The sequence below is a fragment of the Gorilla gorilla genome, chromosome Y (genome assembly GCF_029281585.2).
Source record: "Gorilla gorilla gorilla isolate KB3781 chromosome Y, NHGRI_mGorGor1-v2.1_pri, whole genome shotgun sequence".
NCBI lineage: Eukaryota > Metazoa > Chordata > Mammalia > Primates > Hominidae > Gorilla > Gorilla gorilla.
The window spans coordinates 42082756-42154844 of NC_073248.2; the positions used below are offsets into that span (position 1 = coordinate 42082756).

A 72089-nucleotide genomic window follows, 5' to 3' on the forward strand; every position below is an offset into this window, starting at 1 on the left:
CAGATACAAAAACATCTTGGGCATATGTTCCCAATTCCCCAGTATTATGGCCTGTAACTTGGAGTGACACTCTCCCTGAGTCTATCATGAACGTGGAGCACGGGCAACAGGACCACTAACTCCCCTGACAGAGAGCAATTAGACTCTCAGAAGAAGGATTATCAATTATGCTGCTCCATTGGAGGGAATTCTTGAATTCTTTTATGTGTCACCCAGGGTACATCACTCAACTGCAGTTGCCTTGCAATTTAATCCCAAGCATGGCTGAGCTATCATGGAAAAATGATGTGCCTATTAGGCCTTAGGTCTATTAACATTACTGGTGTAGCTACTAATCACTCCCAGCCCCATCTCCCAAATTGTATTACTTACACAGAATGGGCTCCATCTGATAATTCTTACCTCCATCCTTGGACACAGTGTCTTGGCCCCCTAGCTAGACAACAGTCCATGCAAATGGGAAACATTATTAACTGGGGTCCCTGTGGTCATTTAGATGGGAGAGATGAGAATCCGACCTCGTGGCATAAACTTCACTGACACTGGTGAGGAAACTTTAGCATCTCTTCACTACATCTCACTGGGATTCAATCCCAATCTGCAGCAGACCTTGCTTGGAACAGGCTTTAGCCCACCTTTCCTCAATGACATTATCAAGGAAGACTGTTCCAATTCAGGAGTTGATAGGGAAGGCAGCACTCCCCTTTATGGATGGCAGCTTTTGTGTTGGAACACTATTTAATTATAGTAATTGTGCTCAACACAGTTTTAATGTAACTTTTGTAGAAAATATTACCACTCAATTTGCAATTTGTGTTTTTAAATCTTACATTTTTTTAGCAGCCAAAAAAAAATTAAGGTAAACGATGCCCAATTGACCTGTGATTCCTTTCAACTGTATAATTCCCTTAATTGTAGCACAATAAAAACATGCAGCATATCCACCCTAATAATTCTAGGTTGCAACCCCCAATTATGGATTCTTGTAAATCTGTCTGAGTCTTCGGTGGCCACCTCTGGTTTACATTTTGTAAATCTTTTTCTTACTCAGCTTACTCATAGTGCTTGTAGAACCTTAGGCATGATAATTTTTGTGAAAGTCTCCTTAGGCACATTAATCACTTCTGTTGTGGTGTCCTTAGTAGCAATGCACAGCTCCATTCAAACAGCTAAATATGAAGAAAATAGGATGTGTACAGCCAACCAGGCATGGATGCTTAAAAATAAATGAAACACCAAGATACAAATGGAGGTAGCAATGTTAAAGACTATAGTTCTGTGGCTAGGAAAACAAGTACAAAGTTTGTAGTTGCAGCAGCAATTGCATTCTCATTTTAACTATACTTGTATTTGTTTAACCAATTTGGAATAAAACTAACGTGAATATCAATGAAACCTTGTAAAGTCCCATTTGCAGGGGGCTTTCACATCAAATGTTACTTTTGATATTAATGATTTACAAAGTAAAATCCTTAATTTGAATAAACATATTCAAGTATTTCAGCCCTCTTTAAAAACTTGGGTGGTATTCCAGCAAGGTTTAGAGAGCCTTAAGCTTTGGATCTCCTCCAAACAGCACCTCAATGTCTTTTCTGTGATTATCAGAGCGACATTATTACGTCTCTGTTTTATGTCTATTGTCTGTAAAATCAGCTGGGCCACCAAATAGCAATTGAGAGCTGCACAGTCTGCAATTACCTTTACTCAACTAATTCAAAAATAAAAAGGAGGAGACGTTGGAGGTCAAAAGAATGAGGGTTGTGACCAATTCAGTAATGACTGGAGAGTCTACGAGCAGACAGCAAACTCTTGTCATGAAAGCAGGATGTTGGCAAACTGACACACCACCTCTGGTGCCAGAAGGAATGCTGAGGGCAGTCATGCCCCAAGCACAGCTTTCCTTGTGGTTTTATATTTAGGAACAACTGAAGCCTGTAGTATAAAGCAAGCAATTATGTGAGATTGCGATAAATCGAGCAGCTGACCAGTAATTACCTTCCCTCCCTATTGATTCTGCCTAATAAATACGAAGTCCTGTAGAAGCTCAGGACCTTTGCTCACTGGAAGGAATAAGCCCCCTGACTCTTCTTTTAAAACAGATATTTTTTGTCTTTGTCTTCATTTCTGCATTCACTCCCCTTCATTTCATCCTATAGTAACTGACTGCCACATTGTCGCTATTAAAATACAAAAAAAATAAAAATAGATGGGCTTGTTGGAAGGCACATGTAATTCAACTACTCAGGAGGCTGAGACAGAAGAATCCCTTACACCCAGGAGACAGATGTTGCATTGGGCCAAAATCATGCCTTTCCACCCCAGCCTGGGTGACAGAGTGAGGCTCCATCTCAAAAAAAGCAAAAAACAAAAAAGTAAAAAAGGAACAAAACAAAACAAAAAATATGATTCAATTAGGAGAACGAAAAAATAAGATGCGGGCTGAGAAAAGTCTAGGAAACATATCTGAAAAGTGACTTTCATGCAAAATATACAAAGAAATAAGATGACCCAATTAATAGGCAAAGACCTGAATAGATACCTCACCAAACAAGAAATGGACATGGAAAACAGGCAAACAAAATACTGATCGCTGAGCCCCTGTTTCATCTGCTGAAGGCTGAAGCTCCAAGCCATTTTCTGAGGAACAACAGTGGCTGCCAGAGTGGCAGTGGCTCCAAAGACTATTCCAACCTACCCCAGCTCTACCCTTCCTCCAGGGTGCAAGCGTTCCCCAGACATTACGCATGATCTCCAGGAAAGAGCCAGAAGCTGGCTGTTTTATTTCTCAGGTTTTCTTAATTTTCTCTATGCCAACAAGTATCCTTTGGTTGGAAGTTTTATTTTTATTGTAACAATCTTGAGGCCTTGGCAAGTATTGGAAAAGATGGTTTTCAACCTACACTTGTCCCATAAAGAGATAAAATAATGGGCTTGGCCAGACATGGTGGCTTGCACCTGTAATCCGAGCACTTTAGGAGGCTAAGCCAGGTGGATGTCCTTAGGTCAGGTATTTGAGAACATCCTGATCGACATGATGAAACAAGCTCTCCACTAAAAATATAAAAAATTAGCCAGGAGTGGTGGTGGACTCCTGCAATCCCTGATCTTCAGGAGGCTGAGACAGGAGAATTGCATGAACCCGGAAAGCTGACATTACCAGAGCCTAGATCACCCCATTCACTCCAGCCATGGGAACAGAGTGAGACTCCATCTCAAACAAACAAACAAACAAAAACAAACAAACAAAACTATTCAATTGCTTTATTAGGCAGTTATTTTAGAATGATTGGTAGAATTCATTGTTCTTTTAATATGCTGAAGATAGAAAACACAGTGACAGCAATAAGTAAAAACCAAATAACAAGTCATTATAAATTCATGGAATTAATTACATCTATCATTCTTTCTGGCTTTTATTATTTAAAATGTGTACTGCTGAAATTATCAGACATTTTATTTGTGATGTCTAAATGCAAAAAGAGACAAAAGTTAGTAAACCATTATTAAATGAATCTCAGTCTTCAAATTTCATTCTCATACAGTGGAATGTTTTGTGAAAGATGAAAAACTAACAGACCAAACACATGTGATTTCAAATTTTGGCTTACTTTTGTAGAAGCAGATTTAAGAACCAAAACCTTCATAATTCTAATCTTTGTCAATGATTCAGCACTGCAAGATAGGTACTGAAATTGAAATCAGAGCTTTTTGTCAATTCCAACAGAAACTAGCTTGTGCTCTAGAAATTCCTGTTGCTCCCTTGACAGCCGTAAAGAAATCATTTGATTGAAAGAGATCTCAACACAGTGAAGCATCACACTAATACACCACGTTGTCTTAGTAGCTGCAGTTCACTATTTTATTGTAGTAACCATAAAATTAGAAAAAAATAGCAGGATAAATGACTATGTGGACCAGCATAATGTTCTGAGTTTTTACCAAGTAGAGCTTATAATGTTTTTAAAAATTGATTTTCTGTGGCACAATACATGCATGTTTTTTGGCAGCAATCATAGATTAATGAACAAGCAATAACAACAAAATAATGCTCAACAACAACTGTCGTCTGGGGAAGGCAAACTAAAATAATAATGAGAGCACTAAACAGCTATACTATGTCTAAATTTCTTTTTAAATATAATCAAAACTGCAACAGAAAATCTCATTCATTGCTAATGGAATGCATAATTGTACAACAACCTTAAAATATGGTTGTTTTCTTCTGCCACAGTTTGGCAGTTTTTTCCAAAGGAAAACATGATCTCATCATACAGGCTAACAATTGCACACTTAGGTATTTAGACAACAGATTTGGAAACTCGCATCTAACCAAAAACCACATGCAGTTATATATAACTGCTCTCTTGACAATGGCCAAATACTTTAAGGAAACAGGATACCTTCAATATTAACCAAGCCAGATAAATTGTGATACTATTCATTAAAAGAAAAAGAGTGATTTATGAAGTCATGCAAAGCATCAGGTATACATAAAGCTAAGTGATAAAAGCCAATCTGAGGAGATGACATATTGTGTGATTTCATTTCTATTACATTACAGAGAAGAAATGTCTACAGAAACAGTAAATAGATTTGTAATTTACGGTGGTTTGTAGCAGGCAGGTAGTGAGTTGAATAGGAGAATGCAATGATGAAAAGAAGCACAAATGGGCCAGGTGAGAAGGGACTCATTCTGCTTGATGAGATCATGCTGGTCATGCAGAAGAGCTAGGAATGTGTATAACAGCATGAATAACTAAATAGGCTTCTACTCATGATAAGAGAGGAGTGTCTTCTTTCATCACACATGTAACTATTTTAGGACAAATTCTGAGGAAGCTTTTGTTTTATGTGGTAAAACATACATAAACAAATTTACCATTTCAAATATTTTTGAATGTATAGTTCAGTAGCATTAACTATGCTCACACTGTGCAACCATTACCACAATTTCTCATTCTCACTGGCAATGTATAAGGGTTCCAATTTCTCCACGTACTCTCAAACTTTTCCTGAACAAAAATAGATATTCCAATGGGGATAAAGTGGTAATCCCATGGTGATTTAGGTGTTTATTGGCTGTGGATTTGTAAATGATTTCTTGGCTATATCACTGAATGAACATAAAACAAAAGAAAAGATAGATCAATTGAATTTCATCAAAACTAAACACTTTTGTGCATCAAAGGACACTGTCTAGTGAAAAGGAAACCAACAGCATGGGACAAAATATTTGCAAGTCTTATATATGTTATATATTCCAGTCACCCACTTGGATCTCTTCCAAATGCACTTTCCATTTTTTCTTACCCTAAAACTTTTTAAATAAACATCCACATTTGCTGTGAAACTTTTCTCAGTCTCTTTTGCTACTTTCTTCCCCTCAGCCAAATTCTTTCTTCTGAGGAGGCAAGAGTTGATGTTACTGCAGACCATGATAGATTTGATAGCAGTAACAGATACTTTCACTGGTAACAGGTCGAGGAGCTGGTGGACAGTGTGGCTGGAGTACATGCCTAGTATGTGGTGGGCCTGGCCCCAGGCAGTTCTGGACTGTGGAGGGACCAGAACCCCATTCTAAGAGCACTCTGTGGAATGCTGAGGAAGAAGTTTTGTCTTTTTAGTGAGGTGAAATTCCTTCACATAATATAAAATTAACTGTTTCTTAATGAATTCTTTAGTGATCCTTAGGACATGCACATTTGTATGCAACAACCACCTCTAAGTTCCAAACTGTTTTCATTATCCAAAAAAGAAAAAACCCTACCTGTTAAGGAGCTACTATCCAATCTGTCCTCTTTCTGACACCTGGCAACCAGTAATCTGCTTTTTGTCTCTATGGATTTACCTATTCTAAATTTTATATAAATAAAATCATACAGTATGTGACTTTTGTCTTCAACTTCTTAAATCAAAATGGTTTTGAAGTTTCTCTGCATTGTAGCATTAGTGTTGTAATCCTTTTTACAGCTGAACATTATGCCATTGTATGGATATACTACATTTTGCTTCTTACTTTTTGTTGGTGAATATTTATTTGGTTTCTTTCCACATTTTAGTTATTGTGAATGCTGCTACAAACATATGTATACAGCTTTTGTTTGAATACCTGTTTTACATTTTGTGTGTATAGCTTGGAGTGGATTTTCGGTGTTCTATGGTAATTTTATATTTAGCACTTGCAGAACCACGAAAGTACTTCCCGCAGCAGTGGAAGCATTTTACTTTCAAATTTTCCCACTTCCTTTCAACAACTGTTAGCTTTTGTTTGTTTGTTTGTTTTTTGGAATTATAACGGGTGTGAAGTGATATCTTACTGTGGTTTTGACTTGCATTTCCATGAGGTTAAAAGGGGCAGGAGGCATAAGAGTTGGCGGAGCAAGAGGAAGGGTCGGGACAGCCAAGTGGAGAGGGTAGCCAAGTGCCAGGGACCACAGTGGTTGTGGCAGCCTCTGCCCAGTCTCAACTACAGCAGTGAATAGAAAAGTGAGCGCATGTTTGCAGAGTGGATTTTTTCACAATCTAGCTGTTTCAACAAGGAGAGCATGTGATTTGGGGGACTTCTCTCCCTCTTCTCATGCATCCCCTATATTCAGTCCTCACTGGGCCCCTGCCTGGAGCCAACCTGGTCTCAGCTCCCAGACAAAGGAGAGCTTCATGCCCCGGGAACCTGGTCGCTGTGGCCCCTAATGGACACAGGCCTGGAGGGAGGAGCACAGCCCATATGTGCTACAACAAAGACTGTAAAGTATGGAAGTGGCCACAACATTTAGCCCAGTCATACCAGGCCACATGAACAAGGCTCACCAGTCACGGGCCTCAGCCTCCCTCTTGAGTCGGGAACTGCCACAACCATCAATCTCAACAGCCTTTCCAGGATTTAATAGGCCAAACACCTTGGAATTCTGCTGATTTTAAATTCTGCTGTCATTCCACATCTCACGCAACTGTAGCGCTAGAGACTGGAGTCAGAGTCTGCAGGTTGCTTCCTCCTGCTGGTGCAGGAGAATGTGCCAAGTCAGTCTCCACTTGTGGCTGGTACACAGAGCTCCACTTGTGGCTGCTTGGCCACCAGCACTTAATTATTTCCACTGTTACCTCTAAGGTTTACCAAAATGTATCTGTGGTGTAAGCTGTCACTACCTTCCCTTCCTTTGGGCCTTCCAGAGACTACCTCAAAACACCTGTCAGACTCAAAAACAAACTACTGTGGATTTGGTCAACTCTGGGTTGACATTTAGAAAAGCTGTGGCCTCAGAAAGCAGCTTCCTTTCTGCTCCAAATCTACTAGGCTCTACAATGAGCATTAAGATGGCCCTGCGCTCAGACACAGAAAAGTTCTGGGTGCAAGTCTTAGTCCTCCCTTCTGCAAACCAGACTGATGACCTAATACAGTACCCAGCTGCCCCGTGCCTTCCCTAAACCTAAACTTAATCATAACATTAACGTTAACTCTGCTCCTACCCCTAATCCTAATCCAGGATCCCTAACACTAACAGCAACCTTAAGCCTCAAACTTGACCCCAACATCAACCCTATGCCTAACCACTCACCAAAACCGAAGCCCCAAAACAAATCCCAACTCTAAATCCTAACTCTAACAGCTATACCTGAATTTGACCCTGACCGTGATAATAACCCTAACCCAAGGGTAGTCCAAACATTACATAAACATGAACTTAAACCCTAAGACTAAAACCCTAACCCTAAAGCCCTAACCCAAAGACAAAAACACTAATCCTAAACAAAAAACCCTATCTCTAACCATCAAAAGCTAATGTTAACCGTAAAATATTACCCCTAACACTAACCACAACACCTAACACCAAGTCCTAAATTCTAGCTCCTAAACCTGCTTTCTGAACATGAACATAACACTCATACCCCTAACTCCAATCCTAGAACTCTTATTACAACCCTAACCCTACACCTACCCAAAACCTAAACCTAGCTGTTACATAAAACCCAAACCCTAATCCTAACATTAATCTTTAGCCCAACCCTAACCCTACACCTAACCATAACCCCTAACCCTAAGCCTAAATACTAACATTAACTCTAACCCTAATGTGTCACCCAATTTGTACCCTAATGCAAACCCTAACCCTAATTCTAACCAATAATCATAACTCTAACTGTAATCATAATTCTAAACATAACCTTAACCCCTTAATCTAAATTTAAACACTAACGATAACTATAACCCTAAAGCATAACCTACTCCTACTGTAATGTTAACAGTAACATTAAACAATAATTCTAAACATAATCCTAATTCTAACACCATCTCCTTTCTATAACACCAACAGAACCACATCAACAAGCCCAATGAAAACACAAACAGTAACACAAAACACCAACCCTAACACTAACCCCTAACACTAATTCTATATCCTAAAGCTAACCCTAACCCTAAATTTTAACCCATATCCTCTAGCCCTAACCCTAAAACTTACTCTATCTGGTAACCTAAAGGTAATCCTTACCCTAAATACTAACCCTAACTTAACCCTAAATCTAACCTTGAAACCCTAACTCAAAGCCAATCCCTTATTTTTAAATGCAATCCTAACGTTAACATTAAAACACTGAAAAACTAAACCTAACCATAAGCTCAACACATAACCCTAACAATAACACTAATCCTAACTGTAAAAGCGTAAATCCTGAACTTTAACACTAAAAGTAACCTAACTCTAAACCCATCCCTAAAAATAAGCCTAAACCATGTTCTAAATCTAAAACCTAACCATAATCCTCATCATTTCATAAACTGTGATCATAACCCATAATCCTAACCATTAACCAAAACCCTAACCCTAAATGCTATACTAAACCTTAGTCCCTAATGGTAACACTAACACAAATGCTAATCCCTAACACTAATCCTAAACCCCAACACTAACAGAAAACCCAATCCCTAATACCTACCCCAAATCCTAACCCTAACTTCAACCCTAACACCAACCCCAAATGTATGCCCAACCCTTACCACTATGCCTAAAGCTTTTACCCTTAACTTAACCCTACCACTTCATGAACACAACCCCAAATATAAACATAAAACTTACCTTACTTTAAACAGAGATTCCTAAGCCCAAATCCTAACCCTCATTATAAAACTAACCCTAAAAAATACTCTAAACATTAGCCAAACCATAAACCCTAACTCGAACACTAACACCCAATTCCAAGCCCTACTCTAACCCTAACACTAACCCTAATCCTAATCTTTAGCCAAACGCTTTGGCCAAAAACTTTAACCATCATCCTAACCCTAACTAAACCACAACCAGGTACCCAATGTTAAACTGTAAACTAACACTAAACCCTAACCCTAAAATTTAACACTAAACCAAACACTTTAATCATAACCGTAACACTAAACATAACACTCACCCTACTTTTAACCCTCATTCTGAATCCTAAACCTAACCTTAACCCAAACCATAATGCGAACCCTTACACTACCACCTAAACCTAACCCTAATTCTAACTATAAAATCTGAAATCCCAAAAACACTTAAGATAACTTTAAATGCATCCCATAACTCTGAAACTCAGACTAAACACTAATCCCAATACCGTTATCCTAACTATAAAACGAACATAATCCTAACATAATCTTAACCTTGGTACTAAACCCAAAAATAACTCTTACCCAAAACACTGAACCTAATCATATCCTTAACCATAAATCATAAACCCTAACTGTTAACAGTAACCCTAGACCTAAAGCAAAACCTGTAACCATAATTAAACCTAAACCCTAAACCTAAACCTAATTTTAGCCCCCGACTCTAGAAAAACTGTAATACCAACACTAATCATAAATGCTAACCCCTAACCCTAACAATAAGCAAAACCCTGACACTAAACCCTAACCCTAGTCCTAAACTGCAAACCAACCCTAAGTGTAACCCTAATCATGACCACTAACCTCAACCTCAAAACAAACCCAGCACTCTCATGCCAAACCTAAATCCAAAGCCCTAACTGTATGTCCAACACTAACACCAACATCTAACCAAAAATGATGAACATTAACCTTAACAATAACCCTAAACCCTAACCCTGAACCCTGAACCCTAACACTGAATATAACCATAAGCCCCATCCTAATGCTAAACACTAACCCAAACACTGAAACCTAACACTAACACTCTAACCCTTACCCTCACGCTAACCCTTAACACCAACCCTAAACTTGGCCATAATCCTAATTCCTAACCTCTAACTGTAAGCCTATCTTTTTATGCTAAACCTAAGCATAACCCAACCCCAAACCTAACCTCTAACCCTGATTATGACCCCTAACCCTAAAGTCAACCCTAACCCTAGCCCATAACCCTAATCTTAACTCTAACTGCAACCATAATCCTACCACAGCACTAAATCTTATCTCAAGTCCAGCGCTAACCCTCAGTCTAATACTGAAGTTGTTCTGCAATTGTAAAACATATCCAAATCCTCCGTTTCTATCCTATCCTTAAGGTTACCCCATTATGCTTAAAAATCTTTAAATACATCCTCTATGACTCTAACCTCTAACCCCTTATACCCATAAGAATACAAGCAGTCATACCTCTTTCTAAGCCCAAGTGAGTATTGAATTAAACATATGATATCACCAGCACAAAAAACTAAATATTACTGAATCTGATAATTATAGACATCATAATCTTTAACCAAATAATAGTATATGGAATTTTTTACACAGCAAAGACATTATAGACCACAATATTTAAGAAATTTTCTCAGAAAATCAAAGAATTTTTACCATTCTAATGCCATCCCTTTTCAATATATTATGTAAATCAAATGATGGAACCATGTTTGTCTCGACTTTTACAGAAAGTAAAGACAGCATATTTAACAATTAAAAACCCAATAAACTGTGGTTCAAATTTTTTTCAAGTGTTAAAACGTCTTTATGCAAAACCCATAACAATCATCTAAACTGTTGGTAACCAAGGCTTTAAGATGAGGAACACTGCACTGATTCTCAACTGTATTAAACCCCTTACTAGAAGTCACAGTAGATCAATTATATATATATACTCATATATGTATATTTACACACACACACACAATCATTCATATGTAAAAGAGAAAAGTAAAACTACTCACAGATCTCATACACAGAAAACCATGAGGAACCATCTAGAAATTATAAAATCTAGTAAACAAATTAAGCAAAACAACAGGACAAAATTTCAACAAACGAAATATTTTTTTTCTTTTTTATGGCGTTATGCTATTGTTGCCCAGGGTGGAATGCAATGGCATGATCTTTGCTCACCGCAACCTCCATTTCCTGGGTTTGAGTGGTCATCCTGCCTCAGCCTCCTGAGTAGCTGCGATTCAGACATGCCGCACCATGCATGGCTAATTTTGCATTTCTAGTAGAGACTGGATTTCTCCATGTTGGTCAGGCTGGTCTCAAAGTCCTGACCTCAGCTGGTGTGCCCGCCTTGGCTTCCTAAAGTGCTGAGATTACAGATGTGAGCCACTGCACCCAGCCACAAATTCTATTTCTATTCACTAGCAATAAACCATGTAAAAATGAAATTAAGACAACAATTTTATTTCTCAAAAAAACAAGAGGCTGGAATCTTTTCCCCTGCCCTGGAAGCTACAGATGCAGGCAGCTGGGTTGGGGACAGCCTTGGAGCTGAGGTTGTGCTGCTACATTGGGACCTGGCTGCAGTGGCTATGGGGCTAACAGGAAACTGTTCAAGTTCCTGAGAAATCAAAGTAGAATGATTTTAAAACATAATAGATGAAGAAGAGAAATCCTCCAGTGGTTTTGAAAGCCCTGATGCCAAGATGTCAAATAAATATCTTTTTTGCGAGCACAGCAGCAGTCTGAGATCGACCCGGGACACTAGAACTTGGCGGCGGGGAGGGGCATCCGCCATTGCTCAGGCTTGAGTAGGCCCTTATATCCTCATGGTGTAAACAAAGCTGCAGGGAAGTTTGAACTAGTGAAGTCAACTGCAGCCCAGCAAGGCTGATGTGTTCAGATTGCCAGATTTTTCCTCTCTGGGTAGGGCATTTTTGTAAAAATGACAGTAGCCCCAATCAGGGGCTTATAAATAAATCCCCCCTCTCCCTGGGACAGAGCATCTGTGGGAAGGGGCAGCTATGGATGCAGCTTCAGCAGACTTCAACATCCCTGTCTGATGACTCTGAAGAGAGCAGCGGACCTCCCATCACAGCGATCCAGCTCTGCTAATGGTCAGACTGTCTTCTCAAGTGGATCCCTGACCTCTGTGTATTATGACTTGGAGACACATCCCAGTAAGGGCTGACAGACACCTCATACAGCAGAGCACTGGCTGGCATCTTACAGGTGCCCCTTGGGGATGAAGCTTTTTTGAACCCCATCTTCAAAGGCTGCTGCCACATTTGTGGCATCTTTTGCACTTGTTACAAAGTAAGGGTAGTCACTGTCCTTCCTGCATAATGCAGGTGTTCTTCTATAAACACCTGCCTTTTGTTTATGCCAGTCTTGGAATGCAGAACTACAAAAGGAAATCTCTCAGGTTCTTTCCAATTACTTAAGTTCTGGAAGCTTCCTAAATCATTGATACTAAAAATAAGCAGAGAACTGTCAGAACCTCTGTAAAATGGCGTCCTCAGGCTTTGGAATCTCTCCTGACCTGCCATGTCACAAATCTGTATGGTAACAAAATGTCCATCCCTTTCAAATCTTATTTTAAAATTCCACATCTATTGCATGGAACAGCTGAGTGCCAAACTTATTAGTTACTTATCTGTTCCTAAGTGAACTCCTCCCAACCACACCATCTCCGAAAAGAACTACTTTAAAAAGTGATGAATTTCCTGGCACTGTTAATCACAAGAGCTTCAAGAACCCTTGAAAATAAAAAGGCACCATAACATTCCTTTTTGCCTACCTATTCATTTATATGAGTGTATGAATATCAGCTTTATTTATTTTTCTTTTTTTTTTTTTTTTTTTTTTGAGACGGAGTCTCGCTCTGTTGCCCAGGCTGGAGTGCAGTGGCATTATCTCGGCTCACTGCAAGCTCTGCCTCCCAGATTCACACTATTCTCCTGCCTCAGCCTTCTGATTAGCTGGGACAACAGGCACCTGCCACCACGCCTGGCTAATTTTTTTGTATTTTTATTAGAGACGGGGTTTCACAGTGTTAGACAGGATGGTCTTGATTTCCTGACCTCGTGATCCACCCGCCTCGGCCTCCCAAAGTGCTGGGATTACAGGCGTGAGCCACCGTGCCTGGCTGAATATCAGCATTTAACTGAAATAACATACATAGAACTACAGAATAACTAAAAATAAGACTTGTTGTTTACTGAGTATATAGCCATGTGTGGGCTACTGTACTACCATGATTCTCTGAAACAACTAAAAAGGGCTCACTCTTCCCCTTTATCAGGTCACAATTGACTGTGAAGCTGGTACTTTAGCTGAAATGTGACATCAAAGCTCTTGTTATGAACAGCGAATCTATGATAAGCCCCTCTCTGCTCATAGTAAGCTCCACTACTGTTTGTTAGAGATGGATAAGAGACCAAAGAGTGTATGTTTCTGATACAGCAAGATTTATACCTTAGGGAGTATGTTTATGACAAAGGTAATGGAGGTTAGTGTTGAGAGAGCAGGAAACTTTATAGTTATATCTGAGCCAAAAAGAAGAGCCATGTTTAAGCTAGGCACGTTGGTTCATGCCTGTAATCCCAGCACTTTGGGAGGCCAAGGTGGGCAGATCATGAGATCAGGAGCTTGAGACCAACATGAAAAACAGGCTGAAACCCCGTTCTACTAAAAATACAAAAATTAACCAGGGGTGGTAGTGTGTGCCTGTAATCTCAGCTACGCAGGAGGCTGAGGCAGGAGAATCCCTTGAATCCGAGAGGAGGAGGTTGCAGTGAGCTGAGATTGCAGACATGCACTCCAGCTTGGATGACAGGGCAAGCAAGACTCCATCTCAAACAAACAAACAAGCAAACCAAGTAGGTTTCATCTTTTCACATAGGCACGTGTTTCTTGGACATGTTGTTTGTTCCTTTTCATTCCTTTTTCTCTGACATTTTCTTTATGCTTTATTTCAAAAAGTTGATCTTCAGTCTTTGATATCTTTCTTCCACTTGATCAATTTGGCAAGTGATAATTGTGTATCTTTCCGCAGTCTTTTTGCTGTGTTTTTGATTTATGTTTTTCTCTAAACTGGTTATTCCAGTTATCAATTTCCCTGACCTTTTTTTTGAGGTTCTTAGCTTCCTGGCATTGGGTTAGAACATTCTCCTTTTCTCAGAAGAGTTTTTATTACCCACATTCTGAAGCCTACTTCTGTCTATTCCTAAAACACATTCTCTATTCAGTTTTGTTTTCTTGCTGATGAGGAGTTGTGATCCTTTGGAGGAGAAGAGACTTTCTTGTTTTTGGAATTTTCAGCCATTTTGTGCTGTTTTTTTTACATCTTCGTGTGTTATGTACCTTTGTTCTTTGATGTTTGTTACTTTTGAATAGTTTTTTATGTGTGCGTGTGTGGAAATCCTTTTAGTAGATGCCTTTCTGTTATGAGTTTTCCTTCCAACAGTCAGGCTCCTCTGCTGCAGGTGTGCTGGACTTTGCTGGAGGTCCACTTCTGACCATTTTTGCCTGTGTTTCACTATCAGAGGGTGCAGAAAAGCAAAGATTGCTGCCTATTCCTTCCTCTGAAAGCTTCCTCCCACAGGGGCACCTGCCAGGTGCCAGCCAGAGCACTCCTGTATGAAGTGTCTGTGGATCCCTGCAGGGAGGAGTCTCCCAGCCAAGAGGCATGGGCTTCATGGACCCACTTGAGGAAGTAGTCTGTTGGAAATCTGCACCTCTCTTCAGAGCCAGCAGGTAGGAAGGTTTAAGTCTGCTGAAGCTGTGCCTACAGCTACCCTATCCCCCAGGTGCTCTGTTTCAGGGAGATGGGAGTTTTATCTACAAACCCCTAACTGGGGCTGCTGCCATTCATTCAGAGATGCCCTGACCAGAGAGGAGGAATCTAGGGAGGCAATCTGGCTACAGTAGCTTTGCTGAGGTGTGGTGACTTCCCAGTGGCTTTGTTTACACTCTGAAGGGAAAACCACCTACTCAAGCCTCAGTACTGTTTGACGTCCCTGTCCCCACCAATCTCAAGCACTTCAGGTTGACTTAAGACTACTGTGCTGGCAGCAAGAATTTCAAGGCAGTAGATTTTAGCTTGCTGGGCTCCATGGGGAAGGCATCCGCTGTGCTAGACCTCTTGGCTCCCTGGATTCACCTCCCTTTCAAGGGAGTGAACGGTTCTGTCTTCCTGGCATTACAGGTGTCAATGGGGTATGAAAAAAAATAACTTTTCAAGCTAGCTCTGTGTCTGGCCAAACCAGTTTTATACAGCTTGCATGATAATTTATGTTTAGCACCTTCAATTATGTGTTATAATGTAACTTTTAGCAATTTTTAAATTTAATGTAAAACCTGTTATTTTTTGTTTGTTTGTTTTTCCTGTAAATGGCAGTAACATTAAACCTTTTCCACGGGTACAAGTGAATGATATATTCTTTTCCATGGGTACAAGTGAATGATATATTTGTACATTCACATATTTAACTATTAGAATTTCTGGGAAGCTGGATTTGCTATAAAGCTACTTTGAAAAAGATCTGTTTTCTTCTAGATGTCCCCAGACAATAGACAGAAACCACGAATCCTCTTTCTGAAAGAGGACAGTTATGCTGAGAAAGCACTGTGTGTCCCCAAGATTTCCTCTAGCTTAGTCCCATTGGTCTTTCAAGGAAATGGACAGCAGGCCAGACTTTCTCCAGTACAAGGAGAAAACCAGGAAGAGGTAGATCTTGCCAGATGGCTGAATTAGTGTTGTTGGATGTTCCAGTTGGAATTGGCAAAGGGACTCCCAGACTGGAGCCACATGAGGAAGAGAGAGTAAGATAATGAGAGAGATGGAGAGAGAGAGAGAAGAGGAAAGAGGGAGCCAGTGTTAGGAAGTGAAATAACTGTTGTTGGTGCTCAGAGGTGGATTCCTGAGACTTGAGGGTTTTAGAGCCCTGACCTGAGCCTTGCAGTTCCCTTCAGGTCAGTTGTCCTTCTCACACAAATCTCTTTAAGAGTAAAATGAGAGAAAAGATAGGGCATGTGGCCAGAGACTCTCAGGATCCACGAGTTAACTTAGGGTAAACTGCCATTGCCCACAGCTTCCTGGGATGCAAGGGAGCCTCTGCCCCCAACACCGGTCCTGGATTTCAGCACCCAATGTAAGAAGTAAAGAAAGAGGAGAGAAACCTGAATGGTGACTTGACAGTCAACACAGACAGGTTTATTTTGAATCAATCTGAGAGGGGTGGCTAGCCAGGTTAAGTCAGAGCCACACACTAACAGATTAAGAATTTTTCATCATTCAGTCTCGGAGAGTTTATCAGAGGCTTGCACTGCCTCTGTGTCTCTTTGTTGTGGTTATCTGAGGGAGAGAGTTCCTTTTCTGTTTTTGTACATCTTTCTGGAGTTGCAGGCGTATCCCCCATGTCTGCTTCTAGCTTCCCTATCTTAGTGCACCTGAAGGGAAAGGAATGTGCTTGTTATTTGTAGTTAGGAGAGAAGTGATTTCCTTGAAATGCATGAGGCTAAAAAGAGAACTGGATGTTAAAGTGATGGTGTTGGTTCAAGATGAAGGTGCTCCTGCTCTATCACTTCTAGTCAGGTAATTGTACAGCTATTATTTCTGTTTTGTTTTTTGGAGTAATTAAATACTTACAAGTAAATTCTGTTGTCTGCAAATTCAAATCAGCAAACTTATATGACTCTAAGTGATGTATTTTCCATACACAAATGCATGCTTACAATACAACACCTGTGAGTTCTAAAAATTATTTTATGCTAATGAATACTGATTTCTGCACTCTCTGAAAAACAAGATTAAGTGATTTTGTGTATTGAATATACACAGTTACTTAGGAAATCCCTGAGGTTTATATTTTTTAAAATGTCCTTTTCTAATGGTTAAATTGAAATATATTTTAGTTAAAAAAAAAAACCTGTAACATAAAATTAAAATTAGTGATAATATAAATAACTGCATGGCTTAAATTATTCTTTTGAAGTTGTGGAAGTGTTGTTGTTTTTGTTTTAATTATAACAGCATACAACATCTGCAATAAAATTTACCACAGCTCTTCATTTTTTCTCTCAAAGAGGAATTGTACTTCATAATTTTCTTTGTGAGATGTTTGCTGTTTATGAGAACAGGACTCATTATTCAAATAGAAGTTGTTTTTAAATCTTGATTATATTACACCAATGAATAATTGCTTTTCAGAGAAATGTAACAACTTTAGCAAGAGTGGTCAGTTACTAAGAGCAGTATTTGATCTCCTGAGAAGAAAAGATTCAGAGCATAGGGTTTATATTTACAGAAATATATTTGTTTGTAATGTATGCAAGCTCAGGTAAGATATTTTCATAATTTTATATCAATTATGTTTTTATTTTTATTTTTATTTTATTTTATATTTTATTTTATTTTATTATTTTATATTTATTTTATTTTTATATATTAAATGAGAAGCACATTTTAATCAAGTTATAACATGTAAAGTGTCCTAATGTACAAGCAATATTCCATGTACATGTACACATATACACATCAAAATGCATTGCAAATCTGTGTAACTTTAATGTATTTCGTGTATTCTCAGGTAATTTATATTAATGCACTTGTTTCATTTTTCTGGTAACCTTTAAGATTAGATATTGTGCCTGATTGGTGACCTCTTGATGTTATCTTTTTCTTTTGTATTTTTTTTTTTTGAGATTGAGTCTAACTCTCTGGCCAGGCTGGAGTGCAGGGGCATGATCTCATTTCACTGCAACCTGCCTGACCAATATACATATATATATATATATATATATATATATATATATATATATATATGTATATATATACACATTTTTGTGTGTGTGTATGTACACACACACACACACACACACACACACACACACATATATATATGTATAACTTTTTTCATACTTTGGTAGAGACAGGGATTCACCATGTTAGCCAAGATGGTCTCAATCTCCTGACCTTGTGATCCGCACACCTCGCCCTCCCAAAGTACTGTGATTACAGACTTGGATCACCGTGCCCAGCCAATGTTATCTCTTAATGTTGCTTTTTGAAAAGTACTGGCTTCCAGGTCATATCCACACTATCTAAATCAGAATTTCTAGAACCTTGAAAAGGAATCCATATCCTTAAGGGATCCCAAGTGGTTGTTTTGCTTTTCAGATTTAAAAATGACTTCTATGAGAAACTTACCATATATGTATGTTTTTGTTAAAATAAAGTAAAAGAAATTTAGTGGTACTGTAAATAAATAATTCACTTACATTTTTTGTTGATGTTAGCATAAATTAAGAAATGTGATATTCAGTAAAGCTCTCTTAGGGTAGCCTGATTTTTCTCACATCAACCTATTGCACAGTAGTACTAAAGGCATGGATAGATTGTCAGAAATGTACGACAAAAATATTTGTAGTGTTTTCAGTGTTATTTTATGTCATTTTTATGAGTGAAAAGAAGGGAAATTTATTACAGATGCTGTTGTCCAATTTGAATATCAGCAATTCAGGTGTTAGTGCAACTTTTCAAAAATTACTAATTTTTGGATATAGCTAGAATTTAATTACTAGTTAATATCTCCCTGATATTGATAAATATTAGGTCACATTTATATGATGATTCAGACAATTAGCAGATCATTTTAAGTAACTTGTTAGAATCACAAATATTTTACTATCTAAAACTAAGTTCTATGGTCACACATTCCTGTAATGAAAGTGTATTTTTATTATTAATATATACCTTCAGGAGGAAATAAATTTTACCCTTTCCTCTTCCTGCTCTGACCATCTCTGCTTTCTTTTTCTCAGCCTAGTCTGACTACATCTGAGATGCTGGGATACTTCTAGTAGAGTAGAAGCATACATTATAGAAACACAAATACAATATTTATTTTAAATTTAAAATTATGAAACTTAAGAACTCACAAAATTTTTGTTTTGCTCAATTTAACTTGAGATTTTAGTTTCTCATACACAACACACGGTTGGTTTATGATATAACATAAGTTTAAATTTAATTGCCAAGGTTCAATATACATTTATACATCTTAAGGCATTTAGGTAGTATGTTTTAGGTTTTAGGAATTTTTGGATTTGAGAAAACTGAGTCATTACATTTGCATCACATTGTATATCATTCCCTGTAAGGCTCCCAAAAGTACCCAAGAGTCAAACATACTAACGCTTCTATAAAAGCAATGGATGTTCCCTTTAAGGGTGAAGGGTACATGAATGAAGGCTTAAGTAGCTTCCCTCAATTAAGTCTTTTTTGCATCGGAAATTGAGTTGCATAAGAATCTTAGTTTTAAAAGCCTTGCTTAATTGAGCTTTTTGCATTTCAGATAAAGTATTTTGAATCTGTCTTAATTATGATTTTGAAAATACAGTACTGAACTAACAGCCCAGGTGGGCTACAAAGCATCATAATAAACAAGAGAAATACAAAGTGCTCTCCTGCCTACTATAGGGAGTATGTGACAGATTTGAAGAGTAAAAAGCATCTTGCAGTAGAAAAGGGCTACTTTGTTAAGCTTTTTTTTTTAAGTAGCGAATGGGTACAGACTTAGTATTGACATAACTTGGCTTTTTAGCAATCATGTGAGATATTCAGTGTAACATGATAAACCACTAGAGGATCACAAAAGGCATATATTAGTAGCATGTCATTAGCTATAAAATAGAAAGTTCCACAATAGACCACAGTAAGGAAGTATTCAAAATTATCTGTAGAAAAAGATTGTGGGTGCTCCATAATAGAAAAACTAGCAATGTAGAACATATGTGTAGACAAATTTATGAGCTCTTTATGAGTTAGGATAGCCAGGTGTTCGTAATTGGAGATTTGAGGAAGTGGAGCAGGAAAGAGATGTTAACACCTATGTCCTGGGTGTGATTTGATAAGTTGTGGGAATAGTAATGCAATTTACTGATAGAAAAAATAGAACCTCTTTGAGTGGATTGCATTTTAGAAACATATGGGACACCAAATAAAAAATTGTAATGGGGAGTTGGATACATATGTCCACAATCTGGAATCATCTAAAAGGATACATGTGTTACCACAGATGTAATAATGAAAAAGAGTCACAGAAAGGTATGTCCTAGAATGGAATTTTTTTTTAATTTAATGTTATCATGGTAGATAATATTAACTTATCCAAAAGCAATCCATAGCCTCTAAGTAGTTAGTTTAATTAGTATGTCAGAGAAGAGTTTTATTATCATTATTATTATTACTATGATGATGTGTGTGTGTGAGAAGGAGTCTCACTCTCTCACTCAGGCTGGAGTGCAGGAGCAGAATCTCAGCTCACCGAAACCTCCACCTCCTGGGTTCAAGCAATTCTCTGCATCAGCCTCCTGAGTAGCTAGGATTACAAGCGCCCACCACCACGCCTAGGTAATTTTTTTATATTTAGAAGAGATGGGGTTTCACAATCTTGGCCAGACTGATTTTGAGAAAAATGATAATTTTAAAGAACTGTGCTTATTCTAAAAACTGATCTTTAGCATTATTCTAGAACTCTTAGTTGTATCATCTGCAGTAAAAGAAGCCTAAGAATTGCACCAGAATTAGTTGCCCAACTCTACCAGGAGATTCAAAGTTTTGTTGTTATAGGATTCTAGAAACAAATCATACTATATATCTGGAAACTCTGTACACACACCCCCACAAACACACAAAATTTTCACTCAGTAGACATTATAATAAGCACACTGAAAACCTGATAATAAACTAAAGTTATTATAAAGCTGTGGAACACAATGATTAAAGGCAAATGATCATCTTAAATTGTAAACAACTGAAATATTAGATTTTAACAATGAAAATTTTCTAATTCTTCTTTTGTCCACCATCATAGATTTCAAGCAGATTAATTAATGTTGTGAATGACATTAAGAGTTCCTATCAATTGAATTTAATTTATGCCATTTTAAAAATTATTTGTAGTCATATATTGTTTACCATGTAACTTCTTTTATTTGCTCTAAAGTAAGGCTAAATCACATCTTAGCCTCTTCTCATCAAAGGATGTGATTACCGTAAAGGTATACATGTTGGGTTAACGTGGAAAATCAATTATGTGGATTAATATGGGACTCATGTATTAATTTATTATTCTCCTTATTAAGTTTGAAATGGTTTGTGTAATGAACATTTAGTCTATTCAACAGGCGGTATTCAACAGATATATATCAGCATCTGCTGTGTACCAAGCACCGTTCAAGGCAGTAGATAACAATACAGGCAAAGATAATATTAATCCAAATTGCACATGAAAACTTTTGATACTATTGATAATGTGGCAAGTGACATGATTTTCCCTTTATTATAATTTTTAAGAGAATAAGATAGTGAAATGTGTACTATAAGTATAACAGGAAGCCTATTCGTGTTATTCTTTACGTTAAATAATTAGATTACTAAAATTACCTTTTCCAAAGAAATTTATATTATAAATGCTCCTATGGCAAAAAGAAAAACCCTGGTCTCTGACTTGGAATATAATATAATTATATTAAGTAAGATACATGCTAGAGAGAAAAAAACTATTTTATTTTTTTGTCATGGTAATGAGAAAAAAGACAGAAGCCATTTTTTTGCAACTTTTAAAATTGACTCCTAAGAACAGTAGACAGTAAGCAGTATAACAGTAGACAGTAAACAGTAAACACTAAGCAATGTAAATATGTTGCATTTTAGCCAGCTCTGAAAGAAAATGACTGATCATTAGCAAATCAGGCAAATTTTATTGTTGCCATTGAAAATTCCTTTACCCATCGTGTGTGTTCTTATATTAACAGAATTGAAATCAATTTTGCACTGCCAATTAATATTGCTGTTTTATAATCACAGGATTCTTGCTTTACCTTCTAAAATGTCCCTGAAAAATGAGTGAACACCAAGTAAGTTTTGTTTTTCTTAAAAAAGGTAGTCATAAAAGACTGCTCATATTTAGTAAAAATAATGAGGTGAGTTGGACATGGTGGTGCATTTCTCTAATCCAAAGTAGTTGGAAGGCTGAGGCAGGAATATTCCTTGAACATTGGAGTGTGAGGCCTCATTGAGCTATGAGCTATCATCTTCTCACTGTAGTCCAGCCTGTGCCACAGAGCATAATCCTAAGTATAGAATAACAAATGGAACTATGAAAAGTAATATAGCATTACTGTGTTTAATTCACTTATAGTAATGCATGGATAGTATATTTAGCAAAACATTTTAAATTGGTAACATGTCAAGAGGTCAGATATTTGAGTCAGATTGCTAGCTAGCCCTTCAACTGGCTAAATCTGTAATAACTGGCAAAGTATTTCTCCTAACTGTAATTTTTGTATTTGTTAAATGGATTTACTAAGGTTACCCGCTTAGGAAACTAACTCTAATATTAATTAGATTACCTCAAACACTTGTTCTGAATGGCACATAATAGGCAATGAAATATTAGCTACTACTATATATAATAAATTATTTTCATCTGCTTATTTTTAAAGCTCTTAGACCACATAATAAAATTCCAGAAGGCTGGGAAAGGCTGTTAGATACAATAGGGTGCCATAAGAGTCACTATCAAAAATGAGCATATCAGTGCATAAAATGTATGGTAGCTTTATTTAGCAGTTATTTCATTGTTTACCATAGTGTTTTTTCTTATAATTTTGTAGAAGCCTGTGTCAGAATTTGAACTTTTTTAGAAGACAGTAATCATGGATGATTGAAATTAACATTTTAAGCTGATACTGGAAATTATTCTAAATTCTATTACATTTATATTTGTGTTTTCTTTTGAAGGCTAATGGAAGTCTTAAAAAGAAAATGGAAACTTCTCTGCCAGGGGAGACAACATGATCACAAAGGTGGCTTTCTCAGGGAAAGGCTGATTTATTGCACTCCAGATGTGCTGACCCCTGAGATTTCCCCAAATGTGGGAAACTCAGCTGCATAATTTGTGGAAGCGAAGGACTGTGTTTGTGCTTTCATGTGGAAAAAAAAGAAAAGAAAAGAAAATTGACTCGTTTAGTGTATATAGAAAGGTGAAAGAAGGCCATATACTGGAAACAATTCAGTATGTCTACAGAAATTGGTCTCCTCCAGTACGAAACAATAAAACAGCAAGTGGTTATTTCTTAGAAAGATCAAATAGTGTTAGGATGACATTTGCAAATGCTTGAGAACTTTGTCTAGATAAGGGGGTGGGGGGAAGCCTCCACAGGGCAGCATATAAATCTGGGAAAAAGACGAGTAATTTTTAAATGTGTAAGCCAATGTTTATGTATTAATCTTGCCCTGAAAATCTTTATTTTGTTAAATGATTAACATTGGTTTGTTTGTTCTTAAAAAGTAAGTTTCCTTTTGGAAACAACTTGTGTGAAATGGTGTAAAAATGATGTAGCTAAAATAATTCAGATTTTCCCCTCTATTATAAATCATTTGCAGGAATTGTAAATATGTTATAGATGTCAGCTTTCTTACATTTCTTAAAAGTTTATTCTAAATGAAGAAAATATAATATAAGGTACAAAGTTACTTTTATAATCAAATTGTCAATCTTGTTAAATATTTAGAATTTCGAGCCAGATGACCAAGATGTCTTAGATGGGCATAAGACCTGTCCAACAGAAGATGCTCCATTATATCCTCATTCAACAGGCTCTATGTATCAACAGGTAAAATAAAAATAATAATAATAATTTTCTTTTTCAAACTTATTTTGATGCTTTACTTATGTAGTCTTCAATTATTATTTTCTTACATATTTTGTAACGTATCAGCTGTGACTGCAAATTAAGAAAAAATTATCTAGGACAGCTTTGACAAGATGATCAGAAGAATAGTTTAAGTGGGGTCATGTTTTATTTTACCCTTGTGATTTTTTTTTTGTAATTAGGTACTACCTTGTCCTAGTTCATAAAAAAATGTGTGATATTTCAATAAGAGCATAAAGCAACTTATTTAGATTTTCTCAAAATCCAGTGGGAGTAAAAATTAACAATTTTAACAGCTGTAATACAAAGTGTACTTAAAAAAAATACTGACCAAAAATATAAACAAGAACCATTTATAAGCACTTCTTTTTTTTTGATTATACTTTAAGTTTTAGGGTACATGTGCACATTGTGCAGGTTAGTTACATATGTATACATGTGCCATGCTGGGGCACTGCACCCACTAACTTGTCATCTAGCATTAGGTACTTCTAAGTTGAAACAAATGTTTTTGTTAAAATATTCTAGGAAGATTAGCCACAACATAAGTAAGGTAGTTTTCTTTTCACTTTCCTTTTTCTTTCTTTTTTTCTTTTCTTTTCTTTCCTTTCTTTCTCTCTTTCTTTCTTTCTTTCCTTGTTTCATTTCCTTCCTTCTTTCCTTCCTTCCTTCCGTCCCACATTCCTTCCTTCCTTCCTTCCTTCTTCCTTCCTTTTTTCCTACCTTCCTTTTTTCTTTCCTCCCTTCCTTCCTTCCTTTCTTTTTTCTTTTGATAGAGTTTTGCTCTGTTGTCTGGGCTGAAGTGCAATGTTTGCGATCTTGGCTCACTACAACTTCCACCTTCTGAATTCCAGCTATTCTCCTGCTTTATCCTCCCAAGTAGCTGGGATTAGAATCATGCATCACCACACCTGGCTAATTTTGTATTTTTGGTAGAGAAAGGGTTTCACTGTGTTGGCCAGGGTGGTCTGGATCTCCTGACCTCACAATCCACCCACCTCAGCCTCTCAAAGTGCGGGGATTACAGATTGTTAGCCATTGCACCTGGCCAGGTTAATCATTTAAAGCTCTTCTTGTAACATTTAGCATGACTTCTCATCAAGTTCATGTAGCCAAGAAATGGAATTACCTAAATTACAGCAGGTGCCCAGAGTAACAGCTGTATTGCTCAGAAACCTTATTTTATCACCAGAAAAAAAAATATAAAACGGGAAAAATGTAAAAAAACAAGGATATTTTCATTCTACATTTTCTTTCCATTTAATGTTTGATAGTTTAATTTCTTGTTAAGATAAAGAATATGGATATATTTTTAATAGAAATTCTAAAATATTAAAACAAATCTGCACAAGTTTCATATGTCACAATGTGTGGAGCATGGTAGGTTGTATTTTGTGCTTGGGGCACTGTTGTGGTAGAATTTATTAAGTGATGCTTCTAAAATTTGGTTTCATCTAATCCCAGGAAGTGCATATTATCAGAATCCACATACTTTGAAGTACCATTGCGCCAAGATTTCTGACTGCTTTGATAGCCGGTCACAATTTTCCTCGAAATCAGTAAGTCTCCTAGTTTATTTCTATATTATTTTAAAGCTTTTGTTCTTATATGTAGTGTTCACTGAAGATATAAATGCCTTCTGATTTTAAAAAAATTCATATTTTTTTAAAATTTCATGTAATATCTCTATGCCCATTGTTGGAAACAATAGGATATGAAGTGTGTTGCGTAGCTTGAGGAACAGTAATTGGTTTGTTCAAATTGGTTAGAATATACTATGATTTTAAATCTCTTTATAGTATATAAGCATTATCATTGACCACTATGAATGCAAAATGCAGTCTACATTAGTCAAGACCCATAAATACACTATCAGGGCTACTGATATTTGTACATTTTAATCCAACTATGTTATGGCCCTTCCTATTTGGCCTATTGTTATTTGCCATATACATTTCTCTTCTGGCCTAGACTTAGATTTTGGAATTTCTGTTCCTTAGAGAGTACAAGAGAAATATGTGTAGATTAATCCTATTTCTGCATTACTGCTGCACCTCTATAAGTTTGCCACCTCAAGTAAATACATCATGTTGTCCTGGTTCCAATCACCTCCCAATCATCCTGGAGAGGATACTTCAAATGGAAATCAACATGTCCTTCTTTAATGTACGTCTTAAATTTTTAATATTATGCAGATGTCAGGATGTCACTCGGCCATTGAAAGTACAAGTGTCACATACTGGCATCTGCTTGAAAGTCCAGTTTTCTACTGTTCATGTGGCCAGGACATTCATTATTACTTACTACTCATGCATTCAGACAATTGTCTTTATAAAATAATAGTTTAAAGTTTTAATCCTTCATTTAAGAAAAAACAGCATGCAGTTCAATCATTGAGCTAATTTGCTCATTCCATCTTCAACTGGTCTTTTTTATTTCTGGTCTCTGTGAAAGCCTGCCAACAGGATATTGTTCATCCACATTGAAACTGTCATTCATCAACCAAGCAGGTTGTTGTAGTCAATAGGGAGCTCTTCAAAGGGCATTGCCCGTGTAAGAGTGGGATCCAGTAATTCCTGTGGTTGTTCCAAATTTGATGCTAGAAAATACCAGACTTGCCCTTGAACAGGATAAGCACCTCCTTGCACTTCCCTGTTAACACTGTACTCTATAAAGCCACCTTTTATGTTATTTTGGAAGTCTTCTGAGCACTTCCTCATTAAACTGTTTTCTTAATATGCCCAACACCTTATGGGTGTTCCAAATTTTATAATTATTTTACGGTCTTCCGTCAAAGAAGCAGTCTCAATACCAAAGCAAGACAAGCTAGTAATTATCTTTCCAATGGCACATATTGTTTCATGGCATCCAGGAATGCCTGGACCACAATTTCCAGCTAATGCTGAAGAGGGGCATGTGTGGGTTTTCTGCCATGGCCTCACTGTGCCCAAGAACATGTTGCAAGTACTTCTAAAATCAGAATTTGGATCACAAAGACCCAATGTGTAGAGAGAAAGAACTTTTTACAATTCAGAAATGGCCAGCTTTAGTGAAATTTCTTATTTAAATAGACCACCATTTATTGTTTTTAAATTGGTGCATTATAATTTTACATATTTACAAAGTAGAACTACTATTTGTATACATGCACACAACGAGAAATGACCAAATGTTTAAATGGCATATTAGTAATTGGTATATTAGTAATTTGACATATATGACATATTTGTTTAAAGAACATTCCGAATCTAAATTTCTAGTTATTTTTAAATCTACAAGAAATTATTCATACCTATAATATCCTTCCTACACAAACTTTAAAACCTATTCCTTCTAATTGTGTTTTTTATCCATTAACTGACTCACTTATTTTCTTGCTCAATGTCTTTCGCAGCCTATAATAAACTGTCATTCTATTCTCTACCTTCATGAGATCAACTTTGTTATTTCTCACATATGAATAAAAACATGCAATCCTTGTCCCTTATATTTCCTGGCTAATTTCACTTAATATAATGTCCCTTATAGGAAGCCTTTTTCTGAGTAATGTTCAGTTAATGTATTGAGGTTTTTATAAAACTGAAATAATCACTCACTTAAAATTTACCTTAATTGTTACCAAAATTCTTTGGGTATATAGGACTGTAGTTTGAAAATAGCTAAATGAACAAAGATGTCTTGAAGGTGTCTTAGGACACTAATATTGTACTCTTTTCTACCTCCTGTCTTACTTAACTCTGATTTGTCTTCAAATTAATAAAAATATTCTAGTAAATTATCTTGGGGATCAACATTAAAGACCAAAAGAAATCAGTAATGCACTAATTTAACTTTACAAATGTAAGGAAAGAAGTTGCAACCAATACCAAAAGTTACTGAATAAAATGATATATTTTTTATACTCCTAATTTTCAAAGTACTTTATTTTTTAATTTTCACTATTATTGCTTATTTCAAACATGGGCTATTATAATTGAGTTCACAGAAAAGTTATTATAAAAGAGTAATAAAATAATAACATACACTGGAAGTAATATAGTAAAGTTTGAACAAGTAGGCAGGAGTAAAGACAAGTGAGTCCTCTGCCATGAGTAACTTTTGGGGAATAAGTAACTTTTGGGGGAATAAGTTACTTAGTCTTTCTAGGATTCAGTATCTTCTTTTGAGAATAATGTGTTTTCCAAATTAGATAAGATGATTTACATGGTGAAATCAGAATTATTAACACTCAGTAAGTATATCTATTAACCGTAGTTGTGGAAGGAAGGGGAGCATAGACAGAAGCTCCAATAGTCAAAACATGATTGTAGCCATAAAGCAAAATACAGTTTGTTTACAAGTATCTAAGACATTTCTGTGTTTTTCATTTTGTCTTAGGTTTGTGACAAAGAAGTAAATAATATCCAGTTCCTGGCCTGGAGAAGCTGATTGCACAGAAAAAGAAACAAGGCAGATATACATGCCTCAGTACGTTGCCGAGACAACATAAAGCATAAGCAACCAAATACAAAGAAGGTAAGATACCTAATTTGCAATTTTATATTCTGTCTGTTTCATTTGCTTCTTACTGGTGTGATTAACCATCTCTATATGTGTTAAATTCAACACCCTAGGGGTCATATGGGCTATAGTACCAGAACTTACATTACAATTTTTTCTTCCAATAGTGGCTGTTAACCAGGTATTGGTGAACATCCCATATGAAGACTCTACTAAAAGTAAAGCTACCGTGACCGCGATGTTTGGATGATGTAATTTACTGGATCTAGAAAAGAGAAAGAAAGTGTGTGTTTTGTAATCCTATAAATGATAAGTGCTCAGAAACTAGTAGCTGAAAGACAAACTATTTCTGCCCACCGAAAGGAAAAAAATGAAGAAATTCTAGGAGAATCATTTACTACAGTTAAAATATTCTAATTTTTAAATTTAGTTTCTATCAATATCTATACAGAAAAGTAAAAATATAATAACAATAATAAAGAGTTTGAGTATAAACAGCAAAATTCAGGTATTCCATATTCACTTATTTGGAGGTATACCCTAAACTGGTGATCTATCAGTATAACTTAACTTTTTCACTGCTTTATTTTCAAATGAATACTTTTCATAGGCAGTTTGATGATAATTCTTAACTAATATTTTTTACAAGTTCACATAGCATAATTTGAAGAATAATTTTTTTTCTTTAGCAGGAAAACCTCGCATTTGAGGAAAATATTAGAGAATTTAAATAGAAGCACATCTTATGATACACAGACAATATAAATATGTCAGTGATAGTATCTCAGAGGTTTTAGCCATATTATGAAAAGTAATTCCCACATAATTCTTTTAAAGTAAAATAATTTCAGAGATAAAAACAGTAGCTGCTATCAGAATCTTCAAAGTAATAGTAATTAATAATTAGAATTTACCTCACTGTTCTGCTTCTCATCTTCATGAAATCATTGTCTGCATTTTCACTTATGCATTCAATTGCAAGAATACTGTCTCCATTGGAATATATATACACACACAAACACACACACACACATATATATCTGGCTGCTGGATCACAGAATTCATGTGATAAAAAGTACCAGCATTTTGAAGTCCCACGAGATTTTCTGGTGGGTGAGATATAAGAGGGAGCAGATATTCCCATTCAAAAAGTGCTTCACAACCTGAGATAAGAAGAAAAAATAATGCTTGTACTATGAAAATAATAATTCTGCCCACTCTTATTTCCATCAACTGACAAATTAATATTAACAAAAACTCATCAACACAGCATCAACACAGTCATTTTGAAAGAACACTTTGAATTTTCATATTAACAACAAATAGAGTGACCATACAGATTTTTAACTATGGACCGCTTAGTTCTGTATTTTAATGATATTACATCTATTTGTTAAAAAAAGTGTTTGTTTAAAAAAAATCTCTTTAGAATATATATATAAACTATGCCAATTCAGTTGTTAAATAAATTAACAAAATGAGTTTTTAAAAAGGAAATGCTTCTCTCTACATAGATCCCACAAGACAAAGATCGGATCTTTTAAGGAGTGAGTTTAGTTGAAACTCCTACAATGTGGTAGAAAATATAGTCACCCAAAGAAAAATATATATGAATATAATTTCACATTTTCCAATAAAAGATCTGTACAGAATGCTATTGTTAATTGTATTCTAACCTTCACTTTTCTCTTGAAATAAACTAAATTTTGTTATCATTCGTTAACTTACTGATATTACCTCCCACACTGAGTTTCAGTTCTGTGTAAGATTTTAACATTGCTACTTACTTTTTTGGCATGATGTGGACATTTAGAAGTCATAAAATGCACTCAAAAGTTCTCTTCTCACATTATGATTTTTAAAGCCATACTTCTCTTATACTTTAACTAAAATAACATTAAGCAATTTTAAGGCTTGGGTTATGAAAATATTTTTAATGCATACATTTTAAATATAAACATATAATACCGCTAACTTTGGCTTCCCATTACTCTGAGGTTTCAGTATTTTTTAACACATGATTCAATAAAACCTAATTTGGTTACCAACACCAAATATAAGGGAGCACTTAAGAAATACATATTTTTTTAATTTACTATTGTCTGACATAAATGGTTTTATTTATTTTTTATTTTATTTTATTATTATTATACTTCAAGTTTTAGGGTACATGTGCACAATGTGCAGGTTAGTTACATATGTATACATGTGCCATGCTGGTGTGCTGCACCCATTAGCTCATCATTTAGCATTAGGTATATCTCCTAATGCTATCCCTCCCTCCCCCCCAACCCCACAACAGTCCCCAGTGTGTGATGTTCCCCTTCCTGTGTCCATGAGTTCTCATTGTTCAATTCCCACCTATGAGTGAGAATATGTGGTATTTGGTTATTTGTCCTTGCAACAGTTTACTAAGAATGATGATTTCCAATTTCATCCATGTCCCTACAAAGGACATGAACTCATCATTTTTCATGGCTGCGTAGTATTCCATGGCACATATGTGCCACATTTTCTTAATCCAGTCTATCGTTGTTGAACATGTGTGTTGGTTCCAAGTTGTTCCTATTGTGAATAATACCACAATAAACATACTTGTGCATGTGTCTTTATAGCAGCATGATTTATAGTCCTTTGGGTATATACGCAGTAATGGGATGGCTGGGTCAAATGGTATTTCTAGTTCTAGATTCCTGAGGAATCACCACACTGACTTCCAAATGGTTGAACTACTTTGCAGTCCCACCAACAGTGTAAAAGTGTTCCTATTTCTCCACATCCTCTCCAGCACCTGTTGTTTCCTGACTTTTTCGTGATTGCCATTCTAACTGGTGTGAGATGGTATCTCACTGTGGTTTTGATTTGCATTTCACTGATGGCCAGTGATGGTGAGTATTTTTTCATGTGTTTTTTGGCTGCATAAATGTATTGTTTTGAGAAGTGTCTGTTCACCGCTACACAAATAAACTAGAAAATCCTGAAGAAATGGATAAATTCCTTGACACATACACCCTCCCAAGACTAAACCAGGAAGAAGTTGACTCTCTGAATAGACCAATAACAGGCTCTGAAATTGTCGCAATAATCAATAGCTTACCAACAAAAAAGAGTCCAGGACCAGATGGATTCACAGCCAAATTCTACCAGAGGTACAAGGAGGAACTGATACCATTCCTTCTGAAACTATTCCAATCAATAGAAAAAGAGGGAAACCTCCCTAAGTCATTTTATGAGGCCAGCATCATCCTGATACCAAAGCCAGGCAGAGACACAACCAAAAAAGAGAATTTTAGACCAATATGCTTGATGAACATTGATGCGAAAATCCTCAATAAAATACTGGCAAACCAAATCCAGCAGCACATCAAAAAGCTTATCCACCATGATCAAGTGGGCTTCATCCCTGGGATGCAAGGCTGGTTCCATATATGCAAATCAACAAATATAATCCAGCATATAAACAGAACCAAAGACAAAAACCACATGATTCTCTCAATAGATGCAGAAAAGCCCTTTGACAAAATTCAACAACGCTTCATGCTGAAAACATTCAATAAATTAGGTATTGATGGGACATATCTCAAAATAATAAGAGCTATCTATGACAAACCCACAGCCAATATCATACTGAATGGGCAAAAACTGGAAGCATTCCCTTTGAAAACTGGCACAAGACAGGGATGCCCTCTCTCGCCACTCCTATTCAACATAGTGTTGGAAGTTCTGGCCGGGGCAATTAGGCAGGAGAAGGAAATAAAGGGTATTCAATTAGGAAAAGAGGAAGTCAAATTGTCCCTGTTTGCAGATGACATGATTGTATATCTAGAAAACCCCATCGTCTCAGCCCAAAATCTCCTTAAGCTGATAAGCAACTTCAGCAAAGTCTCAGGACACAAAATCAATGTACAAAAATCACAAGCATTCTTATACACCAATAACAGACAAACAGAGAGCCAAATCATGAGTGAATTCCCATTCACAATGGCTTCAAAGAGAATAAAATACCTAGGAATCCAACTTACAAGGGATGTGAAGGACCTCTTCAAGGAGAACTACAAACTGCTGCTCAAGGAAATAAAAGAAGATACAAACAAATGGAAGAACATTCCATGCTCATGGGTTGGAAGAATCAATATCCTGAAAATGGCCATACTGCCCAAGGTAATTTATAGATTCAATGCCATCCCCATCAAGATACCAATGACTGTCTTCACAGAATTGGAAAAAACTACTTTAAAGTTCATATGGAACCAAAAAAGAGCTCGCATCGCCAAGTTAATCCTAAGCCAAAAGAACAAAGCTGGAGGCATCATGCTGGCTGACTTCAACCTATACTACAAGGCTACAGTAACCAAAAAGCATGGTACTGGTACCAAAACAGAGATATAGATCAGTGGAACAGAACAGAGTCCTCAGAAATAAGGCCACATATCTACAACTATCTGATCTTTGACAAACCTGAGAAAAACAAGCAATGGGGAAAGGATTCCCTACTTAATAAATGGTGCCTGGAAAACTGGCTAGCCATATGTAGAAAGCTGAAACTGGATCCCTTCCTTACACCTTATACAAAAATTAATTCATGATGGATTAAAGACTTAAATGTTAGACCTAAAACCATAAAAACCCTAGAAGAAAACCTAGGCATTACCATTCAGGACATAGGCATGGGCAAGGACTTCATGTCTAAAACACCAAAAGCAATGGCAACAAAAGCCAAAATTGACAAATGGGATCTAATTAAACTAAAGAGCTTCTGCACAGCAAAAGAAACTACCATCAGAGTGAACAGGCAACCTACAAAATGGGAGAAAATGTTTGCAACCTACTCATCTGACAAAGGGCTAATATCCAGAATCTACAATGAACTCAAACAAATTTACAAGAAAAAAACAAACAACCCCATCAAAAAGTGGGTGAAGGACATGGACATAAATGGTTTTAAATATATATGTGATGGCTACCAAATGTTCAACTAGTTGATCAAAAGCAAGCAAAAAAAATCATGTGCTAATTTTTTTCCAAATGAAAATATACTTTCAAAGTAAAGTATTATTAATGAACAAAACAGTTTTATAATATAAAAACTCAGTATGCATTGCCTTATCTATGTAATGTATTTCTTTCAAAGTGAGGAGTTTGAGACCAGCCTAGGCAACATCATGAAACCCATGTGTACTAAAAATGTTAAAAAATAATAAAAAAAATACTGCCATTTGGACTGGTGGGTGACTGTGGTCCCAGCTACTCTGCTGGCCGATGCAGGAGAATTGCTTGAACCTGAGACGCAGAGGTTGCAGTGAACCGAGATCCTGCCACTCCAGGTTGAGCAACAGAACAAGATTTAATCACAATTTACCCACCTGCCACAAACAAAAAAAATAAATAAATAAGAAAAATAAAAGGATCAAATCAACTGCGAATATATCAGGTATTGTTAATGCCAGTTCACCTAACAAAAGAGAAAAATCCATGTACTGATGGAACTTATATTTCGGCTTTAATGTAAAGTAGTGACAAAATCTAGTGATTTTATTTTTAAGTCAGAAGGATAAGGATGGTGGGTTCATTTATAAGCAGGTGAATAGTATAAACTCAAAGCAGATTTGAGCAAATTTCTTGAAACAACAAAGAGAGCAAAACCTCTGAAGTTGTAGGGTGTACTAAGACTCTGAACAAGAAAGTATGGTAGAAGAAGATATGCAAAAGAGAAGAAGAAGAAAATAATATATGGTTGTTTGTTACATTATAAAAACCATGGTTTAAGCTTAGGAAAAAGTGAAGCCGGGATTGAATATTAATAGGTGGAATTATTTTAAGGTAAGGACAACATTATATATTTAAATAATAGTGATGATTGCAAAACATTGGGAATATCCTGGAAATCACTGAATGCATACTTTAAAATTGTTAATTTTATAGTATCTGAAATATAACTCACATAGTTTAATAGAAGTAATAGTGTAATCATTGTAATAGCGGAAGGTAGGAGATCACTAAAGCGGCTGAGTTAATCAGATAAGAAATGTGGATAACCTGTATCTTGCTGACAGCAGGAGAAATAGGTAAAAGTGTTGAGATTCTTGGCCTGTTTTAAAAGGAAAACATGCAGAATTTGAGGATTAATAGAAACGATGAGATAAAAAGCATGGAGGATGACATTACAGTTATAGGCCTTTGCAACAGGATGTAATTATTATGAAGTGAAATGGGAAACACTTGGGGAAAGTTGTTAGGAAGGAGCATCAGAATTCAGTGTGTAGCCTTGAGATCAGGTTGCCTGTTAAACATGAGTATGTGCAATAGAGTCATGTATGATTTGGGCTTTGGTAAGAGATTGGCTGGAGATAACAATTTGGGACTCATAGTACCATTCACAAATCCATTGTACAAGAAGAGATAACTGGGAGATTGAGCGTAAATTCATCAGCAATAATTTAAGGAAGAGGATGACTAAGAAACAACTGTTATATTTGGCCAGGCCTGGTGGCTCACACCTCCAGTGCCAGCACTATGGGAGCCTGAGGCAGGCAGAAGGCTTGATCCCAGGAACTCAAGTCCAGCCTGAGATACATGGAGAGGCCCTGTTTCTACCAGAAGTAGCTAGTCTGCGTGGCCTGTAGTCACAGTCAAGCAGGAGGCTGATGTGGAAAGATCACTTGAGCACGGGAGGTTGAGGCTGCAGTGAGTTCTTGATCTCACCACTGCACTGCAGCCTGGACAACAGAGGCAGACCCTGTCTCAATAAACAAACAGACAACAAAGACTAGAAATTTTAAAAAAACTATTATTATATTAGTCAAAACAAAGTTGATTATTTTACATATAGAACATATTTGGTAGACTGTTGGGGATGAAAGCCTGCCTGGTAAAGGTAAGTGGAATTTTCAAATGACAGCATATCACCAATGGTAAAAAGATTCACCTGAAATTCAAGGTAACATTTTAAATTTAGCAATTAGGGTGTCACTGATTACCTTTGAGAAAGGACTGTGACTTCACTGATGTGGGATAAAACCTGAGACAGAGTAAGAACTGATCAAAATGAAATAGTGAATAGAAATTCTGTGTGGAAATTAAAAGCAGAGGAAAACGTCAGTAACAAAAGAGGCAGTTTTTGTTGTGGATCATAAAATATGGAGTTTATTATACATTTGTGATAAGGAAATCAGGGTAGTGAAGAAGAGAATAAAATAAATTACATGAAAGAGGAAAAGATCAATCATATTAATGGGTTGGGTCCGGGAGGATGTATTTTAAAATATGATAAAGGATTTTTTGAATAAATAAGTGCATGTAGATAAAGGCGTGATTTAGATCAGAGTAACCAACAACAGAAGTTGAGGAATTTAAAATTCTGCAGCATAAAAGTTAACAAACCAGAGGAAAGCATATTTATGTTAAGTTATGAGAATAAAAGCAATGCAAAGAAAGTTCAGGAAATGAACATCTTATCAAATAAAAATAAAATAGGTAACTTCTTGATTCTTCCCTCCCACTTTTTAAAACTACTACTTCTATTTTCCCATTGATATATTTTAATAAACGACCAATATCTTCTGGGGAAATATTATGTTCTCTCTCTGGTAATTTGCATTAGATTCTTATACATTTCATACTCTTTTCTCATATTAACAGCATTTTTAGTCAGAAAAATTTTCTGTCCAAATTCTGTTCCAATATTTACTTGATTTAAAACAACTCTTGCCTTTTATCTTCCTTCTTATTCATTTTTGCTGAATATTGCTTCCCACCCATAATGACTAATTGACTTTCACAATACATCAGTAATTTCTCTGACAGTTCATCTAGAAATAATCTAATATGAACTATTTTGCCACCCCCCTCAAACAAAAGAGAGTTTAGATCTTCTCTAGCCATGCAAAGTCTGGATTTCACATCTATTTAAATTGAAACTTTACTTGATTAATAACTTCATAGCATTAAATCAAGCCAAGAAACAGTATATTAAATGCAAAATGACCAACATCTAACAATTAGTGGAACTTAAATGGCCCACTGTTTTGTATTCCTTTCCAAATCAGAAATATCTGCTAGATAGTTTTCTTAGTGTCATCATGGTTAGACTGGGCTTATCCCTTGTGAGGTTTTGTTTTAGTTGATGTCAGCCACACACATTGGCTGAAGAACACAAAAAGAAAACTAATGAGAAATATACATCTTTTTTCGTACTACCTGAAGACAGGACTATCATCTTGGTGTTAAGAGGTAGTTAGTGCCTCGTAGAAGTTTGATTGTCTATTTCCTTAAAACAATGTTTGCTGAATAAATAATATGTCAAGTTATTTGACATATTGACTAAATTATGTCAAATAGTTTTAATTGCGTTAATTGACTCAATTATGTCACATGGTGGTTCAATATTTCCTAAACCAGACATCGATTTCTTTTATTGTGATTAGTGATCCATATTTACCTTTCTACATTTTCCATGAATAGTGAATTATACAGAATCTTGTTTTCTTCTGTTTGGATTTGATACCGAACTATACTAGATTCACTGACAAGAAGAGTTTGAATTAGCAGCATGATGAGAATGGACACAGTGTTTGAAGAAAGTGATAAAGAAAGTACAGGAGGAGTTTTATCTTTGGAAGAAAAAATGGTCCTTGGGCACAGACACCATATGAGCTTTCCTTTCAGCATTCTCTGCTCAACTGTTCTCTGTTGTGGTGAGGCCACCTATGCTTTGTATATGTTTGAAATTAATTGAAAAGCTAGTGACAGATTCTGATATCATTTGCTATGACCTTTGTTGTTGTGGAGGTAATTTTGGATCAAATTACTCTAACGTTTTTCAACAAAGACGTGAGGAGAAATAAAGCTGCATTACTTTTTTTGGCACATTCTTGCTTTAGGACCTATAATGAGGTAAGTGACAGAAATATCTCTCATTCTCTGTTTCCAACAAATAAGTAGAACATAAATGGTTGCTAATAAGCTTAAAAATGTGATAATCATGGTTCCTCTAACTGAAATGCGCTGTGGTTTAGTTTTGTTTAGTTTTCACAATATTGAAAATTTTCCTCTGCAATTTTTATCAGTCATAAGGTAATGATAGTTTTTAAAAAATTCAAATGGGATTAAGTCAGTCATTTTTTCTGTTCCTTTTAATATTATTCTCATTGAGCCTAATGGGCATTCTAAATAGTTATGAGGGATAGAAATATAATCTTAAATTAAGGAATAAGCATAGTGTGAGTGAGAAGAGAGTATGGCTTGAAAATAATCTCATAAATTTTTTTGTCAACTGATGTGAATTAACATGTTAGTGGTAGATTTCTAGACATCCTTACATTTGTAGCTGTGACTTGGAACTTCAAAACATAGCTAAGCAATTCATTTCCATATGTCTCCTGTCTGTTACTATACTGATTTGCACATGTACTGTAAATTTTTTAAAAACTAATTTCATTTGGATCTGCATTTAGAGTTCCAAGATAGTAAAATGTATAAAAAAATTACATACATTTTATAGAATTGAGTCACTGGGGATAACTGTTACCTTTCATTAAAATGGTAACTGCAGAATTTTATAAACACATGCAAAAATGTGCAACCTCAAGATGTAATCTTCTATGCAAATAAAAATTAGTAATAGCAAGGGCAATTAGTAACACTAGCAGGGCAAGAAACACTTCTGCAAAGCCAAACAGTTAATCCCAGTGACAATGCATGAAGTGATTGTGGGCCATACTCTGGAGCTAATTTAAGTTTAATTGACTGAATCTCCTGAAAGAAAAGGACATAGGCAGAAACAACCAAAAATGAACAACACATTAGCCAGAAAACTCCACAAATAAATAAAACTGCTGACAATATTAGAACCAATAAATCTCTGTGTCATAAAAACATACCTAATTTTGTTGCTGTAGTTCTTGTTGTTTGGAGAGAATGTCTCACTCTGTTGCCCAGGCTAGAGTGCAGCGGCATGACCTCAGCTCCCTTCAACCTCCAACTCCCAGGTTCAAGGGATTCTCCTGCCTGAGCCTCCCAAGTAGCAGGGACTACAGGAGCACAACACCATGCCCAGCTAATTGTTGTGTATTTAGTAGAGATGGGGTTTCACTGTATTGGCCCAGGTGGCCTCAAGCTCCTGACCTCGTGATCCACCCACCTTGGCCTCCCAAAGTGGAATTACAGGTGTGTGCCATCATGCCTGGCCAACTTTTTCTTTTTCACCAGGTTAATTTAAGAAATTTTATAAATTTCTTAAATTTCTTGCAATAGGTCGAGAATGGTGGCTCACAACTCTAATCCCAGCACTTTGAAAGGCCGAGGCGGGCAGATCCCCTAAGGTTGGCAGTTGGAGACCAGCTTAGCTAACATGATGAAACCCTATCTCTACTAAAAATACAAAACTAGCTGGACTGGTGGCAAGTGCCTGTAATCCCAGCTACTTAGGAGGTTGAGGCAGTAGAATAACTTCAACCTGGGAAGTAGAGGTTGCAATTCTGTGATGATGAGAAAAGTTGAGATATGTAGATAGTTAGATAGATAGATGATAGATAGATAGATAGATAGATAGATAGATAGATAGATAGATAGATAGATGATAGATAGATGTAGATGTAGATATACACAGCCACAGTCACTCAAGCACACAAACACACACACACACACACACAGCTGTTATCTGTGTATATATATTCTTTTCAAAACAGAAGATACTTATTTTTAATTAGGTTATTATTTGCTTGTTCTTTTGAATCTGTTTTTAGTTCCTTGTATATTTTGATTAACCCCTTGTCTGATGTACAGTTTGCAAATATTTGCTCTCATTTTATTTTATTTTGTTTTTATTTTTTGGTGTATGGAAGTTTTCTAGTATGATGTAACCTATTTTTCTGTTTGTGTGTTTTTTGCTTCTGTTTTTGAAGTCTTATCCAAAAAATATTCTTGCTCAGACCAGGGTCATTAAATACGTTTTGTGATTTATTCTCCTAGATTGACACATTTGTGTTTTCATTACATCTTTATTTTTAAATGTTTTTAAAAATATATTCTTATAGGTGAGCTCTCACTATATTACCAAATGTGGAGTACAGTGGCATAAGTGTTTCATGCTACAGCTTTGCACACCTGGGCTCTCGTGATCCTCCCATTTGAGACCCAAAGTAACTGAAACTATAGGTGGACTCCACTGCAATAGGCTTTTTAATCCATTTGAGTTAATTTTTGTATTTTGTGAGAGATAGGGTTCTAATTATATTCTTCTGCATATAGCTCTCTTGTTTTCCCAGCACCAATTATTGAAGAGACTGACATTTCTTCATTTTGTGTTCTTGGCACCTCTGCAGAATATCAGTTGGCTATACAGGTGTAAATTTATTTTTGCTGACTGCATTCTGTTGTATTGGTTTATAGCATTGTGACATCTCCAGTTCTGTGGATTCACTCCCCAACCCCACTGCCATCTTCAGGATTGCTTTGGCTATTCAGGGTTTTGTGTGTGTGGTTTCATATTCAATTAGGATATTTTTCAATTTCTGTGAAAAATGCCATTGGTGTTTTGATAGAGAGTGCATTCAATCTGTGCACTGCTTTGGATCATATAAACATTTTAACCATATTAATTTTTCCAATCAATGAATATAGATATTTTTCCATATTTTTATGTCATCCTAACATTTTATTAATGTTTCATAGTTTTCAGAATGCAGATTTTTTTAATTCCTTGCTTAAATTTACTCCTTTTTATTCCCTGTACCTATTGTAAATGAGATTGTTTTCTTAATTTTTTTTTATATTTTGCTATTTGTTTATGGAAATACTAAGGAATTGAATATATTGATTTTGTAAACTGAAATTTTACTGACTTTCTGAGTCAGCTCTAAGTACTTTCTAGTGGTGTGTTTATGGATTTCCATATTATGTAATTAGCATATATGGACAATTTTACTTCTTCCTTTCCAATTTGGGTACCTTTTCTTATTTTCTCCTGTCTAATTGCTCTGGCTAAGGAATTTTAGTATTCTGTTAATAGACGTAGTGAAAGTGAACATCCTGGTCTTTTTTCAGATCTTCACAGAAAAGCTTTCAACTTTTAACTCCCACTGAGTGTGATATTAGCTAAGGGTTTGTATATATAGTGTTACCTGGTTCTTTGGATCTATGTCATTTGTTGTGTTGAGTTACAGTTGTTCCATGCATAATTTGTTAACAGTTTTTATTCAGAAAAAATGTTGAATTTTGTCAAAATTTTTTCACTTATTGAAATGACTGCATATACTTTGTTCTTTTTTTTATATAATTTATGACATTTAATGATTCTTGCATATTAAACCATTCCTGCATCCCTGTAATCTCACTTGATCATGGTGTATCAGGGGAAATTCACCCCCAATATTTCACATAGTTTTTTTTTCCACTTTCCTTAAGTGTTGATTGGTCTGAGAAATAAAGGGACAGAGTACAAAAGAGAGAATTTTAAAGCTGGGTGTCTGGGGGAGGCATCACATGTTGGCAGGTTCTGTAATGTCCCCCAAGCCACAAAAGCAGCAAGGTTTTGTTAGTGATTTTCAAAAGGGGAGAGAGAGTACAAATAGGGTGTGTGTCACAGAGATGACATGGTTCACAAGGTAATAAAATATCACAAGGCAAATAGAGGCAGGGTGAGATCACATGACCACAGGACTGGGGTGAAATTAAAATTGCTAATGAAATTTTGGGTGTGCACTGTCATTGATAACGTCTTATCAGGAGACAGGGTTTGAGGGCACACAACTGGTCTGACCAAAATTTATTAGGTGGGAATTTCCTCATCCTAACAAGCCTGGGAGCACTATGGGAGGCTGGGGCTTATTTCATCCCTTACCTACCACCATAAAAGACAGCCATCCCCAAAGCGGCCATTTCATAGTCCTCCCCTTAGAGATGCATTCTTTTTCTCAGAGATTTTCCTTGCTGAGAAAAAGAATTCAGTGATATTTCTCCTATTTGCTTTTGAAAGAAGAGAAATATGGCTCTGTTCCACCCAGCTCACAGGCAGCCAGAGTTTAAGGTTATCTCCCTTGTTCCCTGAACATTGCTGTTATCCTGTTCTTTTTTCGTGGTGCCCAGATTTTGTATTATTCAAACACACATGCTCTACAAACAATTCCTACAGTTAGTGCAATCATCACAGGGTCCTGAGGTGACATACATCCTCCTCAGCTTATGAAGATGATGGGATTAAGAGATTAAAGTAAAGACAGGCATAGGAAATCACAAGGGTATTGATTGCCAAAGTGATAAGTGTCCATGAAATCTTCACAATTTATGTTCAGAGATGGCAGTAAAGACAGGCATAAGAAATTATAAAAGTATTAATCTGGGGATCTACAATGTCCATGAAATCTTCACAATTTATGTTTTTCTGCCGTGACTTCAGCCAGTCCCTCTGTTCAGGCTCCCTGACTTCCCACAACATCTCTGCCTTTCTTTTTATGCAAATATGCCATAACGATGAAGGCTTGTTTGTTCTCTCAATTTGACACAGGATTCTTTGACTGGTCCAGCACACTAAAAAGCCACCTGATCTAATGCCTCAGCTCCAGGTGTAATGCATATGCAAGCTTCAGAGGCTTCAAAAATTTGTTCTTTAATTTAGTGATGTCCAGTGATAAACTATCTTTGCTACCCAGAAGGTGTCCTTTGACTATTTCCCATGAATGATCAGTCTCATTATAGGAATACAGGGTGATACGGAAGTCCAAAGTATTCCAATTGCACTGCATTTGCATGTGATGTTCAAGACTCCCTACTTAATCTCCAAGCCCAATAACAGACTGTCTTAAATCATTAATTTGATTAGCCAATTTTTGATCAAAGCTTTGTTGAGAATTCCGCATGTAGGTGGAAATGGCTTGACAATCATTAACAAAATGAGCTGTTTGAATAGGTTGATGTAACAACATTCTGACTGTGGTGGCCATTGCAGTGACTGTAATTAGGCCCATGATCACCGTGATTAAAGTGAACACAAATCTCTTGGATCTTTTTAGAATTTGCTGTAACACTTCATTAATTAAATGTGTTGAGGGGGAGGTTTCCCAATATCTGGGCATCCAGATTCCTTCTTGAGCTCGAACAACATTACACTTTTCCTGGAGTCAAAATGGGAGTTAATACAAGTGGAAAAATGACAATTAATGCATTGGACAGTTTCATTATTGGTCCAAATTTTGATATTTCCCACTAACAGCATGTAAGGAGACTTAACACAACTCTGTATGGGAACAGCCAGGTTGGAGGTAAGTAAAGCAGAATGTCTGGATCTGCATTGATACTGAGAGAGTAGGATGGTAGTGGGGACAACAGCAGAATCATTTCCCCTTCCCATACTCACAGTCCAGACATGGCAATAGCCAATTTCCAAAATTCTGGGTGTTCTGGGCTCAGAATGTGGAGTATCATCCAAGGCCTTGGTGGGGGTTAATGCCTTTATCTTCCCATTTTAAGGGAAAGAATGAGCTGAATCTCCTATGCAAAGTAGAGTGATGATTCTCCTTCTCCAGATAAGAAATAAAATAAGTAGCCTCCAGGCATTCCTTTCCACCAGTGGAGCAATTGTTTTTTAAATAGTCCTTTGGGGCCCAGTCTATTACTAAACTGTATGAGTCATTTTTAAATATTACTGCATGTGAGTTAACACAGTCTTCCCAGATTAAAGTTTTAGATGGGCCTTCCAAATTTTTTAGGCATGGTTTTCCTGCAGGTTTATATTGAAAGTATGGGGTATCTCCCATTACTCCTCCTTTCATTTGTTTTAAAGGAGAAAGGAGAGGCCAAAGACCAAATGTCCCGGTTCCTCTGTAGTTGATCTCTCTGGAAGATAAGCAGCCCAGACTTCAGTTTATAGACGGATGCAACCAGGTCCAATACTCTGAAGCCCAGAGGTGAGTATTTATAACCCATGGTAACATTAAATGCAGTGCCTTCTTCTCCTGGTGAATGATTTTCTAAATGTGCATTATAAGTCATTTTCCCAGTATTTTGTTGAGGATTTTTACATTATATTGGCCCATAGTTTTCTCCTTTTTTCTTGTATCCTTGTCTGCTTTTGTAATCAGGATAATGCCATCCCAATGAAATGAGTTGGAACAGTTCCCATATCTTCTTTTTTTTGTTGTTTAATTGTTTTTTTTTTGACTATATTTTTAAAAAGTTGCAGTAGTTTCTTTTTTGTGGTAAGAAGAATGCAGCAGTGAATATATCAGGTAATGGGTTTATCTTTAATAGGTGACTTTTTACTGCTGATTTGATTTCTTACCATTAATTTGTTTCTTGGTATGAGTTATGGTATCTCTTTTTTGACTCTGATTTTCTTTATTAGGGGCTTTTTTTGTACTTTTGAGTTTAGCTTTTTGTTTTTCTAATTCCTTGATTGAAACATCAGGTTGTGTTTTTGGTATCTTCTTTTAGTTGAAAGCATTTATTGCCATAACTTCACTCTGAAAACTGCTTTGGTTGTATCCCTTAGGTTTTGGTGTGTTGTGTTTCTATTTTTGTCTCAAGAAATACGGTGTTTTGTCTTTAATGTCTTCATTGACTCATTGGTTTTTCAGGAGTATATTATTTAATTTTGATGTACTTAAGAATTAGTGATTTCAGAAGAGATACTTGATATGACTTTGATCATTTCCAATTCATTAAGAAGTGATTTTTGCCTAATGTATGATATATCCTGGAAGATGTTACATATATGCAGTGGAGAAGAATGTTTATTCCATAGCTCTTGGATGGATAGTTCAGTACCTGTTTTTAGCATTTGTCCTACAGGGCATTTTAGTCCAATGTTTACTTATTGAATTATGTCTGCATTATCTATTCATTGCTGAAAGTAAGGTGCTGAAGTTTTCCAGTATTATCTTGCACTTTTTTTCTTCCTTTCGATCCATTAACATTTGAATTATATATATGCATATATTACTTATATAGGTGTATTCCTGGTATAATATTTTCTTTTATTTTTCTCCTCCTTAATTCTGTGTCTTCTTTTTGTCTTTAATATTTGGTGGTTTGATTACATTAAGATTACATTAAGCCATGGGGATATTTTTATTGAAATTGAATGTGATTGGAAGTCTTCGATATTCCTGTAGCAGAATATTTATATTTTATTTACGTTTAGAAAGGTTTCTGTTATTATTTCTCTAAATAGGCTTTCTACTCTTTTTTTTGTACTTCTTTTCTTTTTTTTTTTTTTTTGAGATGGAGGTTTGCTCTTGTCTCTCAGGTTGGAGTACAATGGTGTGATTGTGGCTCACTGCAACCTCGACACCCTGGGTTACAGTGATTCTCCTGACTCAGCCTTATGAGTAGCTGGGATTACAGGTGTCCACCAATATACTTGGCTAATTTTTGTATTTCAATAGAAAAATGTTTTCACCACGTTGTCCAGGCTGCTCTCAAGCTCCTGACAACATATGATCCACCCACCTTGGCCTCCCAAAGTGCTGGAGATATAGGCATGAGCCATCATGCCCAGCTCTACCACACTCTTGAATGCCAGTGTCTAATACCTTTGATCTTTGGATATTATCTCATTAATCTCATGAATCTTATTTATGTTTTCTCCTCTAACTGTATATTTTCAATTGACCTGTCTGAGTTTTGCTGCTTGACCACTTCTGTTGTAAGTGCTGTCAATTGCATTTTTTATTTTGTTGCGTTTTATTCTTCAAGATTTCTGTTTGTTTTTTCCTCCCATTATTTTAATCTCTCGGATGAGTTTCTCTGATAAATTTTGGAATTCTTTGTGTTTCGCTGAAGTCCACTGCATTGCCATAAAATAACTATTTTAAATTCCTTTTCAGGCCATGTGTCCATGCACATCTCTTTTGGGTCAGTCACCACTGGCACCTTACTTCGACCACTTGATGTCATGTTTTTCTCATTGATCCTAATCCTTGTGACTATGCATGGAAATCTGCGCAGTGATGTAGGTGCCTAATTCAGTGTTCAGGGTTTGGCTTTGTTTGGATGCTTTCTCCCACAGTAAGCCTGTCCAGAGATTCAGGGCAAGGAGAAGAAGGAAATTAAGGTCTTTAAGCCTATGATAACTTCAGCACTGGTAGCACTAGGGGAAACACTAATGAGCAGATTTTCATGGCTGGATTAATTTATAGACAAAGCTGACTCAGTGCCAGGTTGTACCTGTAGCACACAGTTGAGCACTTGGTGCACTCAAGGCCTGTAGCTTCCATGGTCTGCCCTCCGCTCCTTATTCGGGGCCTGAGGTTACAGTAGTCAATCAGCAGGAATATTGACTGGAACTCAAGTCCGTTCAGCTGAGGTCATAGTTTCTAGTCTGTTGCTGCAGTTGGTCTGCAAGAGTACCCCTGGGTATCAGCCTCCCAAAGTGCTGGGGTCAGGGGACAGGCAAATCAAAGTCCCAAGGCAAAAAAGTCCTATGCCTACTTCTTTTGCCCAAGGAATCCTCCAACCTCCACCTACTGAGTAGTAGGGACTACAGGCATGTGCAGCTATGCCTGGCTAATATTTTTTGGGTTTTGTTTTTGTTGGGCTCAAGTGATCTATTCACCTCAGCTTCCTAAAGTGCTAGGATTAAGGGTATGAGTTACTACACCCAGCTAAAATTTACTTTATAAAATTTAATTTTTAGGTCATTTATTTTTATTCAGTCTTATTTCTGATAAATGCAATTAAGCATGTTATTGCTTTAGTTTCTCTCTGGGTATTCCCGAAGGAATAAACAAACTCTTGATATTCATTTTCTAAATGGTGTTAGAAAATGAATAATTACTTTAGATGAGTAATGACTATATGGCCTCTTTTTGTTTTCTGGCTTGATTTCATTGTGTATGAAGAGTGTATTTTTTTAACCCACCTGTTTATGGGAAATTAAATTTTACTCTTTCAACTGAAGGTAGTACAAAATTGTTTAAACTGATTATTCAACTACTTCATAATTTTGACTTTGTTCCTTTTGCGTATTAGTCTAATTATTGGGAGAACAATGTCAAAATTAAATTAATTTGCTTATTAAAAACTTTCTGATAAAATTACATAAATACACACAAACAAAAACATGCACACTCATACCACTTAATTTCTAAAATGTTTAATTTTTCTGCTTCTCTGATACCTTGTATTTTATCACTCAGCAAAATCTGTCAGCTCCACTTCCTGGAGTTACTTTAACTGCACAGCTTATTTCTATTTCCCTTTATCACCATAGTCTAAAACACAGTTTACATTACATTTGCCTCCACTTTGCATTGTAATTTCCTCTTTACACTCTAGCTTTCTATGAAAAGGTAACTAACTACCTTTTCAAAATCTAATTCAGGTAATTTTGCTTTTTCTTAATTGAGACTTCTTTCTATGTGCTTTCACACCTTATAGTATCAGATATGAATGTCTCTATCCAATTGCATGTGTTCCAGTTATTTTTTTTATTGGGGGGACGTGTATATACATTTACAAATATGGGTATGTATGTATTTACTTATTATTTGTTTTTCCCATGTGTAATATAGGTTTTGCATGCATATATTTACTAAACCCCTGATAATGTAAAATTAACAATTTTTTTTCTTTTTTTAAGTAAATTATTTTCTGAAGGATGTGAGTTGGGAGGAATATACCTTAACATGGAAATTTTAAAAGAGAAAGTGGTCATTACTAATGAAAATTATTCTCTGACATTTTCTTGTTTATCTTTAGTAGCATTGCTGATGACATGTTCCCTCTTACCACTTGTGTATGCGGCCATTCACTGCAATACACTGGCCATCCATACCAGCAACGACTTTGCTGACATTAAGCTACAAGCGATAAAATTCATCTGTCGTGATACGGTGTTCCTTGGTGAGTATCTCACGTGTAGTGACTCTGGAATTTTTTCCTGCATCTCTGAAACTGAGGAGCCTACCATTACTATTAATCATATATTTTGTATTATTGTTGGCACCATGGCTGGAGTTTTGGAAAAGTGGAGTTCATCTTCATAACAACACAGAAAATAATTCCAGCATGGTGGGTACATACGGATGCTTACCTTAATCATGCTACTATATGCTGCTATCAACTTCTCCGGCTGGTCAGCACTGAAACTGCAGCTCTCAGATGAGGAAGTAATTGACAAGAGACCGAGGTGGGCCATAGAATCCTACACTACAGCTTCTAGTTTTTAGAAAATGTGATAATAATATTGATATTTATGTTCTTTGGAGGGAAAATTTCACTGAAGTCTTGTGACTCATTAATTGTCATGTAGTTCATCATAAACTAACTATTAGCCATTGGCTTTATGCTCCTCTTCTGTCAGTATTCGCGCCCAAGGTGGTCAAGCAAATTTTTGCGAGGACATACTGAAAATCATTCAGAAGCACTGTGATATTGTGTAAACATCTGGAGAAAACTCAGTTAAAAGAATAAAAATAAGCAGCTGAGGAATTAATATCACTCATGGAGACGGGTTGGATATTTTCAATAAAAAAGGTATGCAATATCCATAAACTATCCACATATACTTTCACAGAACAAAGAGCAAAGAGGCTGAATATGACATTACAAAGATACTCATAAAAATTATAAACAGCAAAACCTTGGAAGTAGCTTCCAATAAGATTGATCTTTCTCCTGTGACTATGCATAAGTAATTTTTGTTTTCTTAAATATAATTGTACAACTTATTAAACAAAACAAAATAAAAAATCCATCTCTGTCCAAAAACTGAGCAGAAAAAATAACCATAATGAATTTTTCACCTAGTATATTTTTGGTACCTATGTTTTTAATTTAACAAGTGTTTGTAATCTAGCACATATATTATCAGAGAACATTTTCTTTTCAGAAAGAGTACTTACCACAGGTTTCATTCTGTACTTAAGAAGAGCCTGAAACAGAAGTCTTATGAGTACAATCCTATTTATATTAATTTAAGATATCCAAAGTCTTTCTCATTAAACCTTGACTAACGGAAAGCAACTCATATTAATGCATCTTAAAGGACAAAACCTGTTCTATTAAGAGGAACTACTCAGGTTAATAATTTAAAATACAAATTTACATTCCTACCAATAGTGCACAAGAATTCTCTGTGCTCTACCATTCTCAAAAACACTTGTCATCTTTCATCTTGATAATAATAGGCATTCCAACGTGTGTAAGAGGAGAGCTCATTGTTGATTTTAATTTGCATTTCCCTGATGATTGGTGGTGTTGAGCATCTTTAAGTATACAGTTGTTTAGAAATTAGCTGGGCAAAGTAGCGTACATTTGTAATCCCAGCTACTAGGGAGGCTGAGGCAGAATTGCTGGAAACCAGTGCGTAGAAGACTCAGTGAGCTAAGATCACACCACTGCACTCCAGGCTGGATGACAGAGTGAGAATCGAAATGAAATCAATCAATCCATCAGTCCATCAAACAGTCAATCAATCCATGAAACAATCAATCAATATTAAATACAGAGTTGTTGGCTAGTTATATGTCTTCTTTAGAGAAATATAAATTTAGGTCTTTGACCATATTTAATAGGCTTAGTTTTGTTGTTGTTGTTGTTGTTTTGTTGTTGTTGTTGAATTGCTTGAGTTCCTTGTATGTATTTATTATTCACCCTTTATCATATATATGGTTTGCAGATATTTTCTGCAAGTGTTTGGGTTGTCTCTTCACTCTACTATTTGTTTCCCTTTTCCCTCTGTGGTGCAGAAACATTTTAGTTTGATATAACGTGATTCAATTGTTTTTTGTTGTGCTTTTGTAGTCTGTGATTTTGGGGCCATAGCATTGAGGTTTCAAAAATAAAATTAAATTAAAAATAGAATTAACACATGATCCAACTACTCTACTTCAGAATGTGTACTCAAGGGATATAAAATTAGCATGTCAGAAAGATATCTCCTCTCCTATATTCATCTCAGCGTTATTCATAATAGCCAAGATATGGTAACAACCCAAGTGCTCATCGACAGATCAACAGATAAAGTGTGGCACATATACACAACGAGATATACTATACAGCCTTAAAAAAGGAGGAAGTTTTATTATACATTTGTGACCAAATGAATGGGATTGGAAGATACTATGCTCAGTGTACTAAGAGAGGCACAGAAAGACTAGTAAAGAATGATCACAATTATATGTAAAATCTAAAAAAGTTGAACTCATTCAAACTGTGAATATGCCAGCTGTGGTGGCTCATGCCTGTAACTTCAGCACTTTGGGAGGATGAGGTGGTTGGATCACCTGAGGTCAGAAGTTTGAGGCCACAGTGAGCCATAGCTGTGTCAATGTACTCCAGCCTGGGCAATGCAACAAGACCCTGACTCTTTATACAAATACACAAAATGTAGTCAGAGATTGGAGTGTGGGGTGGAGATGGCAGTGGATAGAGAAATGGGATGTGTTCATCAAAGGGTAACAAATTTCAGTGAGATAGGAAGAAGTTCTGGTGATCCATTGCACAGAATGGTGACCACAGTTAATGAATGCCAACTTCAAAAATGCTTAATTAAAAAAAAAGGGCAGGCCTGGTGGCCCAAGTCTGAAATCCCAGCACTTTGGGTAGACATGGTGGGAGGATCACTAGTGGTCAGGAGTTCGAGACCAGCCTGGCCAAAATGATGAAACACTGTCTGTACTGAAAATATAAAAATTAGCCAGGTTTGGTGGCATGTGCATGTCATCCCAGCTACTCCAGTGGCTGAGGCAAAAGAATTAACTTCAGCTCAGGAGGTGGCAGTTGAAATGAGCTGAGGCTGCAGCACTGCACTCAAGTCTGGGGAATAAGAGCAAAACTATGTCAAAAAAACAGATTGTTTAAAAAGCAGAATTTATGTATTCTTACCACAAGAGAGAAATGATAAGTATGTGAGCTGATGGATAGGGTAACTAGTCCAATTTAATTCTCTTGCAATATATACATGCATTATAAAATCACTTTGCATCACATAAATATTTACAATTATTAATTTAAAATAAAAATTTTTTAAAAATGAATTAAAATTAAAATAAACTTGACTTAATATATATAGACAGTAATATATGCAAATGTTTTCTTCTATTTTGACTATTTGGCTTCTGTTATTTCTTGGAGAAACAAACACCATGGGAACGGATGAAGAACATTAAAGCTTAATAGTATATAATTTACATTATTTTGTTGTTCTTTTTTCTCCTTTTTTTTCTACCAAAGCAATGGTGACAACTTTCTTGTCACACTTTCTTTTCTGTTTCTTTCTCATGAGAAATCACCACCAAAAATAAAGCTCGTGTAGATTTGCGAATATTGTTTCTGCCCCTAGCTATGACCCTCTTCACCTTTGCTTTGGATTTCACAGCTTCTTAAAACACTGATTTACTTATTATTTGTTGTCTCCTTGTACCATTACTTCTTCGCTCTACCTGCAGGATCTTTTCTTTTTATTATATTTTAGTTTAATTTTTTTCAGACAGAGTCTCCAGCATAATCTCGGCTCACTGCAACCTGGGCCTCCCGGATTCAGGTGATTCTCCTGCCTCAGCTTGCTGAGTATCCGATATTACAGGCATGCACAACCATGCTTGGCCAATTTTAGAATTTTTAATTGTGACAGGGTTTCACCATTTTGCCAAGGCTGGTCTTGAACTGTCCTCAAGTGATCTACCCTCTCAGCCTCCCAAAATGCTGGAATTACAGGTATGAGACACTACCTCCGGCTTGATCATTTTCTTTGCCAGATCTACATGCTGCTTGTCTTAGCCCTAGATATGCCACTCTCAACTCATGTATTTATTTTCTGTGATAGCAAGACTCATGGAAAGAGTTGGCCCTGACAAGGTTTAATTTTATTTCTCTTAACCCTTCTTTATTCAGGCATTTACCCTGTTTTTAGATCATATATTTGTCACTAAATCCCGTATTTCATTTGTCTGTTGCATATTACTCAAACCGTCATGTGTATCTGTAAAACTGATTCACACCCTCATTCCTGAAATACTGTTTTGCTTTGGATTACATGACTCAACTTTCCTCTGATTTCTCTATTTAATTGTCAGTGCCTTTGGTTTCATTTTATCTCATAGATGTCTATTCATTAGACCACTAATGTAACTACGCAGAATACCTCTTTCTCCTTCCCTTTCTCCTTTCCCTTTTCCCTTCCCTTTTTCTTTTTTTTTTTTTTTTTCCTTTTCTTTTTTTAGGAAACTGTTCTGCCACCCAGCCTGGAGTGCAGTAGTGTGACCTGGACTGACTACAACCTCAAATTCCTGGGCTCAAATAATTTTCCTGCTTTGATCTCCTCAGTAGCTGAGACTACAGATGCACACCACCACACCTGGCTTTTTATTGATGTTTTGAGACAAAAGCCTGTAAGGTATTAAACCTGTAGTTCTGAGGAATTCAGTGATATGACCTCCGAATTCCTATACATTGTGATTTTTTTTTCTTACGAACGTTCCAAGATCAAGACAGCTAAATTGAAAGCTTTCCCTGAACTTCTTTACGCTTTCTACCTACCTCTCCCTTTCATCATTTTTGTCCAAAAATACATCATCTATATAATATAAAAATATTCCAAATACATTATTTTCCCTCATCTCTTTCACATTTTACCTATAATAACCTTTTTTTATTATCTACCACTTTCAAATGTGTTTTTCTTGTTGCTGTTTATACATTCCACTGGAGGTCATCATTCATTGCTCCCTAAATTGTAGTATCAACATCTTAATCTACTTCCTGCTTCTGTCTTACTATATTCAATTTATTTTTCATTGAGGGTTCTAGAATTATTCTTCCTTTCAGTGAATAAAACACATCACTTTTCTTTTTCTTTTTATTCTTCCTTTCTTCTTTACTATTAACTGTTACTTTATGAGAGAGGAGCCATTTCAGTGTTATTTCCTATTACACCACAATTTAAAGCTAAAACTCTGAGATATCACAACCTCTCTATGTGTTTAATATTATAATAATACAACTTTGTAATTGCAGCATTAAATTTTTGAATACTAAGTCTATAGATTATTTATGAAACAAGATTTTAGTTGTGTTGCAGATGAGCTTGTTATTTTTTTAACTCACTCCTTCCATTTCTATCCATACTAGCTATAAGACATTTAGAGGTGTGAAAGTGGCATATTGTTCGCTATACTTGAGAGTCTGTTGAAGTTATATGAATAAAGAAATGTACAGTGACCATTTAATTCATATAGCTAAATATAATGTTTAATATTTAAAATTTGTTTAAATGTTTTTATTACTTAAATTTATTATAACAAATATTATTTAGATTTTTCATTATTCAAAACTCAATATAAGAAACAAACATGTGGGAAAATCTCAAGTAATTCATTATCGTTGTTCTTATCATAGAAGACACAAGCCATCTCCTTATTGGTTAGGGTCGTATTTACAGAACAGTCATAACATTTCACTTTTCATTTCCCAGTGAAATCTGAGGAGTGTGTTTTGAATTCCCTAGTGATATGCCTACAACTACACAGTATAATTCTGTCTTCTTTGGAGGGTATGACTCTACAGGATCAATATGATAATGTCCTAAAATATCACTGTTACATTTAATTATATAAAACACCACTAAAGTGAGAATAATATATGAGCTGTTCATTATGTAGTCTAATTATAGAGTTAATTTTTACACTCACATACTTTAGTTAGAGACTGTGAAATCAAATTGGCCCTAGATGGAACTTAATTATTTGTAACAACTACCATGCTGTGGTGAAATGAATTAACTGAAATCTTAATAATTTGGAAAATAATAAAGTTATTTCACTTAAAAGTTATTAAAACATCTATATTTCTTAACTATTTATTTTATTTTATTTTATTTATTTTGTTATACTTTTAAGTTTTAGGGTACATGTGCACAATGTGCAGGTTAGTTACAGATGTATACACGTGCCATGCTGGTGTGCTGCACCCATTAACTTGTCATTTAGCATTAGGTATATCTCCTAAAGCTATCCCTCCCTCCTCCCCCACCCCACAACAGTCCCCAGAGTGTGATTTTCCCCTTCCTGTGTCCATGTGTTCTTGTTGTTCAATTACCATCTATGAGTGAGAATATACAGTGTTTCGTTTTTTGTCCTTGCGATAGTTTACTGAGAATGATGATTTCCAATTTTATCTATGTCCCTACAAAGGACACGAACTCATCATTTTTTATGGCTGCATAGTATTACATGGTGTATATGTGCCACAATTTCTTAATCCAGTCTATCATTGTTGGATATTTGTGTTGGTTCCAAATCTTTGCTATTGTGAATAGTGCCACAATAAACATAGGTGTGCATATGTCTTTATAGCAGCATGATTTATAGTCCTTTGGGTATATACCCAGTAATGGGATGGCTGGGTCAAATGGTATTTCTAGTTCTAGATCCCTGAGGAATTGCCACACTGAATTCCACAATGGTTGACCTACATTACAGTCCCACCAACAGTGTAAAAGTGTTCATATTTCTCCACATCCTCTCCAGCACCTGTTGTTTCCTAACTTTTGAATGATAGCCATTCTAACTGGTGTGAGATGGTATCTCATTGTGGTTTTGATTTGCACTTCTCTGAAGGTCAGTGATGGTGAGCATTTTTTGATGTGTTTTTTGGCTGCATAAATGTCTTCTTTTGAGAAGTGTCTGTTCATGTCCTTCGCCCACTTTTTGATGGGGTTGTTTGTTTTTTTCTTGTAAATTTCTTTGAGTTCATTGTAGATTCTAGATATTAGCCCTTTGTCAGATGAGTAGGTTGTGAAAATTTTCTGCCATTTTGTAGGTTGCCTGTTCACTCTGATGGTAGTTTCTTTTGCTGTGCAGAAGCTCTTGAGTTTAATTAGATCCTTTTGTCAATTTTGGCTTTTGTTGCCATTGCTTTTGGTGTTTTAGACATAAAGTCCTTGCCCATGCCTATGTCCTGAATGGTATTACCTAGGTTTTCTTCTAGGGTTTTTACGGTTTTAGGTCTAACATTTAAGTATTTAATACATCTTGAATTAATTTTTGTATAAGGTGTAAGGAAGACATACAGTTTCAGTTTCCTGCGTATGGCTAGCCAGTTTTCCAGCACCATTTATTAAATAGGGAATCCTTGGCCCATTGCTTGTTTTTCTCAGGATTGTCAAAGATCACATTGTTGTAGATATGTGGCGTCATTTCTGAGGGCTCTTTTCTGTTCCATTGATCTATATCTCTGTTTTCGTACCAGTACCATGCTGTTTTGGTTACTGTAGCCTTGTAGTATAGGTTGAAGTCAGCTAGCATGATGCCTCCAGCTTTGTTCTTTTGGCTTAGGATTGACTTGGCGATGCAAGCTCTTTTTTGGTTCCATATGAACTTTAAAGTAGTTTTTTCCAATTCTGTGAAGAAAGTCATTGGTAGGTAGATGGGGATAGCATTCAATCTATAAATTACCTTTGGCAGTAGGGCCGTTTTCAGGATATTGATTCTTCCAACCCATGAGCATGGAATGTTCTTCCATTTGTTTGTATCCTCTTTTATTTCCTTGAGCAGTAGTTTGTAGTTCTCCTTGAAGAGGTCCTTCACATCCCTTGTAAGTTGGATTCCTAGGTATTTTATTCTCTTTGAAGCCATTGTGAATGGGAGTTCACTCATGATTTGGCTGTCTGTTTGTCTGTTATTGGTGTATAAAAATGCTTGTGATTTTTGTATATTGATTTTGTGTCCTGAGACTTTGCTGAAGTTGCTTATCAGCTTAAGGAGATTTTGGGCTGAGACGATGGGGTTTTCTAGATACACAATCATGTCATCTGCAAACAGGGACAATTTGACTTCCTCTTTTCCTAACTGAATACCCTTTATTTCCTTCTCCTGCCTAATTGCCCTGGCCAGAACTTCCAACACTATGTTGAATAGGAGTGGTGAGAGAGGGCATCCGTGTCTTGTGCCAGTTTTCAAAGGGAATGCTTCCAGTTTTTGCCCATTCAGTGTGATATTGGCTGTGGGTTTGTCATAGATAGCTCTTATTATTTTGACATACGTCCCATCAATACCTAATTTATTGAGAGTTTTTAGCATGAAGCATTGTTGAATTTTGTCAAAGGCATTTTCTGCATCTATTGAGAGAATCATGTGATTTTTGTCTTTGGTTCTGTTTATATGCCGGATTATATTTATTGATTTGCATATATTGAACCAGCCTTGCATCCCAGGGATGAAGCCCATTTGATCATGGTGGATAAGCTTTTTGATGTGCTGCTGGATTCAGTTTGCCAGTATTTTATTGAGGATTTTTGCATCAACGTTCATCAAGGATATTGGCCTAAAATTCTCTTTTTTGGTTGTGTCTCTGCCTGGCTTTGGTATCAGGATGATGCTGGCCTCATAAAATGAGTTAGGGAGGATTCCTTCTTTTTCTATCGATTAGAATAGTTTCAGAAGGAATGGGACCAGTTCTTCCTTGTACCTCTGGTAGAATTTGGCTCTGAATCCATCTGGTCCTGGACTCTTTTTGGTTGGTAAGCTATTGATTATTGCCACAATTTCAGAGCCTGTTATTGGTCTATTCAGAGAGTCAACTTCTTCCTGGTTTAGTCTTGGGAGGGTGTATGTGTCAAGGAATTTATCCATTTCTTCTAGATTTTCTAGTTTTTTTGCATAGAGTTGTTTGTGGTATTCTCTGGTGGTAGTTTGTATTTCTGTGGGATCGGTGGTGATATCCCCTTTATCATTTTTTATTGCATCTATTTGATTCTTCTCTCTTTTCTTCTTTATTAGTCTTGATAGCAGTCTATCAATTTTGTTGATCCTTTCAAAAAAACCGCTCCTGGATTCATTAGTTTTTTGAAGGGTTTTTTGTGTCTCTATTTCCTTCAGCTCTGCTCTGATTTTAGTTATTTCTTGCCTTCTGCCAGCTTTTGAATGTGTTTGCTCTTGCTTTTCTAGTTCTTTTAATTGTGATGTTAGGGTGTCAGTTTTGGATCTTTCCTGCTTTCTCTTGTGGGCATTTAGTGCTATAAATTTCCCTCTACACACTGCTTTGAATGTGTCCCCGAGATTCTGGTATGTTGTGTCTTTGTTCTCGCTGGTTTCAGAGAACATCTTTATTTCTGCCTTCATTTTGTTATGTACCCAGTAGTCATTCAGGAGCAGGTTGTTCAGTTTCCATATAGTTGAGCTGTTTTCAGTGAGTTTCTTAATCCTGAGATCTAGTTTGATTGCACTGTTGTCTGAGAGACAGTTTGTTATAATTTCTGATCTTTTACATTTGCTGAGGAGAGCTTTACTTCCAACTATGTGGTCAATTTTGGAATAGGTGTGGTGTGGTGCTGAAAAAAAATGTATATTCTGTTGATTTGGGGTGGAGAGTTCTGTAGATGTCTATTAGGTCTGCTTGGTGCAGAGCTGAGTTCAATTCCTGGGTATCCTTGTTAACCTTCTGTCTCTTTGATCTGTCTAATGATGACAGTGGGGTGTTAAAGTCTCCCATTATTATTGTGTGGGAGTCTAAGTCTCTTTGTAGGTCACTCAGGACTTGCTTTATGAATCTTGGTGCTCCTGTATTGGGTGCATATATATTTAGGATAGTTAGCTCTTCTTGTTGAATTGATCCCTTTAACATTATGTAACGGCCTTCTTTGTCTCTTTTGATCTTTGTTGGTTTAAAGTCTGTTTTATCAGAAACTAGGATTGCAACCCCTGCCTTTTTTTATTTTCCATTTGCTTGGTAGATCTCCTCCATCCTTTTATTTTGAGTCTGTGTGTGTCTCTGCATGTGAGATGGGTTTCCTGAATACAGCACACTGATGGGTCATGACTCTTTATCCGATTTGCCAGTCTGTGTCTTTTAATTGGAGCGTTTAGTCTATTTACATTTAAAGTTAATATCATTATGTGTGAATTTGATCCTGTCATTATGATGTGAGCTGGTTATGTTGCTCATTAGTTGATGCAGTTTCTTCCTAGCCTCTGTGGTCTTTACAATTTGGCATGATTTTGCAGTGGCTGGTACCGGTTGTTCCTTTCCATGTATAGTGCTTCCTTCAGGAGCTCTTTTAGGGCAGGCCTGGTGGTGACAATATCTCTTAGCATTTGCTTGTCTGTAAAGTATTTTATTTCTCCTTTACTTATGAAGCTTAGTTTGGCTGAATATGAAATTCTGGGTTGAAAATTCTTTTCTTTAAGAATGTTGAATATTGGCCCCCACTCTCTTCTGGCTTGTAGAGTTTCTGCTGAGAGATCCACTGTTAGTCTGATGGGCTTCCCTTTGTGGGTAATCTGACCTTTCTCTCTGCCTGCCCATAACATTTTTTCCTTCATTTCAACTTTGGTGAATCTGACAATTATGTGTCTTGGAGTTGCTCTTCTCGAGGAGTATCTTTGTGGCATTCTCTGTATTTCGTGAATCTGAATGTTGGCCTGCCTTGCTAGATTGGGGAAGTACTCCTGGATAATACCCTGCAGAGTGTTTTCCAGCTTGGTTCCATTCTCCCCGTCACTATCAGGTACACCAATCAGACGTTGATTTGGTCTTTTCACATAGTCCCATATTTCTTGGAGGCTTTGTTCATTTCTTTTTGTTCTTTTTTATCTAAACTTCCCTTCTCGCTTCATTTCATTCATTTCCTCTTCCATCACTGATACCCTTTCTTCCAGTTGATTGCATCAGCTCCTGAAGCTTCTGCATTCTTCACGTAGTTCTCAAGCCTTGGCTTTCAGCTCCATCAGCTCCTTTAAGCACTTCTGTGTATTGGTTATTCCAGTTATACATTCATCTAAATTTTTTTTTTCAAAGTTTTCAACTTCTTTGCCTTTGGTTTGAATTTCCTCCGGTAGCTCAGAGTAGTTTGATCATCTGAAGCCTTCTTCTCTCAACTTGTCAAAGTCATTCTCCGTCCAGCTTTGTTCCATTGCTATTGAGGAGCTGTGTTCCTTTGGAGGAGGAGAGGTGCTCTGCTTTTTAGAGTTTCCAGTTTTTCTGCTGTTTTTTTCCCCATCTTTGTGGTTTTGTCTACTTTTGGTCTTTGATGATGGTGATGTACAGATGGGTTTTTGGTGTGGATGTCTTTTCTGTTTGTTAGTTTTCCTTGTAACAGACAGGACCTTCAGCTGCAGGTCTGTTGGAGTACCCGGCCGTGTGAGGTATCAGTCTGCCCCTGCTGGGGGGTGCCTCCCAGTTAGGCTGCTTGGGGGTCAGGGGTCAGGGACCCACTTGAGGAGGCAGTCTGCCGGTTCTCAGATCTCCAGCTGCATGCTGGGAGAATCACTGCTCTCTTCAAATCTGTCAGACAGGGACATATAAGTCTGCAGAGGTTACTGCTGTCTTTTTGTTTGTCTGTGCCCTGCCCCCAGAGGTGGAGCCTACAGAGGCAGGCAGGCCTCCTTTAGCTGTGGTGAGCTCCCCCCAGTTCGAGCTTCTGGGCTGCTTTGTTTACCTAAGCAAGCCTGGGCAATGGCGGGCGCCCCTCCTCCAGCCTCGCTGCTGACTTGCAGTTTGATCTCAGACTGCTGTGCTAGCAATCAGCAAGACTCCATGGGCATAGGAGCCTCTGAGCCATGTGTGGAATATAATCTCCTGGTGCACCGTTTTTTAAACCCATTGGAAAAGCGCAGTAGTGGGATGGGAGTGACCCGATTTTCCAGGTGCCATCTGTCACCCCTTTCTTTGACTAGGAAAGGGAACTCCCTGGCCTCTTGCGCTTCCTGAGTGAGGCAATGCCTCGCCCTGCTTCGGTTCATGCACAGTGCACTGCACCCACTGTCCTGCACCCACTGTCTGGCACTTCCTAGTGAGATGAACCCGGTGCCTCAGAAGGAAATGCAGAAATCACCCGTCTTCTGCGTCGCTCACGCTGGGAGCCGTAGACCAGAGCTGTTCCTATTCAGCCATCTTTCAACTATTTCTTATTATATGAAAGACATAATGTGTCTCATGATAATGATGGAAGCAGCCTCAAATAAAATCTTATAAAACACTCTGGACATGATGGCTCATGACTGTAATCCCAGCACTTTGGAAGTCTGAGGCAGCTGGATGACTTGAGGTCAAGAGTTTGTCACCAGCCTGGCCAACAGGGTGAAACTCCCTCTCTGCTAAAAGTAAGATCATTAGCCAGGCATGGGGGTGCATGGCTGTAATGCCAGCTACTCAGGAGGCTGAGGCAAAAGGATCCCTTGAACCCGGGAGGCAGAGGTTCCAGGGAGCTGAGATCTCACCACTGCAGTCTAGCCTGGGTGAGAGAGTGAAACTCATCTCAAAAAAACTCTCTGAACTTTAAAAAGCAAGGTGAATTTAATCAACTTTCTATTTTATGCTGTCATTAAAGTTCATTAGGTTAAAACTGAAGAGATATAAGGAATAGAAAAAAACCTCAGACTTGATTTTCGGAGCTCTGGAATCTAACTAAGTAATCAGGAGAGTGTTTAATGAAGAAAGACCTGACCTCTAAGTTTGGGCAAGACAGAATGTGGGTTGTGTGATTTAAAATGTCTGAGGTTCCCTTGGAGATTATTAGCTCAGAGGCTTTCCTTTAGCCCACCTCAGATTTTTCTTGGGTGCAGAAAGTGACTCCCAGGAGGCATTTGTGGAAAGGGAATACACTAGTCAGAGCTACCTGTAACAAGGAATAAGAGTCAGGTTAAGCAGTACACAAACAAAATGCCTGGAAGGAAGAGGCTGAGGAAGAAAACTGATGAGCTTTGAAAAATTCTCACAGTTTGTTGTTTTTCATTTTGGATTGGGTTGTAAATAGAGACAGAGCTTGCCTTGTGGCCCACATTGGAGTCCTGTGGCATGATTATGGCCCACTGAAGCCTCAGCCTCCTTGGGTTCAAATTGATCTTCCGACCTCAGCCTCCTGAGCATCTCACCTCCCTGGTCTCCACCTATCCTTCCACCTCAGCGTCTCACACTACAGGCATGTGTCACCACAACCAGCTTATTTTTTTATTTTTTTATAGAAAAGATATTGCCATGTTGTCAAGGCTGGTCTCGCACTTCTGGGTTCAAGTAATTTGTTCTCCTAAGTCTTCCAAATTGGTGGGATTACAGATATGAACCACCACACCCAGACTCCTATTATATATTTAGAAGAATATAAGTATGTCCATTTTTGGATGCATGCACGGAGAAGACCCCAAAGCTTTTCATTTTCCCTGATTTTGGGCTAAACACTAGAGTTCATCACAGAGTCCATATGCGAAGTCTGGGCGGTTTTTATTTTATTTTCTTTATTTTCCTCTTTTTTTCTTTTTAAAATATGTCAAGAGGAGTAGATGACCAAAAGGGTGACAGAACACAGGTTAAGTGGCCATACATGACAAAGAATACAGACTACAAAAATAGCTTTAAAGGGTTGCTAAACAAGTAAACAACCCACCAAGTAAACAATTATGGAGGTCAATATTTTGTTATCCAAATATGCTGAATAATATCCAAAGTGTTCAGTGTTCAACAATTAAATAAACGGCGCTCAAAGTAAAAAAAAAAGGGCACACTCAAAGAAAACATACTTAAAAGAAACTATTTCAGGAAGCTCAGTCATGGTACTAACCAGGGAAATATTTCAATTCACTTCATTTTAGTGTTCTCAAAGACCTAAGGGAACCCAGGAGAACAGTGATTCAAAATTGAAAATATCAATAAAAATGTATGAATTATTTTGAAAAATGAAATCAATAATCTGTAACTAGAAGGACTGAATAGCATGTGTGAGCATGTAGAAAGCCTAATGAGGCAACTTGAAGATGAACTGTTTGATATTGTTCAGTGTAAGGAACAAGAAGAGAAACAAGAATAATGAACAAAACTAAGGTTTCCATGGGACACCATCAAGAATATCAACATATTCATAATGGGAGTCCCACTGGAATAGGTGAGATGGGGAAAAAAAGAATATTTAAATGAATAGTGGCTGAAACTTCCCAAATGTGTCGATAGCTGCAAATCTACTGATCCATGTATCTCTAAAGAACGCAATACTCCAGGGAGAATAAACTCCAAGATATCCACACTGAAACACATGCACTGAAATTGACAGAAGACAAATAAATAGAGAACTTTAAAAGAATCAAGACAGAAGTAACTCATCACATGCAAGTTATCCTTGATAACATTAACAGCCAATTTCTCATTAAAAATTATAGTGGAAAGAAGTCACTGTGATGAGATCTTTAAAGTGCTGGAATAAGAAGATAAAGTCAATCATAAACTCAATATCTAGCCAAACGAAAATTTAACTTTATGAGCAAATAAGGCATTTCCAAGCAAACATAATTAAAGAGAGTACATTACTACTAGATCAGCCTTACAAAACATGATAAAAACAAGCAAGGAATGAAAGAAAAATAGTGCCTCATGTGCAAATAAAGAAATAAGAACATCAATAAAGTAATTACATCACGAAATAGAAAAGCCAATATTATTGTATTTGGGTTTTCTGTGACTTTATTTTTCTACTGGATTTAAAAGTATCTCACAACTGTAATCCCAACAAAGTAGGGGGATTTCCTTGAATCTGGGAGTTTGAGACCAGCCAGGGCAACAAAATGTGACCATCTCTTGAGAAAATAAACAAAATTAGCCAGCTGTGGTGGCATGGACTTCTGTCCTCAGAACATAGGGCACTGAGTTGGAAGGGTCCCTTGAGCCCAGGAGCTCAAGGCTGTAGTGAGCCATGTTTAGCCTGTGTGACTGAAACCCTGTCTCAATGAATTAAAATACAATACAATAATAAAATAAAGAAATGACAAAAAATAAAACAATAATTACACATCTGGGTTGTTAGCAAATGTTGCATAACAAACTATTTTTGACAAAAAAATAGAAAGTTGGGGAAAACAGTATGGGAAAATGATTTTTGTATAATGTCAATGCTCAGTTATAATTCACACTATATTATTATTAATTCAAGACATAAATTATAATACCATTAATAACTTGTCCTTTTTATGGCCGCATAGTATTCCACGGTTTATATGTGCCATATTTTCTTAATCCAGTCTATCACTGATGGACAATTTGGTTGGTTTCAAGTCTTTGCTATGGTGAATAGTGCGATAATAAACATACGTGTGCATGTATCTTTATAGCAACATGATTTATAATCTTTTGGGTATATACTCAGTAATGGGATTGCTGGGTCAAATGGTAATTCTAATTTTAAATCCTTGAGGAATTACCACACTGTCTTCCACAATGGTTGAACTAGTTTACACTCCCCCAGTGTAAAAGCATTCCTATTTCTCCACATCCACACCAGCATCTGTCATTTCCTGACTTTTTAATGATTGCCATTCCAAGTGGCTTGAGATGATATCTCATTTTGGTTTTGATTTGCATTTCCCTGATGACCAGTGATGATGAGCATTTCTTCATGTGTCTGTTGGCTGCATAAATGTCTTCTTTTGAGAAGTGTCTGTTCATATCCTTTGCCCTCCTTTTGATGAGGTGTTTTTTTTTTTAGTGAAAATTTGTTTGTGTTCTTTGTACATTCTGATATTAGCCATTTGTAAGATGGGTAGATTGCAAAAATTTTCTCCCATTCTGTACGTTGCCTGTTCACTCTGATGGTAGTTTCTTTTGCCATTCAGAAGTTCTTTAGTTTAATTAGATCTTATTTGTCTATTTTGGCCTTTGTTGCCATTAATTTTGGTGTTTTAGTCATGAAGGACTTGCCCATGCCTATGTCCTGCATGGTATTGTCTAGGTTTTCTTCTAGGGTTTTTATGGTTTTAAATTTAATATTTAAGTCTTTAATTCATATTGAATTAGCTTTTGTGTAAGGTGTAAGGAAGAGATCCAGTTTCAGCTTTCTAAAAATGGCCAGCCCCTTTTCCCAGCACCATTTACAACATAGGGAGTCCATTCCCCATTTCTTCTTTTTGTCAGATTGGTCAGAGATAAGATGATTGCAGATGTGTGGAGTTATTTCTGAGGCCTCTTTTCTGTTCCATTGGTCAATACATCTCTTTTGGTACAAGTACCATACTGTTTTGTTTACTGTAGGCTTGTAGTATAGTTTGAAGTCAGGTAGCATGATGCCTCCAGCTTTTTTTCTTCTTCTTAGGATTATCTTGGCAATATGGCCTATTTTTGGGCTCCATATGAACTGTAAATTTCTTTTTTTTCAAAATCTCTGAAGAAAGTCACTGGTGGCTTGATGGGAATGGCATTGCTTGTATAAATTACTTTGGACACTATGGCCGTTTTCAAGCTATTCATTCTTCATACTCATTATCATAGAATATCCTTCCATTTGTTTCTGTCCTTTTTGATTTCGTTGAGCAGTGTTTTGTAGTTTTTCCTGAAGAGGTCCTTCACATTCCTTGTAAGCTGGATTCCTAGGTATTTTATACTCTTTGAAGCACTTGTGAATGGGAGTTCACTCGTGATTTGGCTCTTTGTTTGTCTGTTAATGGTGTATAGGAGTGTTTGTGATTTTTGCACACTGATTTTGTATCCTGAGACTTTGCTGAAGTTGCTTATCAGCTTAAGTAGATTTTGGGCTGAGACAATGGGTTTTCTCAATATACAATCATGTTATCCGAAAACAGGGACAATTTGACTTCCTCTTTTCCTAACTGAATACCCTTTATTTCTTTCTCTTGCCTGATTGCCCTGGACAGAACTTCCAAGACTATGTTGAATAGGAATGGTGAGAGAGGGCATCCTTGTCTTGTGCCGGTTTTCCAAAGGAATGCCTCCAGTATTTGTCCACTCTGTCGGATATTGTCTGTGGGTTTGTCATAAGTAGCTTTTATTATTTTGAGATATGTTCCATCAATAAGTAGTTTATTGAGAGTTTTTAGCATGAAGGGCTCTTGAATTTTGTCAAAGGCCTTTCCTGTAGCTATTGAGATAATCATGTGATTTTTGTCATTGGTTCAGTTTATATGATGGATTAGGTATATTGATTTACATAAATTGAACCACATTTGCATCCCAGGGATGAAGCTGATGTGATAGTGGTAGATAAGCTTTTTGTTGTGCTGATGGATTCAGTTTGCCAGCATTTTATTGAGGATGTTCACATGGATGTTTATCTGGGCTATTGGTCTAAAATTCTCTTTTTCTGTGTGTGTCTCTGCCAGGCCTTGGTATCAGGATGAAGTTGGCCTCATAAAATGAGTTAGGGAGGATTCCCTCTTTTTTTTAATGATTGGAATAGTTTCAGAAGGAATGGTACCAGTCCCTCTTTGTACCTCTGGTAGAATTTGGGTGTGAATCCACCTGGTCCTGGGCTTTTTTTTGGTTGGTAAGCTATTAATTATTTACTCAATTTCAGAGGCTGTTGCTGGTATATTCAGAGATTCAACTTCTTCCTGGTTTAGTTTTTGAAGGGTGTATGTGTCCAGGAATTTATCCATTTCTTCTAGATTTTCTAGTTTATTTTGTTAGAGGTGTTTATAGTATTCTCTGAGAGTAGTTTGTACTTCCGTGGGATCGATGGTGATATCCCCTTTATCATTTTTTATAGCTCCTATTTTATTCTTCTCTCTTTGCTTCTTTATTAGCCTTGCTAGGGGTCTTTCAATTTTGTTGATCTTTTCAAAAAAAAACAAACAAACAAATAAACAAAAAAAAAACCCCCAGTTCCTGGATTCATTGATTTTTTGAAGGGTTTTTTGTGTCTCTATCTCTTTCCATTCTTCTCTGATCTTAGTTATTTCTTGCCTTCTGCTACCTTTCGAATTTGTTTGCTCTTACTTCTCTATTTCTTTTAGTTGTGATGTTAGGTTGTCAATTTTATATCTTTCCTCCTATCTTTTGTGACATTTACTGCTATAAATTTCCCTCTGCCCACTGCTTTAAATGTGTTTCAGAGATTCTGGCATGTTGTGTCTTTGTTCTCATTGGTTTCAAGGAATGTCTGTATATCTGCCTTCATTTTGTTATTTACCCAGCAATCATTCAGGAGCAAGTTGTTAAGTTTCCCTGTAGTTGTGCAGTTTTGAGTGAGTTTCTTAATGCTGAATTCTAATTTGATTACACTGTGGTCTGAGAGACACTTTGTTGTGATTTCTGTTCTTTTACATTTGCTGAGGAGTGCTTTACTTCAGGTTATGTGGTCAATTTTAGAATAAGTGTGATGTGGTGCTGAGAAGAATGTATATGCTCTTGATTTAGGGTGGAGAGTTCTGTAGGTGTCTGTTAGGCCAATTTGTTACAGAGCTGAGTTTAAGTGCTGGATATCCTTGTTAACCTTCTGTCTCATTGATCTGTTGATTAATGAGACAACATTGACTATGGGGTGTTAAAGTCTCCCATTATTATTGTGTGGGTGTCTAAGTCTCTTTATAGGTCTCTAAGGACTTACTTTCTGAATCTGGGTTCTGTATTGGGTGAATATATATTTAGAATTCTTACCTCTTCTTAATGAATTGATCCCTTTATCATTATGTAATGGCCTTCTTTGTCTTTTTTGATCTTTGTTCGTTAAAAGTCTGTTTTATCAGAGGCTAGGATTGCAACTCCTACTTATTTTTTTTCTGCTTTCCATTTGCTTGGTAGATCTTCTTCCATTCATTTATTGTGAGTTTATGTGCATCTTTGCATGTGAGATGGGTCTCCTGACTCTTTATCCAATTTACCCATCTGTATCTTTGAACTGGGGCATGTAGTAGCCCCTTTACACTTAAGGTTAATATTGTTATGTGTAAATTTGATCCTGTCATTATGACGTTGGCTGGGTGGCTTGCCTGTTAATTGATACAGTCTCTTGATAGCATCGATGGTCTTAAAAATTTGTTTTTGCAGTTGCTGATACTGGTTGTTTTTTTCCATGTTTAGTGTTTCCTTCAGGAGCTCTTGTAAGGCAGGCCTGGTAGTGACAGAATCTCTCAGCATTTCCTTATTTTTAAAGGATTTTATTTCTGCTTCACTTATAAAGCTTAGTTTGGCTGGATATGAAATTGTGTGTTGAAAATTCTTTTCTTTAAGAATGTTGAGTATTCGCCCCCACTCTCTTCTGGCTTGTAGGGTTTCTGCCAAGAGATCCACTGTTAGTCTGATGGGCTTCCCTTTGTGGGTAACTCAACCTTTCTTTCTGTCTGACCTTAACACTTTTTCCATCATGTCAACCTTGGTGAACGTGACAATTGTATGTCTTGTGGTTGCTTTTCTCGAGGAGTATCTTTGTGGCATTCTCTGTATTTCCTGAATTTGAATGTTGGCCTGCCTTGTTAGGTTGGGGAAGTTCTCCTGGATAATATCCTGAAGAGTGTTTTCTAAGTTGGTTCCATTCTTTCCATCACTTTCAGATACACCAATTAAACTTAGATTTGGTCTTTTCACTTAGTCCCATATTTCTCAGAGGCTTTGTTTCTTTTTACTCTTTTTTTTCTAACCTTGTCTTCTCAGTTTATTTTATTAATGAGATCTTCAATCACTGATACCCTTTCTTCCACTTGATTGAATCAGCTACTGAAGCTTGTGCATGCATGACGAAGTTCTTGTGCCACGGTTTTCAGCTCCGTCAGGTCATTTAAGATCCTCTCTACACTATTTATTCTAGTTAGCCATTTGTCTCATCTTTTTCCAAGGTTTTTAGCTTTCTTGTGATAGGTTGGAACATGAAACTTTAGCTCAAATATGTTTGTTATTACCAACCTCCTGAAGCCTACTTCTGTCAGCTCATCAGATTCATTCTCTGTCCAGTTTTGTTGCATTGCTTGTGAGGAATTGTGATCCATTGCAGAAGAAGCACTCAAGTTTTAGAACTTTCAGCTTTTCTGCTCTAGTTTCTCCCCATCTTTGTGGTTTTATCTACCTTGTGTCTTTGATGTTGTTGAGCTACAGATGGGGTTTTGGTGTAGATGAACTTTTTGCTTATGTTGATGCTCTTCCTATCTATTTGTTAGTTTTCCTTCTAACACTCAGGTCCCTCAGCTGCAGGACTTTTGGAATTTGGTGTAGTCCACTGCAAATTGTATTTGCCTGGGTGTCACCAGCAGAGGATGCAGAACAGCAAATATTGCAGAACAGCAAATATTGCTGCCTGATCCTTCCTCTGGAAGCTTCATCCCAGAGGGGCAGCTGCCTATATGAGGTGTCTGTCAGCCCCTACTGGGAGCTGTCTCCCAGATAGGTTACACGGGGGTCAGGGACAGATGAGAGGAGGCAGCCTGTCCATTCTCAGACTTCAAATGGCATGCTAGGAGAACCACTGCTCTTTACAGAGCTGTCAGACAGGGACATTTAAGTCTGCCAAAGTTGTCTGCTGCCTTTTGTTCAACTATGCCCTGCCCACAGAGTTGTAGTCTATAGGCAGTAGGCCTTGTTGAGCTGTGGTGGGCTCCACCCAGTTTGAGCTTCCTGGGTGCTTTGTTTACCTGCTAAAGACTTAGCAATTGTGAACGCCCCTCTACCAGCCAGGCTGCCATATCAGAGCTTGATCTCAGACTGCTGTGTTAGCAGTGAGCAAGGCTCTGTGGGCATGGGACCCACCAAGCCAGGCATGGGACCAACCAAGCTAGGCATGGGAGAGAATTACTTTGTCTGCTGGATGCTAAGACCTTGGGAAAAGTGCAGTATTTGGGCAGGAGTGCCCCGTTTTTCCAGGTAGTCTGTCACAGCTTCCCTTGGCTAGGAAAGGAAATTCCCCGACTGCTTGCACTTCACAGGAGGGGTGATGCCCTGCCCTGCTTCAGCTCATTCACTGTGGGCTGCACCCACTGCCCTGCCAGTCCCAATGAGATGAACCAGATACCTCAGTGGGAAATGCAGAAATTACTGATCTTCTGCACTGATCATGCTGGGAGCTGCAGACTGGAGCTGTTCCTATTTGGCCATCTTGGAACACCCTCAGAAAAAAATAGGATGCATTTTTAAAGGTGTTTTTTTTTTTTTTTGTGAGATGGGGTCTCATTCTGTTGTCCAGGCTGGAGTGCAGTGGTGTGGAGAGTGCTTCCTCCACACACTTCCCTGTCCCTTTCAATCAGCTGGCTGTGAGATCACTGAAACCAGAGATCTCAGGTTCAGGACAGGCCCAAGTGGGGTTATGGCTGCCCTTCTGCATTTCAAGGTCACTGTGTGGCAGAGTGAGGTCTTTGGCTGCAGAAAAGGGCATTGTGTTGCCTGAGGAGGGCTTGGTGAGTTGATTTGAGAGACAACACAAGCACCAAGATTTGGAAGGTCCCAGGTTAGTGTTGGGGAAACCAGCCACATAAGACCCAGTGGGTACCCCGAATCTGGAGGAGACAAAGGTTTTAGAAAGAGACAGAATAAGCATTTAAAAGGTAGGTCCAGGGCACCAGAGCACTGGAGGCTTGCTCATGGCCCGCAGCTCTCAGGCTCCACCCAATTTATTGGTTTACAAGTTCTTTGTTCTTAAGGAGATGGGAGGGGGAGGAAGGAATGAGGAAAAGGATTAAGCAGTGAAGGAGAACTCATCAGCCATTCAATAAGATGTATAGCACTGGTGGTTTCTGTGAATTTCCGTGAGCAAAGGCATGTGTCTAAACTACTTAAGATCTTCAACTTATCGTGACTGAAATGGGTGGGAGTGGGTTTCAGGAGGAGCCAAGTTGTTTTATTATATTCCACTGCTTCAAGGGAACGTTATCTTCCTGAGCAACCAGTGGAATGCCGCTGAGTGGTTATGCTCTGGGGGCATAAATACATGAAGGTAATAAGGAGACTTTTCTTCTCAGAGGCCGCCCATGGCTCCCCATGGGTGTCTCATACAGGGGAGACTAACTCAACTGGCACCCCAGAAACTCTGTTTCCCACAGTTAGTAATTATGGGTTGTTGGTTTAGACCAAAGATAGGGCAAGAGATGAACAAAGAATATTGGGGTGGCCCTATGGTAACAGCATTTTCCAGCCAGCAGGCCTGCTTTACCTGCTGGGAAGAAGGCTGTACCTCAGAGTCCCACAAAACCTCTTCTCCCATCTTATCTCTTTTAGAGAGACATGAATAAAATGGGCCTCAACAATCCCAAGAGACCACTCAAGGACAATGGGAGCCACTGGGCTTGGCTTTCTACTTTCCTGGAGGCAAGACAATTTGAATGCCACTGACTGCCAGGTACTGTCATCATATGGGCCATGAGACCATCTCACCTGTTCAGTACCCCTCCACATTTTAGTGGGGACTAGGACATGGAATATGTGTAGGGATGATAGTGCCCTGTCACTGGGATCAGGACAGACCACAGGGAAGGGGAGCTGCCAGCAAGGAGCCTGGGTCAGGGGCCAGGTTTGGGAAGCAGTTTCCTCTGACCCTACACTTGCTCCTGCAGCTGGACACATTATCTAAATTTATGTCTATTTTGGAGAATGGTGAAAACAGACTTAGAAAAAGACACTTGTAGGCCGGCCACCTAAAGACAAACTCAGCTGTCATTGTGGTGTGTTTATTTTTGTATTTTGTTTCTTTTGCTTTTCTTATGTTTCTGCTACATATCAGTACTTTTTTGAGCACCCTCCCTGCACTCTGTGATCTTTCCTTGATGAGGAGGATCATTTAAGAATAAGAAAACTGGAGGCTGGCCTGCTGTGGATCTGTTCTACATTTGGGGCTGTCCTAAATCTTGTCTGGCCTTCACACCATGTGCACATTTGCTCCTCCTTTCCACATACCATTAGGATATTAGCATCTTTCTTGACACCTCTTGGGCCTGCTTCCATTTAGATCCTGCACTGCCCAGGTATGTGTCCCTAAGCAGGTTCATGTGACCTTTCACCTGTAAAATAGAGATGGTGCCAGGACCTGCCATGGGGATTTTTGCAAGCTTAAGTCAGGCTGGTTGTCAAAAGCCTAAGAGTACAATTGAGACACAGTGAGAATTTATGAAATACCAATCCTTTATTATCAAGTGCTGCCTAATAGTTCTTGAGGATCAACTGTCGTTTAATCACATAACTATTAAGCTCTTGTTAATTGTTTTCCTATTTTCAATACTGAAGAACAACACTTCATTGAAGGTCATTGTAAATAAAGTGCTAATATATTATCGGTTTCCAGTAATAAGCTTTATTAAGTGCCTCAAGGGGGCCAGGTAATTCAGACCCTGACCCAAGTCTTTGCAGCCACAGGGAAAATGGCAAAACATGTAATTTGTTCTATCCTGGGGTCCACAGCCACCAGTAGCCAAATTGAAACAGGAACCCACATTCCTGAGCTTGGCTTCAGTTTCTTTCCAGGTCCTACTGCTCTGGCCTGACAGAGCCTCCGCCCACCAAAATACGGTGTTCTCTGTTTCCCACAGGCCACTGCAGGGTAGCAACATGTACCAGTAGGGGCCCAACCATGATGTCGCCACCCTCCCCCTCATCTCTCCTGCTCATTACCTCTGCCCTCTGGCTGCTTGCAGTAACATGATGGACCCCTCTATGGCTGCACCTGCATCATGGCTGGTGCTTCTAGCATTGGCATCCTCCAAGAAAATTTCCTTCCAGACTGGGCAGTTGATCTACAGTCAGCGGCTGGACTTCATGATGCACTGCAGACACCTCTGTGGCTGTGTCTATTGATACCCTTGCTGATGCCTACGTGTGGATCTGCTTTGGACAGATCTTGAGTTTTGGAGCTGGATGTGGTGATTACTTGAGTCTTGTTTGAGGGAGTGGAAGTGTGGGTAGAGCTAGGATTTTCTGCTGGAATCTGTGGTGTTTAATTAGATGTGGAACCAGTACCCTGGAACAGAGACTCCTCCTAGAGTCTCTGACACCACAAATTACTTCCCATATATTTTATTTTGAAAATAAAAATATATGCACATGACTGAAAAATACAGAGATGAGGCAAGGGTAACTGCCACCATGTGCACCTAACCCTAGTCCCCTGAATTACCTGTTAACACCTGGTACAACAGAGGAAGGCTGAGTTTCTCAGACTTCCGACCTTTCCTCCACCCTCACACAATGATAGAAATATCATGATTTTAGTTTCTTTCTTAGTTATCATTGATGTTGTAAGTAACTGTAGAGTATATATATATTTATGTATATATTTTTTCAATCCAATGCAATAGAATCTTGTGACTTTCTTCTTGTAGGAAGTATACTGGCACTTTGAATTCACCTACATTTCTTGGTATTCTATGGGTATATACATACTTTTTCTTTAGCTTTCTCTTTTCTTGGAGTTTCTAATTGCCTTTTCTTCTTTCTTTCTATTTAAAATTAAATTAAATTTAAAATTAAATTAAATTAAGTTAGAATTATATTAAAATTCAAATTAAATCTCCTTTTATCACATCCTTATCATCTTCCCTCATTTCTAACCTCCCATCTGAAAAATCACTGGTGGACACCTTCCGTTTTCCTGTTCCTATCCCACCAACATCTCTCTAGGCCTGGGGTGGAGCTGTCATTCCCAGAGCTTTTATAACTGCCTCCTTGGGTTTTTACAGGTCAAATACTATTTCGCTACTGCAACTATGGGACAAATCTCCCAGAGAGCTAACCACTTTTCTTATGTTTATTTTGTTCATTGTATGTGGTTTTGAAATATTTTTTAGATTCTGTCTTCCAATTTTTGAGAGTTATGCATTTTAAGAGAATTTCAAGCTGTTGTTCCTAATCTCTGAATTTTCCTATTATCTTCCTAAATTTTGTTATTTTTCATGGATGCAATATTTTATACTTCTCTGAGACTACAGGGAGCATGTGTTCTGAACTTTCCTTGAACAGAGTTCTTGAGGCCAGAAGGAAGAAGTATCTTAAAGACTCATTTCTCTGGAGGTGAGTTGTCTGTTGATCATATTTGCCTTTGTTTGTTTGCATTTTTTAAAAACTGTTGGACCCTCACATTTGCCTCTGTAATTAGCATTAAGGCTGAAATGGGGATTGTCACAGGCTC

The 72089-nt window shown here is 37.2% G+C and overlaps 1 non-coding gene and 3 pseudogenes across 1 annotated transcript; 3 read left to right on the forward strand and 1 right to left on the reverse strand.

Annotated features, from left to right (window-relative positions):
• Positions 1-12349: 12349 nt before the first annotated feature.
• On the reverse strand, positions 12350-14647 carry LOC129530358 (ras-related protein Rab-9A-like; annotated as a pseudogene).
• A 1221-nt stretch (positions 14648-15868) lies between these two features.
• LOC129530359 (testis-specific XK-related protein, Y-linked-like) lies at positions 15869-47511 on the forward strand (annotated as a pseudogene).
• LOC129530437 (U1 spliceosomal RNA) lies at positions 22963-23126 on the forward strand. Its single transcript, XR_008675825.1, has one exon. It is a non-coding gene; the product is annotated as a U1 spliceosomal RNA (small nuclear RNA).
• LOC129530213 (PTPN13 like Y-linked pseudogene) overlaps positions 69243-72089 on the forward strand; it is a 14738-nt pseudogene continuing 11891 nt past the window's right edge.